General features: G+C 34.3%; 2 long non-coding RNA genes across 2 annotated transcripts in view; one reads left to right on the top strand and one right to left on the bottom strand.

Moving 5' to 3' along the window:
- LOC116574244 overlaps positions 1 to 384 on the top strand; it is a 21,684-nt gene extending 21,300 nt beyond the window's left edge. The window contains exon 3 of the long non-coding RNA XR_004279165.1: positions 231 to 384. This is a non-coding gene — a long non-coding RNA (uncharacterized LOC116574244). The remainder of the gene's footprint in view (positions 1 to 230) is intronic.
- Positions 385 to 29,842: 29,458 nt separating this feature from the next.
- Positions 29,843 to 46,251, bottom strand: LOC116574338. Its single transcript, XR_004279223.1, has 3 exons — positions 46,038 to 46,251; positions 30,478 to 30,586; positions 29,843 to 30,108 (listed from the first exon to the last, which is right to left on the bottom strand). It is a non-coding gene; the product is annotated as an uncharacterized LOC116574338 (long non-coding RNA).
- Between the last annotated feature and the right edge of the window lie 25,838 nt (positions 46,252 to 72,089).

The following is a 72,089-nucleotide window of genomic DNA, read 5'->3' on the forward strand; positions in this document are numbered from 1 at the left end:
AAACTTCATCACCTTTCCTTTGAAGTGTAACTTTCTCTTGAGAGGCTGAAGGGAACTCTGAAGGAGATTGGCAACTGAAGGATCTGAGTGTTATAACTCTGTGATCCCTTCATTGTATTTATTTGTGGGTAAATATTTTATAAAAGTCTTCAAAATAAAACTTACCCATCTCTGGTTTTTAACATCCCCTTTGGTTTAACCAAGTTGCCTTTCTTCTCTTGTCTTAATAGGGAACCTGAAGTAAGGACTTCTTACATTTCAAAATCAGTAAGTCCATAAAAATATATTTTTATACTATGAGAGGTTTTGTGTATAAATCAAATTTAAATCTGAATCATTTCAAATGAAGCTACCTGTTATCGGAAATTTTTTTGCAGTTTATCTTATTAGTGTTTTAATCAGAATCATTAATATTAATAGTGAACTTGATTGTGTTTGATCAGTTTCAAATTTTTATTAGAGATCTATGAGCTCTTTATGAATGAATATGACATTAACTGAAAAGGACGTTGCCTCTCTTACTATATAAAAATACACATTTTAAGTCTCAATTGTTATAGAACATACTTTTTTTTTTTTTTAAAGTTTTTTTTTTTTTTTAATTTATTTGTTATAGAGAGAGAGAGAGATACAGAGCGCAAGCACAGGCAGACAGAGTGGCAGGCTAGAGGCAGAGGGAGAAGCAGGCTCCCTGCCGAGCAAGGAGCCGGATGTGGGACTCGATCCCAGGACGCTGGGATCATGACCTGAGCCGAAGGCAGCCGCTTAACCAACTGAGCCACCCAGGCGTCCCTAGAACATACTTTTTGACTAAAGAAAGTACATGAGATAAAAAATTCAGTGAGAAAGCAGACCTATAAGAAAAAAAAAAAATCTTTAAGTCAAGCAAAAAAAATTTTCAGTAGACTTTGCATCTAATTTTTCTTAAACTGTGGATGTTATAAAGTCAAAGCTAACCAAACAATGATCTGGTTCATACTTGGGAATAAATAATGATAAAGAGGAAATTCAGGGAGTGATATTCTAATGTGAGTACCTTAATGTGCTACTGTTTAAATCCACCTATTGCAAAAGATTTTATAGTACTGTTGCTATTAATACATCGTGATAATGGGAAGAAAATTACAAATACCAGTTAAAATGTGATCGACTTAATTGAACCTCAGTGCAACTTGAGTGCTACCCAGAACTATTATGATAAACTCTACAATATTGTGACTAGTGAGAAAAGTTGTTTTAAATAGATCCCGATATCTTTTAATTCATGTATATTTTTTAAAGTAGTTCTTGGGGCGCCTGCGTGGCTCCATTGGTTAAGACTTTGCCTTCGGCTCAGGTCATGATCTTGGGGTCCTGGGATCGAACCCCAGGTCAGGCTCTCTGTTTAGCAGGGAGCCTGCTTCCCCCTCTCTCTCTGCCTGCCCCTCTGCCTACCTGTGATCTCTGTCAAATAAATAAATAAAAATCTTTAAAAATAAAATAAAATAAAATGGTTCTTTGTGTCTGTATGCTTGTATATGACATTTTATTAATTTCTTTTTTGAGCACACACAGTTATTAAGCCATAAATTCAGGACAGTTTTAGTCTAATAAAAACCAAGATTGCTTTTGTCACTTCTTTGGAAAATTGTTTAATGGTACCACTCGCTACTCCTGTCTCTTCTCTTTAGCTCTAGCACATTAGCTTTATGGCACAAAATGTATACCTCTATCTTAACACTTTTTTTACATTGTGTTATCAGGTTTTACAACACTTATGGGCCTTGGGAAAAAATGTACAGCCCTGAAATGGTTTCTTATTATATTTGATATTTTTCCTTTTTCATTTCATTACCTGAACTGAACATATTTCCTGGCCCTTATTAGATCTCAATGTATATTTTAAAAATAATAAGTAGTGCATAAACAGTGTGAATTTCTGCATGCATCTTGTTATTAGAAATAAATTGATCCATTTTTCCTTATTTATTTGCCCTTTAATCCATTTGTTCTGTTGGAAGGGAATGTGTAAATTGTTATAGTCTCGACTGTTAAAATTAATTTTAATGTAGTTAGGTAGAGTGGGCTGAAAAACAGTCAAACTACCTTAACTCAAAAATTCACCTCGAATAGTAGCATCTGAGTTAATAATTGCTGGGAAGAAAATTCTTCCTCTAGTTCTCAGCCTTATTTTGTAATTTATAAGATAGTTAAATATATGTCCTGAAGGTATCATGACAGGTAATAACAGTAATGGAAGAATGAGCCCATCTATAAAATCAATTAAAAAGTAAAATATTGGGTACCTGGGTGGCTCAATTGGTTAAGCATCTGCCTTTGGCTCAGGTCATGATCCCAGGATCCTAGGATTAAGACCCACATTGGACTTTCTGCTCAGTGGAGAGTTTGCTTCTCTCTCTACCCTTACCCACTAGCTCATATCTCTCTGTCACTCTCAAATAAATACATAAAATCTTAAAAGAATAAAAAAGGTAAAATGTTAAACATGTAATGACATAAAAGAGCCCTTTATAAGAACCATTGTATAAAACTTATTGATACCTATTTGATAAGTAACAAATAAATCCTTTTCTAGAGTAATAATATAGGATCTGCATAATAAAGTTCATAAAATTCCTTGACTATTAAAATACAACTTGGATAGATTATTGGAAATTAAAAGAATGCATTTTCTCTGTGTTTTAAATTATTCCTGCGTATGATTGAAATATATGTGTAGAGGAATTTATAAAATATTTGGAAGTGCTATCAGGAACTTGGAGATCTCTTAAAATTTCTTTCTCTGTCATCTTTTGAATATAGCTTTCTTTCCTGTGATTGTAAGATGCCTGCCTCACCTTCAGAATCTTTTAGGACATCCTGAATCAGGATAAACAAAGGATGAAAGAGCATGACATCTATAAGACTTATTTGCCCCTGTAAACCTCCCTGGAAGCCTCATCCCGTGAAGCCTTTGTACATCCCATTGGCCAGGACAGATTTGCCTGGGCACCCTTAGACTTAGAAGGTAACTTTGGAAAAGGTGGTTTTTAGATGGAGTTCGTCAACCAACCAGTAATGCTACTGGTTTTGCTTAAAAGTGATGCAAGAGACAAAAGAGAAAGATTAAATAAGAACTATAATAATGTGTTCAGTTTTCTTACAGTGTCCTTTTGAATGGTGCTTTTGTATACAATACAGTAGATAGAAAGTGTTATTAAGAATCGCTGGTGATTTGCTTGGCTTTACTTCACTGATGTCCTGAAAGACTGACACACTTACTCAGGAGAATATGAAAAGTACGAATACTCTCACACAATACAAATTATTACTAATCTGAGATTTTTATATATTTCATGTTTCCTTGGAGAAATCACTCAAACACAAGCACTAGATACCAACGTAGAAGTTGGTAAAGGAGTATCTACATTAGTTTCCAGCAACCAAAATTGAATTAATGCATCTTGTTGAAGGAGAGTAGAACTGAATAGGACCTGGGCTGATTCTTTCTTGGCCACATTTGCATGAGTGCCTCTCATACTTCCCTTGAGACTGCAAAAGATGAGATAGTCATCCAGGTCTCCTTTGGAACTTTTTATGTCTTAGATTAGAACAAGGTTTCACAGTGTTTTTTATGTCATGGCAAAACAGAACATGATAATATTTGAGATTTGTTCAGTGATCCTATGAACAGTTGTTTGCAATCTTGGGGCACCTTTAACACACTCATGGCTTCTCAGCATGTCACAGTAAATTGGTTGGAGGAATTATTTTGTATATAATGTTTTCTGCATCAGGGCTGGTGTCTATCTGCTGAGCTAACACAGCTCTGAATGAGGACAAAGGGAAAACTCCAGATACTGACTTCAGTACTAATGGCTGATTTCCTTTACTCCTAAGACCTAATTTCCTCCATTTGTTTACAGTACAGGTTTTTCTCCATAGCCTTTCCAATCCTGGTGCCTCCTTTTATTAAAAACAATTATTTCCCCTCTTATGCATTCTGCCCACCCCTCAGGGCTTCACTGTTGTTTGTTTTTCATTGAGTTATATTATGGAGTATGCATCCTGAATAAAGTCAGTCTTAGGCAAAGTGTGTGCAATGGTGAACAACGTAGGGCTTGTCCTTAGCTGGTTCCCTATTGGCAGGGCTACGCAAAGACAAAATATGAAGTATGAAACTTGGGTTTTCTCACCATTTGTTTGACTTCCATCTTTTTATGGCTCCTCTGCCTATACTCCCCAACTTCCTTGTCCCACCTAGTATCAAATGTGCTCTCTCTTTTTGCTCAGATTTCAGTTAATAAGGATTCTTTGGTTTTCCCACAAAAATCTCTTACTATAGCAGTAATTATTATAAAACCATTTCAGTTGGCTTTAACCTTTTTTCCTCTTTTTAAAATTTAAATTCAATTAGCCAACATAAAGTATATCATTAGTTTTTGATGTAGTGTTTAGTGATTCATTAGTTACATATAACTCCTATTGCTCATCACATCATATGCCCTCTTTAAATACCCATCACCCAGTTACCCCTTTCCCCCACCCACCTCCCTTTCTGCAGCCCTTAGTTTGTTTCTCAAAGTTAAGAGTCTCATGATTTGTGTACCTCTCTGACTTCTTCCCATGTGGTTTCCCCTCCTTTCCCCTATGATCTTCTTCACTATTTGTTATATTCCACAAAGGAGTGAAACCATAGGATAATTGTCTTTCTCTGATTTATTTCACTTAGCATAATAACAGTGCCAACTGTGTTGCTGAAAATATTTATCCTTTCTGATGTCTGAGTAGTATTCCATTGTATGTATGAACCATATCTTCTTCTTTTTTTTTTTTAAAGATTTTATTTATTTATTTGACAGGGAGAAATCACAAGTAGGCAGAGAGGCAGGCAGAGAGAGAGAGAGAGGAGGAAGCAGGCTCCCTGCTGAGCAGAGAGCCCGATGCGGGACTCGATCCCAGGACCCTGAGATCATGACCTGAGCCGAAGGCAGCGGCTCAACCCACTGAGCCACCCAGGCTCCCCTGAACCACATCTTCTTTATTCATTCATCTGTTGATAGGCATCTAGGCACTTTCCATAGTTTGGCTATTGTGGACATTGTGGAGCATCCTTTCTTGATTAAAACTCTTCACAGTGTAGGGATAGAGGGAACATACCTCAGCATCATAAAAGCCATCTATAAAAAGTCCACAATGAATATTTTTTTATTCTCTAAGATTTTATTTATTTATTTATTTATTTGACAGATCACAAGTAGTCAGAGAGGCAGGCAGAGAGAGAGAGGAGAAAGCAGGCTCCCCGCTGAGCAGAGAACCCAATGCGGGGCTCAATCCCAGGACCCTGGGATCGTGACCTGAGCTGAAGGCAGAGACTTTAACTCACTGAGCCACCCAGGCACCCCTGAATATTATTTTCAATGGGAAAAAACTGAGAGCTTTTTTACTAAAGTCAGGAACATTTCAGGAATGTCCACTGTCACTACTGTCGCTCAACAAAGTACAGAAGTCCTAGCCTCAGCAATCAGAAAACAAAAAGAAAGAAATTGCATTCAAATTGGCAAAGAAGTAAAACTCTCAGTCTTCACAGATGACTTAATACTTTATGTGGAAAACCCAAAAGACTCCACCCCAAAATTGCTAGAACTCATTCAACAATTCAGCAACATGGCACAATACAGAATCAATGCACATAAATCATTTGTGTTTCTATACACTAACAATGTGACTGAAGGAAGAGAAATTAAGGAATTGATCCCATTTATGTAAAAATTGCACCCAAAACTATACGATACCTACGAATAAATCTAACCAAAGAGGTAAAGGATCTGTACTCTAAAACTACAAAACACATCTGGAAGAAATTGAGGAAGACACAAAGAGATGGAAAAACATTCCATGCTCATGGGTTGGAAGAATAAACATTGTTAAAATGTCTATGTTGCCTGGAGCAATCAACACATTCAGTGCAATCCCTATCAAAATACCATCAACATTTTTCACAGAACTGGAATAATCCTAAAATTTTTATGGAACCAGGAAAGAACCCAAATAGCCAGGGGAATATTGAAAAAGAAAACTAAAGCTAGATGCATCATGACTTCAAACTATATTACAAAGTTGTGATCATTGAGAGAGCATGATACTGGCACAAAAACAGTTGACTTTGATCTTATTTGGTGTTTCATGTAGATCAAAAATTCTTGTAGATCAAAAAAATAATTGGACATTCTAAATATCTGTACTGACATCATTGCACTAAATATGGACAATTAATAAAGAATACTTCAAAAATATAACTTTCCAAGCATAAAATTTTGTGGTATAATAAAATGCACTCATGACATCCAGTATTCATACCTGGCAAATCATGTTTGTTTTTTCCCAATGTACTGAGTCTTCCCAAATATCAGAATATCAGATACTAAAAATATGTCAGTATTTTCCTAAGATATATGGAAAAAGTCACAACATAGTGCCACTTTCACACACAGTAATTTCCCAATTTTTGCTCAATATTCACATTTTTCAAGGTGTCTTATAAGTGATTATAACATTATTTATCTGAATACAAAAAAGGATCATATATTGTGATAGCATATCTTCTTAATGTTAATCTATAGCTTCTCCTTTTTTCAATTGAAATAAAATTTATGTAAAATGAAATGCACAGTTATCATGATAATTCTGAGTTTTGGTTAATATATACATCCCTGTAAACAATACCCCAGTCAAAATAGATATAGTTCCATGATCCCAGAAACTTTCCTTGTACCTTCTACTAGTCAATTGCCATTAGCCCATGGTTCTCATTTTTCCATAACCATTGAATTTCTTATCTAGAAATTCATAAGTTTACCATGTATAATGTCTTCTTTTGTGATAGATTATTTCTTTCAACAAAATGTTTATGAGCTTCAGCCATGTTTCCCATATTATGTTTTTTATTGCTGAGTAATATTTAATTATATTAATATATTACATTGTTTTCCTTTCTAATATTGATGGACATCTGAGTTGCTTTTGATGTTTTGCTATAATAAATCTTCCATAAACATGTTACATGTAAAATGACTTTTTGGTACTTACACTTTCATTTCACTTGGTTAAGTATTTGGAATTGTTTGGTCATAAAATTTGACTTTAAAAACAAAACTATTGGAGTATCTGGGTGGCTCAGTTTCTTGAGCACCTGACTCTTGATTTCAGTTTAGGTCATGATCTCATGGGCTGTGATACCAGGTCCAGTGTTGGGCTCCATGCTCGGTGTGGAGTCTGCTTGAGCTCCTTTCCCTCTCCTTTTGCCCCTACCCCCACTTGTGTGCTCTCTATCTCTTTTTCTTTCTAAAATAAATAAATAAAATCTTAAAAAAAAACCTGTCAGTGTGGATTTTTTACTTTTCATTCTCATCAGCAGTGCAGAAACATCTCAGTTCCTTCACATTATGTCCAAATCAAATTGGGTTTTTGGCTTTTTATTTTTGATATATAGAAGGTTATATTTCTTATATATCAATTTTATATGATATACAATATATAATATATATTAAAATATAGACACTGTACATTAAACAAAAATATAAAATGTATACCACAGTAAGGTACAATATAAATAGGATTTATATGTGTATAAATACATATATGGGTGTTAATATAATATATATTATACATTATATAAAGCATAATATAAAGTATAATACATACTATAATATAGTATAATATACACTGTAATATAGCCTAGTATAATACAATATTAAATACATAATATTACGTATGTATAAGTTCTATGTTCTATATCAAATTACATGTTAGGATATAAGTCCTTTGTAAGAATTTTGCCAACTAGAGATATGGAAGTGTTTTTCCCAATTTGTGGCTTGCTTTTTGTTTTTTTAATGGTATTACTTGATGAGAAAATGATTAAATCTTTGTTGATACTTGGTTGATAAATTTTTGTGTTTATAGTCAGTGTTTCTTATAGTCTCTGAGAAATCACAGGTTGCTAAAAGATAAGAAAGATATTCTATTCTATTTTCTTTTAGAAAATTTAAAATTTAAACTTTTACTATTAGATCTGTGGAAATTCCAAATTAGTATTTTTTATGCTGTACAATAATGATAAAGGATTACTTTATCAATGTTCATCCATAGGTTTTGAGATATTTCTTCCCAAATTGAATTGCTCTGGCGACTCTGTCAGTGTTTTATTTATGTTATATATGGATTAATTTCTGCACTCTCCATTCTTTTCTATTAATTGCAGTGTCTATTTTTATCAGTCACACACTTCCCTAATTACTGTAGCCTTATGGAGAGTCAGAAAATCAGGAAAAAAAAAAAAACCAAAACTTTGTGTTTTTTTTCTGTCAAGTTTTCTGGCTATTCTAGTCTTTCTCATTTTTGTATACATTTTATAAACATTTTGTCAGTTTCTTCAAAAATATGTTGTTATTTTGGTTGGGATTGCATAGACTCTATAGCTTGATTTTGAGATAATTGACATCTTAACACTGTTAACAATACATTTTCCTAAGATATTATATCTATTTATCCACTTGTTTTCCTTAATTTCTCTCAGTAATGTTTTTGAACTTTTAAATGTGGAGAACTTGCATGTCTTTTAAAAAACATTTCTAGATGTTTCTGTTTATTTATGTTATTGCAAAGGGTATTTTTTAAATTTAATTTTCTTAGTTCTATATACATACTATATAAAAATAAAACAGATTTTTATAGACCTTCCTCCTTATAATTGGTCTTAATTTATATTTTAATTCTACAGATACTTATACATTTCATATGATTATATCTATCTATATCAATCTATCTATCTATCTATCCTCTATCCTGCCTTCTTTAGGGAAAGACTTTTCTCCTTTTCAGTCATTGTACCCTTTATTTATTTTTCTTACATTCTGGTGCTTAACAAGGACAATGTTGAGTGGGAGCCCTGAAAGAAGACATCTTTGCCTTTTTTCTTCTTTCAGAGGGAAAATGTTTCATTGTTAAGTGTGATGTTAGCTGTAAGTTTTTCACAGGTGCTTTTATTCAGGTTGATAAGATTTTCTTCAATTATTTTTGGCTGAGTGGCTCTATCATGATTGGATGTTGAATCTTTTTTTTTTCAAATTATTTTTCTTAAAATGTTCAGATTGATCAAGTAATTCTTCTAGCTTCTTAATACAGATGTTAGTGCATTGATTTTAATACTTTTTTTCTAATGTAGGTATTTGAATGATAGATTTGCTTCCCAGGTGCTTCATCAATGCATCTCACAAATTTTGATAAGTTTAGTTTTCATTTTTATTTTAAAAATAGTTTCTAGTTTTCTTGTGTTTCTTTTTAAGAACAAATAGTTTACTTATATGTGCTTTGTTTATTTTTCAAATATTTGATGTTTTTTAAAGTTTGTTATTATCATTTTTTTTTTAAAGTTTTTATTTACTTGACAGAAACCACGCAAGAGAGGGAACACAAGCAGGGGGAATGGGAGAGGGAAAAGTAGGCTTCCCGCTGAGCAGGGAGCTGATGTGGGGCTCGATCCCAGAACCCTGGGATAATGACCTGAGCCCAAAGCAGATGAGGTGCTTAACGACTGAGGCACCCAGGTGCCCCTGTTATTGATTTTTAATTTAATCTCATTGTGGACAAAGAACAACAGTTTGTAAGATTTCATTATTTTGAAATTTGAGTCTGGTTTTATGGCCCCCATTTTAATATAGCTTAATAAATGCTCCATGTACACTAGAAAAGAATGTATATTCTGTGGTAGTGGGAGTATTGTTTTGTAAATTTAATGTAGTTTATGTTGACAGTGTTGTTCAAAAACATAAATGCTTGAGTTTTTTGTGTGTATGGAATTGTTTTCTCAGTTACTGAAAGAAGAGTGTTAAAACCTCAATATGATTTTTGTCTTCTCTATTTTTTTGATTCTGTTATTTTGTCCATATATTTTATGACTCTATTAAACACATGTTCATTTTGCATTGTTTTACCAAAAAAAAAAAACTTTTTAATACATGACATCATCTCTTTATCTAATGCCTTATTTTAAAGTCCATTTTTCTCTTCTGATATTAATAGAGGCAGTAACTGTCTTACGTGTATACTTTGTGTGGTTTATTTTTCCCCTCTTTTTACATTTAATCTATCTGTGCATGTAATATAGGCCAATCTGATATTGTCTTACTTTAAATCTGAGTGAGTAGTTCTTAATGTTTAATAAAATTGTTTTTGTTTCCTCTTTCTACATCTGCCTTTCTTGTTCTTTTGCCCCACTTTTATATCTTTTCTTTCCTTTTTTATTTAGTTGTTTGTGCATTCCATGTTATTCTTGCAATTTGCTTTTTAGAGTGACTTTTCATATCTTTTCTAGTGCCTGATCTAGAAACTAAAACATATTTCTGTAATTTATCACAATCTACTGAGAGTTAATATTATACCACTCCAGGTAAATCTAAGAAATTTATTGCAATGCAATTCTCATTTACCCTTTACTATACTTAATACTATTATTGTCACATATTTTACTTCTTAATATATAATGTACCCCACAGTACAACTTCTAAAAAAATTCGTTCACTTGCTTTTAATGAATTGAAGAAAAGAAAATGAAAAAATAATCCTTATCTTTATAATTGGTGAAATCCTAGATTTTTCCAATAGATGTGAGTTTCCACCTAGTAAATATTTCTTTTAAACTTGAAGAACTTTTCTCGTAGTGTATAACTATTAGCTTTTCTTATCACAAAATGTCTATTTCACCGTTATTTTGAAAGATGATTCACTGTATATAGTATTCTGAATTAACTACCTCCTTCATCCCCTCCCTGCCCCCCCAACTCCACTCATGAACTTTGAAAAAATATCCTTTGTTTGCCTCTGGCATCCAAAGTTATGAGAAGTAAGCCATTATTCTTATAATTGTTTTCCTGTGTGTGCAACCTGTTTTTAACCTCTCTGATTGCTCTTGAGAATTTGTCCTTGAGTTTGAGTGTGATTATGGTAGGCACAGTTTAGATTTTCTTTGTATTTATCCTGCTGTGTGTATCCTTAGCCTCTTGGATTGTAGATCAAAGTTTTACAGAACATTTCTAGGTCATTTATCTCGTGAAACTACTCATAATCTAATTCTGATAGTATCTATGTGGTAGCATGAAGTATTTCCTCTGCTCCATATATATATATGCATATATATATAGACACAGAGTTTGGATGAAACTAAGGTATGCTTTTGGGGGGAGTGAGAGTCAAGAATACTTTACAAGTGACATATTTTAAAAAGCAAGTAATGCTATTTTTTTGCACTGTTTTAAAATAGTAATATATAGATTCATTTCTTCATTGTGGTTGCAAAATAGTAATGATGTAATTCTGTCATGGTTTATTCATTTGTTAGCTGCACTACTTTTAAGAATTGAAATAGCTCACATCATCTGGTTCCATGAAGTACAGTGCATGAAGAGAAGAAAATAATACACTAGATATTTTGACATTTACTTATTATCTTTCTAAATAACAAGGTGATTGTCTAGTATTCTCCAAGGTTAAACCTTTTAAAGTATATATAAGAACTCTTGGATATAGACATACTTTAAGTGTTCTAATGTATGGAAACTAAAATCGCATTTTCATGCCAATGGAAGCCCAGTTGCCTTAGTGCTGTTTCCTCCTAAACGGATACCATTACCATAGGGTTATTGTAACTGCCAGTGGCTTTTCATCATTTGCTCATGCTTTAGAGTTCATGGAGATACCTCGTTCTCTAGTTTAGTTGTACATTTTACCTGTAGGTTTTGGTTGCACTATACTTGTTGAAGAGATATGGGGAATGCAGTAACTCTCCTACTGTTGTCCTTAAAAATCTTCATATGAGTTTTTTAAATAAATAAATGTTGATGGTACTATAATTGTTCCAATTGCTACATGTTTTTGAAGTTATTTGCTATGTGAGCTAATGAAAAGTCAGGCAGTATGATAGTGACTTACAGGGCATAGTGTGCCTTAACTGCCATCATGGTGGTTTGCACCAAAATATGCTCTGCCGGGAATAATGACCTACCATGCTGTCCAAGCCTCTTTTGAGATAAATAGGGGTCATATTTGAAAAAGATTGTGTTAAACAGTCTTTAGGGACTCTTTGGGTATTGTGTACGCTTTCGGTCATGCCTAATAGAAAACCATTTTTATGAGAAATCAGATATTTATTAATTTCAAAAGCAAAACAGAAGTTTTCTTTCTACTGTGAAATATTCTTGGGTATTTTCCAATTATAACTCAGCATAATTAATTTGATTTGACAATTTTGTTGCCTTTTCTGTCCTCTGTTAGTATTAAATAAAGAAGCACATGAAACAATGTACTAAATTACAAGAACCCTCTCTAGTAAACTTTAAAGCTTTTATGGCATTGTGATTAACATATAATCTCTCATTAGTAGTTTTCTTTGGAAAAAACTGTACTTGTTGAAAGATGAATTTGCTTCAGAGATCAGTCTGGTGGTTTTATTTCAAAAAGATACTGACAATAACCAAGATACATTGTTCTAAAGAAGAAAGAAGCTAAACCACCCTCTTACCAAGGCCAGCTATTGACTGCTCTGATCTATTTCCACTCTTTAACCACTTAAGGCAATTCACTTTCATTTCTCACAGGAGGAGATTTGGGAGTGCATCAAAGACAAACTTGAAATTGGGTTAACCCGTTTGTTCTCAGTTTCTGCCAAATGGCATCAGCTAACTCTAAAAAGGAAGGAAAATCATGGAGTATCCTGAAGACCTGATTTCAAAGAATATAACTGAAACTCCCGGGGAAATGTGTGATCATTTTTGTTCAGTTGTTTCATGCAATTTATTTTTTTAATTTAATTAATAGAAACCATTTTGCCTCTACTAGGTAAGTTCATGTTACACCAATTCATTGGAAACATATTTTACTTTATATATTTTTTCACTTCAAAAGGAGCACTCATTTTAGTTCTCTATCATTTGCTTTGCCGTCTGCTTCTCCAATTTAATTTCAGATTCATTTAAATTATGTGAATATGACCTGCTCAAATAAGAAAATTGATTTGTGAAGGACGCTTTTTTCTTAGTTTAAAAAATGGAATATTTCTGTATACAACCTTAAATATACAGCAAGTTGGTCTTAACTAGGTCACAGCATCAATGGTAATAACATAGATTGTATCACTCAGCTTGTTCTTGACACCTGTTTGGTTGTAAATGGGATCTAGTTTCACTAATTAGATGGCTTTCCAGGAAGTTGGCTGTTACCCACCCTGGGGTTTTGTTTGTTTGTTTGTTTGTTTGTTTGAGCTTGAGAAAACGTGACAATTTTCTGTGCTTTTTAGGTGTGCAAAAACAATAGCAGCAATGGCAGAAATAGTTACAGTGGCAACTTATTTATTACAGCCTTTTAACCTTGCATTGGAATTATGGTGTCTTTTCTTCAGATTCCTAGATGTAAAGTAGTAGTTGCTTTATTAGCATTGGGGTTTGTGATGACTTCTTGCTTTCAGTATATCACCAAGGGTCCTTCAAGTATTTTATAACTTATAGTTATAACTTTGAGTAGCAAACTCCTTCTAATAAATCTCTTACTGGTTAAAGTAATTAGAATCTTGTTTTCTGAACTGTATGTTGATTGATCTAGGTGCTGAAAAAGAACTAATGATACACATACTTATATTCATATTTTTTTACTTCTCCATTTGCAGTTTCTTTTTACCTTCAAATATCTATTTGAGGATTATTTTAATTTCTGATAGAGGGTTTTTATCAAGATAAAATTCAGTTTGCAAAACGCCCGTGTTGCTTTAGGAATGGTGCTGTACTCTTCCTATATTCTTCCCTGCTTATAAGTGTTTATAAAAATTCAACAGGAGAGTTAATATTTAAAAAAATACCAAAAACTGTGTGAAATTAAGACTGTCAATCATCTATCTTTGTTTTAGTAAATTGGAAATGCATTTCCACTCAGTGTGTAATAATTTGGTACTATTTTGTAACCTGAGGCAAGGAATTTAATGTCCATTTGTCAAAATGCCCTGGTGTAAAGCTCCCTCCTCCATCCCAGAGTGGAACCACAAAGAGTCTTTATTTACTGCTAGTAGGAGGGTCATTATGAAAACAAGACTTCCTTGCCTTCTGGCCATAAGCAAAGGTTTTATATGACTCGGGAAAGCAGGTTGATCTTGAATAAAAGGTACAAGGAAATAAGAATATGTTGTGCCAGGCAAAGCAGTTCTCAAAAGTAAATAGCCTAAGGGTAAGCAAGGCTGGGGAAGCATATTCTGCAGGTTAGATGGTTTAACAAGGAAAACTGACACTTTAAACAAGTTTTGGTTTTAGCAAGAACTCTAGGTTAGTGGCATATTATTGTTCAGGTTACACAAAAGATTCTAATCTTTACATAAACCTAAAACAAGTTGCCAGTTTGTTTTCAGTATCTTTAACAGGTGCATGTCTTTGTCAAAACTGAGGTTCTCTATACTTAAGATCTGTGCTTTCAATTGTATGTAAAACTTATATCAAAAGAAAAAAAATTTAAGTGTACTCTGATGATATGTATGCTATTAATGGAAAACTGTAGTGATATCTGACATTTAATTTGTAATAGCTCAGAAATTAGATGGAATAATGGGTGGATGGATAGAATATGGATATATATGTAGTAAATGAAGTATAGTGAAATGTTAATGGTGGGATCTTGGTGGATATGTGGATGGATATGGTAAAATTCTTTTAACTCAGTTATATGTTTGAAAATGTACATAAAATATTTGGGAAAAAATAGACTTAAAAAAAAAAGACAAAAGCTCCATAAGAGTTTTGTAAACAATATGAAGTTTGAAATAAAAAAATTATAAGTGGGTGTTTATATTTCCTTATATGGCAGAATAGGCAGATGACCAGCATGCCTAGGTATGACATATAAAAAGACGTTGACTCCATGATCAGCTTTACCATTATCCTTTAAATAACCTTGGTGAAATCAAATAAATGATAAAATGAAGATAATAATATGTCCCGTGATTCTCAGAATTGTATTGTGAAGATTAATTTTCAAATTACTATGCAAATATAAACTTACATTATTTAAATTAAGAACTCCATTTAATAATGCTCTAAGAACACACAAATCCAAAGCTTGCTTTTTACATACAGATTGGGAAGGTCAGGAAGTGAAATTTTCTTCTCTAATCCTTGGAGGTTCCTCTCTCTTCTATTTTAGGCTGCCGTTAATTGCTGATAAATGGTGGCAATTTGTTAGAAGCAGACAGTTTTGTATCTAGTCAGTGGAGCAGAGGAAAAGGATTGTGAAGCAAAAATTCTAAGCTCTGATGGAGAGAACAGTTGTAAAAAAAAAGCAAAAAACAAAAACCAAAAAACCAGTTTTGAGGTTTAATAGCCATTAGAAAAAGGAAGAAATGATATGCTGTCTCTAAAATGTACTCCACTTTTAATCAATAAATATGGAAAGGAGATAGTCTACCAGCAGTTTCCATAGAGTTGCTGATAAGAATGAGTACCGGGTGCATTCATTTCCTATTCTGGCATTACAGATTAATCACCATAAACATAGAAGCTTAGAACACACATTTGGTATGTGACAGTTTCATGGGTTTGAAGTTCAGATATAGGTTAGCTGTCACTTTTGTTCAGGGCCTCACCAGTTAAATTCAGAATGTCATAAGAGACTACTACCTCCTCTGAAGTTCAGGGTCCACATCCAAGTTCATTCAGTTTTTGACAGAATTTAGTTCCCTTTGGTTGTATAACTGAGCTCCCTGTTTCTTAATAGTTGTCAGTCAGGCTTGTTCTCAACTCCTAGAGGTTTCCCTTGGGTCCTATCCATGTACCTTTTTTGCAATATAGAAACATGCTTCTCCAAATCCAGAAGAAGAATCTCTAGTCTGTTATGATGGATGTGGTTTGTATAATATAAGATAATCACAGAGCTGATTATCCCCTTCTATTTAGAGGTCCTGCCCACACTCAAGCAGACGGATTTGTACAGAGGTGAATATTTACACTAGGGACAGGGACTGTACAGAGGGAATATGTACATCAGGTGACAGGAATCTTAAGGGCCATCTTAGAATTCTGCTGACCATGGGGAGCTACAAAATTAATATTGCCTTGAGTGAGAAAACTTAGAAAAGCATCACATTCATCCAGCATATCAAAGATGAATAATTCATGAATAGAAAGAATAATACTAAAATATTAGAGCATTAATGATTCTTATAAAATAGGCAGAATTTAAAGTGAGTGAGATGGGTAGGGGAGAATTGGTACCCCAGAGAGAAAATTACATTAAAAAAATTGTAGCGCTGTAGTTTCATAATCTATACAGAGTCCTTAACATTAAGTGTACACACTTAAATCAGAAGTAGTGGATCTTTTAGGGAAAAAAAAAAGTCTCATGATCCAAATGCATATCACTGGGACATGATCGATGTCCTCACTAATGCACCTGACAAATTGGGAATAAGAGCTCACTATGGGGGCACCTGGGGTATTTCAGTTGGTTAAGTGTTCACCTTTGGCTCAGGTCATGGTCGCAGGGTCCTGGGGTTCCTGCTTGGTGGGAAGCCTGCTTCTCCCTCTCCCACTCCCTGTGCCTATGTTCCCTCTCTTGCTGTGTCTTTGTCTGTCAAATAAATAAAATCTTTTAAAAAATGTTCACTATGGCCTGAGCAACATTAAAATAAATTTTTTCATTCATTTATTCATTCACTTAGTAAATGCTTCTTGATTTGTGTCCAGACACCTAACACAATTTGTCATCTTTCTGTGCTGTATAAATATGAGATAGTCCTCATTCGTAAGGACCTCCCTTTCTACTACAAAAAATATTCAAGAAGAAAATGATAAATATGTGGGGGTATAATGATGGTGTGCATAGGATTCTTCAGATGCAAAAAAGAGAGGCACCTTATTTACACACTCTTGGTCTGATATGTGATAATATGGATAGTGATACTTTTGCTGCTGTAAGTACAAGTTGAATTGGGCCAAGAAGAGAATCAATTGTTGCAAGTAGAGTGAAGCATATATTCAAAGAAATGAAGTCATGGCAGGTTTTTGGGGGGGAAAGACCTAGGTACTTTTTTTTAACTAGAATACAGGTGGTATGGCAGGCATTGGCAAGGATGTAAAGAAATAGGGAAAACCCATACATGAAGGATAAATGACTAAGACCTGGGTAGAAGTCTTCACTCCATCAGTAACAAAGGTGGTGACTTCGCCAATTAATCAAGTTCAGGTTTCTCATCTTAGAATAAAGTATGTTACAGGGTATTATAGACCTTAAGAGATAAGGGTTTAAAAAACCTGTTCATAGAAGCTATCATTAGCTAGGTTATTACTTAAATGCCAGGCAAAGAAAACATTGAAAACAAACAAACCAACTAAACTTTTTTTTACAAGATCTAATAAGGGGTCTAAATAGATTAAATTAGAGTGGGTGATAGCAAGATGAGTTTTGCTTCTAGAAATAGTGCTCTGTCAAGAGATTAGACTATTGTTTGCAGGGGGTTGACACTGGAGGTACTGAGACTAGTAAGGGAAAAAGAATAGGATTTTATGATAAGATATTGGTAGTAAAGACAGTGAGCAGGGGATGGGTTTGAGAGATCTACAGACAGAATCACCAAAAATTGATGGTAAACTGAGAGGGAAGAAACTTGAATGATTCCTGTGTCTCACAGTTAGTTGAATTAATAGCAGCATCATATACTGGAAACAAGATGAGTTATAAAGAAAACAAAACAAAAGGTGACATAGCACTTCTGATTCTTCTATCTTCACTCCAAAGTTTGTGGTGGGGAGAATATGCAGAATTTCAGAGTTGTATGGTGTTAAAGAAAATGATGGGCAGAAGAAAGAACAAACTACTGACAAAGATAGAGGGAGAATCCTCAACAGTCAAAGTGGGAAGACTAAGATTTTAAATTTTATAGATTTAGGGTCTTTAAGCACATTCCTTTGCAAATACTACATGAGATAGCCAGAATCTTGGAGAGGAATGGAGGCAGACTGCCCAGGAAGGCTGATTAGACTGTATACTGCTTAGTTTGTCAAAGCTCCTTATATCTAATTATGGCCCAGAAATAGCCAGTGCAACCACCCGCACAGAAACCTGAGGCCTCAGACAATAAATATGTCTGCAGGGCACAGTGTGGCTTGGGGGGTGTAGGACTGAGTAAGAGTACTTTGAAAAAATTTGTTTTCTCTAAACTTTCTCAGGGCCCTAGAGAGTCCTCAGAGGACTGAGATGTAATGTCTTACACCATAGATAATAAATGTTATTTGATTTAGAAAAACTAATACATGTGTTCTTATAATCATTTACAGGAAAAAGGTGGTATACATGATTAAATTTCATAATAGTGTGTTGTGGAAGGTATATGAGAGGAAAATATAAAGATTTTGAACCACATATGTGAATGTTCTGTGGGAAGAGACATTTGGACAGAGATATAAATTTGGCAGTCATCAACATACAGGTGAGAAGGAAAACAGGCATAAGTTAAATCATCCAAGGTGAGAGAAGTAGATGATACTTGAAAAAAGCCCCAGACAGAAACCTCAGAAATAATCTTCTTTTTGTAAATGTGAGAAGGAAAAACTACCAAAAATGTTATGAACTAAAAACTAAGGCTTTGCCATTACCCCATATATGAACTTGGTGAGAAAAAGAAAGATCAGGAAAGGAACTTGCCTTATAACACATAAGATGAGAGCACCTTAAAAATGAAGGAAGGGCAATATTAAGAAAAAGTAGGAATTAACTGAGAGGTCAACTCAAATAAGTATATGCTGGAAAATATCAATTGGATTTACGAATTAGACACGAATTTGGTCTAGTTTTTTTTTTTTAACTTTTTTTTAACCATTTAAATAGTTTAGATCATGTTAGTAGAAGATATTTCTTAAGACAACTATTCATATAAATTTCTTTCCAATAACTTCAGAAAGTGGAGTATGCTTCTTTAAAATATTTATTTATATTTTGGGAATAAAAATATATTTGGGAAACAAAACCTTGGTGGAACATAATTTTTTAAGTATCTCATGATTAAGAAGAAGCAGAACTTGGGTTTGAACCTATTTTAGTAGGGCTCAGTTGGTAAGAGGTCACTAGAGGAGTTCCAGACTGCTCTGAAATGTGCTCTGCTACTTGGGCCTTTTATGCAAGAGGTATCCGAGGATGATGGGGATGCTAAGTAGAGTCTCTTCCAGGCCAGTAAGGAAGTGGCAGGGAGAACCTGTGCTGGCTTTTTTATGTATCAGTCACTCATAGTAAATCTCTTTCTGAATGTCTATACCTATGCCTTTATCTATTCTGTTCCTTCCTTTACTCTGGTCTCTGACTAATACAGACCCCTTGTGTTCTGTAGCAAAACCATGCTTTCTGTGAGAGAACCAATCACTCTTAAAAACAGCTACTACTGCCTAGGAGAGAGTATGAATCAAGTGATGATTGGAGTTGCATAGAATGAGCTGGGTTTTCACAGATCCACTGAATTACTCATTTTAATGGAGTCTTTGTTAGGCTGCTATAACAAATTACCGTGGACTAGATGGATTCAACAATAAACATTTATTTCGCACAGAACTAGAAACTGGAAATCCGAGATTAGTGTGCCAGCATGCTCAGGTTCTGGTGAGAGTTCTCTTCCAGGTATTCATATGGCCATCTTACTACTGCGGTCTCACAGAGAGAAAAGACTCACTTTCTTTCTTGTCTTATAAAGAAACTAATCTCATCATGAGAGCTCTATTTTCATGACTTAATTACTTTCCAGTGGTCCCAACTTCATTTATGATCCTAGTGGAGGTTAGGCTCCCAACCAACATAGGAATTTTGGGGGGACACAAATATGTGGTCTATAGTGGGTTAGAAGAGCAATAATCTATTGTGTAATGGAAAGGTACATCGAGGTTAAGGCCCCCAAAAGTCCAGAAGTCAAAAAATAAATTAGTGGCCCAACTTCCCATAGCACCTGTTTGTTGAACTGATGCCTCTTTCTCATCTCACTTATGGACACATGATGGCTTTCCTAGCACCAGTCATCAGAAGAGGAAAAAGTGGAGCCTGATTCACCTGCCAAGAGATTAGTATGATATGTTGATTCTAGGGAGAGTTCTATTCAAGCACTATGCCTAAAATGTGGCTGCAAAATGTATAGGCAGAGCTGGAGAGTGGTAACAATAGATATTTATTTTGAATTCATGAAGTGTCCCAAGATTTAGGAAAAGATAGAGTCCTATGCAGTAGTAAATATGTTGTTTGGTTGGTCAGGGGCTTGGAAGGTAAACAAAAAAAGAGAGAGAAAGAGGCAAGAAAAATTTGGGAAAAATAGCATATGTAGCCCTGAGTTTCAAGCCCTATGTATATTAAGTTTTTGCTCTCTAGGAGGTATTTACAAAAAAGGAGGTACATAACAGCTGAGAGAATAGGAGGACTGGCTCTGCTTGAATGTCAGCTAGCCCCTCACTGTAGTCTAGGGCTGACAGAAAAGGATCATGAATGAACTAGTCATGGCAGCTAGGTTTGGAGGAGAACCTAGGCTAAGTCAAATAGCCTTTCAAATGGTAGTGTCCTCTGCAGAGGCTCTACCAAGGAATATAATCAGACGGTGGCTTCTCTGGCCTCACATCAAAATTAGTTAGTGTCTGTATCTGTACTTCTTTACTCTCTCAAACCCTTATTAAGGCCTTACTCTAGGTTAAGAGTAAATTCAAGAATTAAATGCTAAGAACGCTTCTGCTTTTTAGAGGGAGCTATGATTTAACAGTTGATGGACCTGAACCTGTTATTTCTCTCTGTTTCTTCTCATCTCCTCTTCTTTCATTTTTGCTTGCTTGCTTGCTTCCTTCCTTCCTTTATCCCCTCCCTCCCCTCCCCTCCTTCCTAACCTCCAAAGGAGGTAAACAAATCCAGGCAACTTCACAGTTCTTACACTTGTCATAGCCCTCATGCTGTCCAAGTGTCATAGATGCTACATAACCCAAATTGATTTAAGAAAAAGACAGGGTCATGCATTGCTGATAAAAGGAATAAAAATGGAACTATTAATACACATACTATATTTTATATATATATTATGTGTATATATATATAAATGTATATTATGTATATATATTAATACAGATACTATAGTTGATAAGATTTTAAGAATAATTTGAAAGAAACAGTTTATTTTTCTTCTTTAGATTTTTTTTAAATTAAGACATATAGCAAAATACATGCTTCTGCAATGTATAATTAACAACTGTATACAATCATGTCATCATGAACTTTATACAAGATAGAACAATTCCAAATCAGTCTCTGAAATTCTGTATGTGCCCTCTCCTTAATTCCAGCCCCTCACAAATACTACCCTATAGTTTAGTCTTTTCCAGAATGCCATAAATGGAGTTATGCAAGATGTAGTCTTAGAGTGTGCATTCTTTCACTCAGCATAATGGCTGAGATTCATGTTATTGCAAATATGTTTTATTCTTTTTTACTTGAGTAGAATTCCATTGCATGAATATACCTTAGTTTATCAATTAACCAGTTGAGAAACATTTGGGTTATTGCCACTTGTATGACAGTAAGTTTTCCAGTTTACATGAAGTGGACTTATTTCTTGAAAAATTCTCTTGGTCAAAAGTAAAAATTAAAATAGGAACATTTTTGTATCATTTTAAAGAAAATTTACAAGAAAACTCCAGGCCCAAATATGGTCACCAGCAACTTTATCTAAAATAGTTAAAAAAAAAGGGGCATCTGGGTGGCTCAGCTGTTAAGTGTCTGCCTTTGGCTCAGGTCATGATCCCAGAGTCCTGGGATCAAGCCCCACATTGGGCTCTTCGCCTAGTGGGAAGCCTTCTCCCTTTCCACTCCCCCTGCTTGTGTTCCTTCTCTTGCTGTCTCTCTATCAAATAAATAAATAAAATCTTAAAAAAAAAATAGTTAAAAAAAACCCCACTAATTTTATGCAGTTTTCCCAGGGAATTGGAAAGAGTATTTTTCCAATTTATTTTATGAGACAGGAAAAAAAAAATAGCACAATAAAACAAGGACACTAAAATACAAGAAAATTAGGAAAATTAAAGTCCAATATTGTTCATGAATACAGATGTAAAGAATCTTTTAAATATTGAAATGCAGGATATTAGCAAAATAAATACATCAGTATGTAAAGAAATAAGTAAAATTTATTCTAGGAATGTAAGGTTATTTGAATATTTGAAATTCAATAAGTATGATTTACCTCATTAGTACATATTAATATGTTAATACCAAATGCATTAATGTGTTTTAATGAAATCCCAAATGTGTTAATGTGTTTTAAATGTATTAATATGTTAAAAACAAAGGAAAGCCTTTGGTTTATCTCAGTAGAAACAGAAAACATCACTTGACAAAATTCAACACCTGTTTTATGATTTTTTAAAACTAGCATAATTAAAATAGAAAACAGATTGTTTCTGTGCCCTTCTTATTAGTTAAAAAACAAGGCACATATTACCATTTTTAATTAACTTTATGCTAGCATTCTTGCCCAGTGCAATAAGGCAATAAAATAAAATGTATAAATGTTAGGAAGGGGGAAAAAAACTGATGTTATTTGTAGGGATATGATCATATATCTATGAAATCCAAAAGAATCTACATTCAAGGGGTGTTAAAGGACCAACTCTTGATTTTGGCTCAGTTCATGATTTTGCCTTGTGAGATCAAACCCCAGGTCTGGCTCTGCATTCAGTGGGAAGTGTGGTTGAGATTCTCTCCTCTTCTCTTCCCTACCCCTCCTCCCATTCCATGCAGGCAGTCTCTCTCTTTCAAATAAATAAATCTTAAAAAAAAAAAAGTCTACATTCAGAAATTATGTTAATTTATCAAGGTTGCAGGATATGAGCTCAGTATTTAAATATCAGGGTTGTTATTTTTTTTTAAGATTTTATTTATTCATCTGAGAGAGTGAGAACACAAGTACTGGGTGGAGAGGGGTGAAGGGAGAGGGAGAAACAGACTCCCTCTTGAGCAGAGAGCCCTACACCTACACTGGTCTGGAGACCCTGAGATCAGGACCTCAGCTGAAGGCAGATGATTAGCTAACTGAGCCATTCCGGTGCCCTCAAAATCAGTTGCATTTCTATATATGAGCAGAAATAGTAAGAAAATTAATGTAAAATATAATTTTTAGTATCATCAAAAAAACCCTTGAAAAACATAGAATTTCAAAAAGCAAATAACAATGCATGGGAGTTTTTGTGACTTCATATAGTTATTAACATTTTATCTTTTTTAAAAATTCAGCCATGAGAAGAGGAAATTCTGCCATTTGTAACAATTTGAGGGCATTATGTTAAATGAGTTAAGTCAGTGAAAGGTAAATATATAATATCAGTTATAAGTGGAATAAAAAAAGTTGTGAAAATAGAGAGTAGCTGGATGGCTATCAGTACCAGGGCTGAGGGGTGGGGGAAATGGGAAGATATTGGTCCAAGAGTACACACTTCCAGTTAGAAGATAAATGCTGGGGAGCTAACATATAGTATTGTGATTATAATTAACAATCCTGTGTTGTATACTTGAAATTTGGATCTTAAATGTTCTCACAACAAAAAGAAATGGTAATTATATGACCTGATCAGATGTTACTAACTCTATGCTGGTAATCATATTGCAAAAGTAAGTGTATCAAATCAACAAGTACTTAAGTTTAGACAATGCTATATATTAATTATATCTCAATAAAACAAGAAACAAATGATTTGTCTTAATTCTAATAGTATTCCATTAAACAAAATCAATACTCTCAGAATAAAGGCATAAGTATTAGAACTTAAGTATTTATTTTCATAAGGTCTGCTACTAAATGAAAAGTACCAGATATGCCTGGTTCAAATGTCCATAAACTTAGATAAAAGCAGCAAAGGGAAAAATAATTATAGGTAATTTGAGTATTAAAGTCATCATACATGATACTTAAATAACTGCAATTTTTTTAAATGAAAGATGTAAAAGGTAGAAAATTTCACCAGAAATTGGGATCAGTTAAGCTATAAATTTAAATGTTGCAAATAAATATAAATTCAAATGTTGCAAAATGTAATAACCCAATTAAAAGTCCATATATGGGTTTAAAAGAAGATTAGTCACTGCAAAAGTTTTGTGAACTGGAAATAATAACAGGGGAAAATGTCCAAATAGAGAGCAAAATAGCAGGCATATATGAGACATATGGGAAACAGTGAAAAGATCTGACATATGTATAACTGCAGTTCTAGAAAAAAAATCAAACAATTGGGAAAACATAGTACTTGGAGAAATAAGGTCTGAGAATTTTCCAAAATTAATGAAAGAGATAAACCAAGAGATTCAACATTCCTTACAAATTTTAGGGAAACCACATCTTGGCATATCATACCAAATTATTAAAATTTAAAAATCATGACCTAGAGAAAGTCTTAAATATAGTGTTAGTAATATTACCTCAAAGGAGCAACACTAAAATTAAGAGGTGATTTTCCAAATGAAAGCGTGGAATCTGGGAGACACTAGATTGATACTTCATAGAAGTTTAAATTTAATGGAAATGTCCCTCAAAAGTGAAAGTTACCTTTTTTGAAAGTGAAAATTAAAGACATTTCCAAGAGAAAAATTTGATACCTGTAGAACTGCAGTGAAAGTCATACCAAAATAATTCTTTCAGGCATAAGGAGAATCATTCCAAATAGAAATATGGAAATGTTAGCAAGATTGATGAGTAAGAAAGGAACACATACATGCATAAATCTAAATAAATGTTAATTGAAAGCAAAAACCAAAAAAATCTAAATAGTAGTAATGGCTTATAGGAGTCACAATGTATATAAGATTTTAGGTTTCTGTAGCATAATGGTGGTTGCCTAAATCCTAATCTCTGAACATTGCCTCTAAAACACCATGCAAATTAAATAATAAAAGCAAAAATACCACAACCTAGAGAAAATAATCTTAGAATTGAATTTTTACTGATCAGCAAGTTGGAGTAAAACAATTTGGAAGATGTCCCTGAACTAGGAAAGAAAGGGAAAATAGAAGCCACTAAGCAAAATTGATAGTACAGGAACATAATGAATTTTTAAATTAAAAACATTCCCTATCCCACTCTGTTTCAAAAGACACGATCATTTAAAGATATTGTACCTCACTTTATTAACAGAAAAAGCACTCATGAATTAAAAACCATAGAATGCTATTAGAACCTTCAATTTTCACCTAGACACATCAGCTATTTCTGATCCAGGAAAAGATAAAAGATTTTTAAATGAATAGAGAAAACATAGTCAAAGTACTAACCAAACTACTATAATACTGAAACAATATAAAAAATCAGAAAATTTTAGCTGGTAAAAATTCTATCTAAAAAAACTGACATAAAGCAGAAAAAATAGTGTAATACTCTAACTTGAATTAAATATTCTTTAAAAAGAAAAACAAATTTATCAATCAGCTTGAATCCACAACATTAAAATGGTTTGCTATATATGTACACCCAGGGTAATAGATTGTTAAGGACTAATTACCACACCATTTGTGATATGTCCTAAAAAAAGGCAGCCTATGATTTGAATCAGTGACTAATATATGCTTTTTTAATTTTCCCACTGTTGTGCTGTGGCAAGAATGGGGAATAAGACATGAAAGTACTGATTTCTACTCCTGAATTTTTGAAATTTGTACATTTGGAGACCAGGCAGGGATCATCAGACCAAGGAAACCAGAGAAGCAGTGGGGAACAGGTTTATGTATGAGCTAAGTATCCAAATCCTAGGGATAGTCCTCTTTGTCCCATCCAATGTCACATGCAGAGCACAGATTTAAAGATACATTAGTAAGAATTTCAAGATGGTAATCACAGAGCATTAAACTCCTAAGTAGGGTTTTGTGTGACTGCAGTGGAGACATTACCCATGATGTGGGCTCTGTATAGTGACAAAGTAAGTGGAAACCCTTTATTTTATTTATTTTTTTTTTTTTAAGATTTTATTTATTTGACAGAGAGAGAGAAATCACAAGTAGGCAGAGAGGCAGGCAGAGGGAGGGGAGAAAGCGGGTTTCCTGCGGAGCAGAGAGCCCGACGTGGGGCTCGATCCCAGGACCCTGGGATCATGACATGAGCTGAAGGCAGAGGCTTTAACCCACTGAGCCACCCAGGTGCCCCGAAACCCTTTATTATTGTTCTTATTGTTTTTTAAAAATTTACTTATTTATTTGAGAAAGTGAGATCAAGAGCAGAGGGAGAGGGAAGGAATCCTTAACCAGATTCCATGCTGAGCACGGAGTCAGGTGTCGGGCTCAATCCCAGGATCCTGAGATCATGATCTGAGCTGAAATCAAGAGTCCGACACTTAACAGACTGAGCCACCCAGGTTCCCCATTTATTATTATCTAATAATGAAAGCAAATTGCACACTTTCAAAGTCTGTAACAAGGATGAATGGATGAAGTCTGATTAACTTTAATTGTTTCTATAAATTATGTGTTTTGTACTAGGTAATTTTTTTTCCAGAAGAAACAGAATCATTTCCTCAAAATATCTGGCTCAATGGCAGAATGGTTCTATAAACTGCAGGTTTTTTTATTTTCTTAAAATAATAAGGATTTTAGAAGTACATGATAATACTCTACATAAGTAAGTTTGCATATGTATATATTGATAAATTTATTAGATATTTAACGTACTGTGGAATCATTTTTACTGAATTTAAATTTAACTAAATAAATTCAGGTTTTAAACGTAATTTCATATATTTTCTCTTTTCTTTTTTTTTTAAGATTTTATTTATTTATTTGACAGAGATCGCAAGTAGGCAGAGAGGCAGGCAGAGAGAGAGGGAGAAGCAGGCTCCCTGCTGAGCAGAGAGCCGGTTGCAGGGCTTGATCCCAGAACTCTGAGATCATGACCTGAGCCGAAGGCAGACTTAACCCACTGAGCCACCCAGGTACCTCGTATTTTCTCTTTTCTTGAATATAGAACATATGGGATCATTTATCCCATAATAGATGGTAACTTTATGTTTTCCATAATAACATAATTCTTTAAAAATAACATTGAACTTACTGACAGTTGAAGAGAGATGTAATACACATAGTCTCTGATCCATTTCTCTCTTTCTCTCTCTCTCTCTGTTTTTGCTTATGAGACCATTTTAATCGCAAGGTGTTAACATGAAAGAGTAACATAAATTTCAGGTATCATGGAAATATGTACTGCAAATTCAGAAATAACCGGTATTTGGGGCACCTGGGTGGCTCAGTGGGTTAAGCCGCTGCCTTTGGCTCAGGTCATGATCTCGGGGTACTGGGATCGAGTCCCACATTGGGGTCTCTGCTCAGCAGGGAGCCTGCTTCCCCCTCTCTCTGCCTGCCTCTCTGTCTACTTGTGATCTCTCTCTGTCAAATAAATAAATAAAAATCTTAAAAAAAAAAAAAAGAAAGAAAGAACCAGTATTTGTGAAACCAAATCAAGTGTTTTGAAGACTTCAAAGTACTAGATGGAATTCTTCAAGACCACTGATCTATTTCTTTCTCTTTCATTACCCAAAGTAGGGTTGCTACCTGGAAGGGAAGAAGGCAGATGACAAACCTAATCTCTTAACGAACTTGCTAATGATTATCCTCCTGTAAATAGGCAAAGATATTTTTTGAAATGCTTTGAAATAGTTTTTGAAATGCTTTGAGCAGGATACCCTTGGTTTAGCGTTATTTATGTCAAAGCCTTGGATCAACAAAATTATGACATATGGCTTTCTGTACAATATTACATAAGCTCTACAACATCTGGAATATAAATAGAGCTGTTTCATAACCTATCAGCTCTGCTGTGAAGTAATAATCCATATACCTTGTTAGGGATCCCATTCATTACACTGGGCCAAAGATCATATGTCTGATACATGAAGGAAGGAATGCCTAGACCTCTTACAGGTTTCACCTGTGCCTCTTTATTGATTAGATCATTAAAACTGTTAATCTTTTTTTAAATTTTATTTAAAGTTTAATATATAGTGTATGATTAGTCTCAGAGGCAGAGTTTAGTGATTCATCAATTGCATATAACACCCAGTGCTCAAAACTATTAATATATCTTGATGATGGTCAAGTTCTCTGATTTTTTGAGTGATTTGACAACCCAATGCTTTGCATTATTACAAGACATTTGAGTTTAAATACAAAGAGAAAGTAAGTATCTCGAGTCCACATATTTTAAACAACATATCCAGTGAAATTTATGAATATTAAAACAATGCTGCTTGAGATTAAACCATTTACCTGGAAAAGGAGGAGTAGAAATTCTTGGTGTTGATGTACGCAATTATATGTATTTAAAACATTTTAGAAGCTGCCAATTTCTTGATCCGTCGACCTTAACAGCAACCCATAAAAATGTTCTTGTTTTGTATATCTTTAATTTGGAAAGCAGAGAAGCATTATGTTTTGCAGATTCCATAGCACCTGTCACTCACATCAGGGATGTAAGTTGTTTTCCATAGTGCATTTTACCCATAGTGAAGTTTTTGTCACAAATCTTGATCTTTAATAAGTAAATTCATGAAGCTTATAACTGGCACAGTACACACAATTGTAACACTGATTTCACTTAATCTTTAACCTGACATATTGTAGGTTTTACAGTAGCAGTGCTCATATTGAGACTCCATCTGTTAATGGCAGGAAACAGCATTGCTATACTCCAGGAAGCTGCCAAAAAGTGTAAATGACTTGATATGCCGCTAACTGCCGAGTTCAAATATACTCAATGATGCTCTTTTTGTATTTACTGTTTACGTGGGAATCACCTTTGAATGCAACAACTAAAAAGAATCCCTGTAGATCAGACTTCTTAAGACATGATAGAGACAATAATAAATTATATCTGTTACTTTTAATGTGCAAAAATTCCTGTAGCATCTCTCAGAGAAGTACCTCGGCATCCTGAGAGAACTATTAAACCTATTAGTTCATATCAGTGAGCTAAGTTAAGGTGCCAAATGTTTTCTTGAGCTGTACCAGAAAATGCATCCTTCAAGTCACACTACCTTGATTATATTAGTTACAGGGCTTTAAATAATCCTTCCAGGCAGGCCAAAATGGAATAATGTGTGCATTCAAAAGTAATTTATTTCTTGGAAAGTCTTTGAGAAAAGCAAAAGACACTTGCTCATAATAAACAGTGTAGAGTTTCCTGAACAAACATAGTCTTTTTTCCAGGTTAGATTAATAAATATTCATTTGGCACCTACTGTGTGCCAGGAAATTTGCTGAGTGCTTTGTCTACAGATACTACAAAATATATTTTTTGCCCTCAAATAGCACACTGATTAGGTATTGAGAATGATACGTTAGCATGTAACTAAAAAGCATTCCATTAAACAGAGATGTGAAAATGGAAGGGCAGGGAGGAGGGGGAGGTGAGAAAGAGAGAGAAAAGAGGGAGGGAGGGAAGGAAGGGAGGAAGGGAAGATGGCAGGTTAGGTTAATGAAGAGTGCAGAGATTTTTCCGTGAAACTAGTTTAAATAAAAACAGCCTTCTATATATAAATAGTTGAATGATTTGAGAAAGTTCTAGAATTGCTGTAATTTTGTTTTCTATCTGTGAAGTGGGATATATTTATACATACAGAATAGATTCATTATAGGGATTAAATGAGATGTGCAAATTTGTAAAATTTCATAACAGAAGGAAATTTAATGAGCTCTTTAAAGTCAGGAGAAGCTTCAGGTGAAATATGATGTTTGACCTAGGTTTGAATACTAGATGTATGAGTTTCAGTGCTAAGACAAATTACCACAAACTGGACAACTTAAACAACAAATATTTATTACTCCCAGTTCTGAAACTTGGAAGTCCAGGATCAGGGTGCCTGCAGATCCAGTGTCTGATGAGGACCCACTGCCTCGTTTTCATATAGCCTTTCTTCCTTGTATTCTCACGTGGTGGAGAGCTGGGAGAAGGAGCAGCCTTTCGCATCTCTTCTTATAAGGATCCCATTCACGTGGGTTTTAGCTTCATAATCAATTATTATTTCAAAGGCACCACCTCCCATATCACATTGTAGTTAGGATTTCAACCTACAAAGTTTTAGACAACACATTTCAGTTCCTAACACTAGGTATGGCTTAACGGGTGGAAGAGGAAGACAACTAATGTAAAAGAAACACAGACTCCTAAAATAGCCTCCTGTTTCTGGAGAGTAGAAAATACTATTCCGTGTCTCAGTACTGGCATGGGTCAGCCCTGAATTCTAGAACAGAATGGTGAGAATGCAAGTAGAAAAGGATCAACAAAATAGTAGTTCCATAAATTGTAGGTAATCTTTTCTATGGATAGGGCCATTTCTTATTTCTTAAGGAGTTAACCAAATCAGATCAAAACCTGTGTTTTGATTCTATAATAAAATGATCAGGCATCAATGTTAAATTCTTTGGAAATACACTTACTATGAATATAAGGTTGGCTCTTTCTTCAATGAGTGAATTCAGGTTTAAGAGGCATTTTATCAATGACAATGTAAGGGCACATTGAGACGTCCCTTTACTGCAGTCCATCCTATGAGGAAAATATGAATGGTCATATCACAGGTGATATTTTGGAGTGGTAGTGGCTTACAACATTGGAGGATAGGCTGGGGACATATTTAAGCACTGGTTTTCATCAAGCAAATAAATGGATATACATCATCTACCCAGTTAACTTTCCTGTAGTTATGAGATGGCCTCTTGAAAACAAAGTGGCTCTTGGGGGCAAATAGAATAAGAGCATAATTTGAAATAGAGTTACTATAAAAATGAAAAAAAAAAAAAAACAAAAAACACAAAAAGCCTCAACAGAAAAGAAGACCGAAATTGAAACTGTACTTCCAATGTTTTGTGCTTATTCAATCACAGGGAGGTATGACGTTTCTGTCCTATAACATGAGATTTTATAGGACTCTTCAATTATTATTTACAATGTTGAAATTTAATGTATTGATACATTAATAATGTATCATAATGAAAGAACATAATGAAATGCATAATGAGGGACGCCTGGGTGGCTCAGTTGGTTGGACGACTGCCTTCGGCTCAGGTCATGATCCCGGAGTCCCGGGATCGAGTCCCACATAGGTCTCCCAGCTCCACGGGGAGTCTGCTTCTCTCTCTGACCTTCTCGCTCATGTTCTCTCTCACTGTCTCTCTCTCAAATAAATAAATAAAATCTTTAAAAAAAAAAAAAAAAAAAAAAGAAATGCATAATGAAAGAACAAATGAAGTATGTGATTTTGTTATTTCTGTTTGGGTAAAATGATTAATTGAAGGTATTAGTACTAGTTTTAAAAACTAGAAGAAATAAGGAATGATGATGAAAGAATGCTTCATATTTTGATATTATTTCATCTTTTTCAGGAAAAAAAAGCAAAAATGAGATTTATAATAAAATTCAGATAATCCTTTCAGTATTTTTTATGATAGTAAAGATAATGATAACTACAATAACAGGGTAAACATTTACTTGTGTGCTGTTGAATTTGAATTATTTAATTTTGATTTTTGCTAATTGACATATTTTGAAAGTGAAGTTAAACTAAGATGAGAATAGAAAGAGTCTAAACTTGTGAAATAAATCTCCTAAAAAGAGAATTCTCTGCCATGTCCAATTTGTATTAATATTTATTCTTTCTAACATGTATCTTATAGGAAACACATTTAATTTTTTTTTTAATTTTTTAAAGGTGTATATAGTGGACACAATGTTATGTTAGTTTTAGGTGCAAAATGTAGTGATTCAATTTCTCTATACATTATAATGTGCTCACTGCAAGTGTAGCTACCATCTGTCACCATAAAATGTTATTACAATATCATTGACAAATATTCCCTATACTGTGCTTTTTATTTCCATGGCTTATTGTTGTTATTGTTGTTGTTGTTATTATTATTATTATTTATGCAGGGCTTGAACTCACGACCCTGAGATCAAGACCTGAGCTGAAATCAAAAGTCTGATTCACAACCTATTGAGCCACCCAGGCACCCTTCCCATGACTTAGTTATTCTGCAACTGGAAGCCTATATTTCCTTCCCCTCCTCACCCATTTTGTCCATCCCCATAGCTTCCTCCCCCTTTCCCTGCAACCATTAATTTGTCTTCTGTAATTATATGTTTGATTCTGCTTTTGGCTTATTCGTTCATTTGTTTGTTTTGTCTTTTAGATTCCACATATGAGTGAAATCATACAGTATTGGTCTTTCTCAGTCTGATTTATTTCACTTAGCACAATACCCTCTAGGTCCATCCATATTATGGCAGATGGCAAGATCTCATCCTTTTTTATGTCTGTATAAAATTCCACTTCATATGGAATTCTATATATATTCTTTCATCTTTCAATGGACATTATGTTGCTTCCATATCTTTGCTATTGTAAAGAATGCTGTGATACATATAGGGCATATGTATTCCTTTGAATTAGTGATTTTGTGTTCATTGGATAAATACCCAGTAGAACAATTGCTGGATTATAGGCTAGTTCTATGTTTAATTTTTTGTGGAACTCCCATGCTGTTTTTCACAGTGGCTGTGCCAATATACATTCCTGCCAACAGTGCATGAGGGTTCCTTGTTCTCCACATCTTGCCAACACTTTTTATTTCTTGTGTTTTTCTTGTGTTTTATCCATTCTGATAGGAGTCAGTGATTTTGTTTGCATTTCCCTGATGATTAATGATGCTGAGCATCTTTTCATGTGACTGTTGGCCGTCTGTATGTCTTCTTTGGAAAAAATGTCTATTCAGGTATTTTGTCCATTAAAAATCAATTGGATTGGATTATTTGGGATTTTTTTGTGTGTTGAGTTGTATAAGCTCTCTATATATTTTGGATATTAACTCCTTATCAGATATATCATTTGTATTCAACAATATATTAGAGGAATCATTCACCATGATCAAGTGGCATTTATTTCTGGGATATAAGTGTGGTTCAATATTTGCAAATCAGTCATTGCAATATACCACATCGATAAAGCAAAGAATAAAAATCATATAATTACCTCAATAGATGCAGAAAAGCATTTGACAAAATTCAACATCTGTTCATAAAGATTCTCAACAAAGTAGGTTTAGAGGGAACATAACTCTATCTAATATCATACTCAATGGTGAAAAACAGAGCTTTTACTTTAAGATAAGGAACGAGACAAGGAAGTCAACTCTCACTACTTTTATTCAACATAGTACTGGAAGTCATAGCCATAGCAATCAGACAAGAAAAAAAAAATAAGAGGCATCCATATTGGTAAGGAAGAAGTTAAACCTTCACTATGTACAGATAACATTAAATTATATGGAGAAAACCCTAAAGACTCAATCAGAAAACTAATAGAAGTAATAAAGGAATTCAGTAAAGTTGCAGGATATGAAATACCCAGAAGTTGTAGCATTTCTCTACACTAATAACAAAATAGCAGAAAGAGAAGAAAGTTATTCCATTTGTTATTACACCTAAAAGAATAAAATACACTTTGATAACATGTTAAATTTGGAATTCAATAAAAATATATATGGTCAGTATTTTAAAAATACAAAACAAATTAATTTTACATCAATATTCCATAAAGTTATTTTGGTTTAATTATAAATTTATTTATGAATACATAGATATAGTTCTCTTTTACAAGGCACCTTTAATTAATTGCTTTGAAAGGCTATTCACTTTATAGAATGATAGCTGAACTGTCAAATTAATTTTACTGATTCAAACGTTTGCAGCTTTCAGTTTTGTCAATTAGTGAAAACTTACTATTTATCATGAATTTTAAATTCTATGTAAAGCCCTGATATATTTTTAATAGCAAACTACATTCCAAAAATATTGTATTAAATTCATTCAGCATTATCTATCATATTACTTCAAATATATGAAAATTAGTGAATTGTTTCTTTAATTTTCTATACTTAATTGCAGACCTGTTTAACTCAAAGGACTACTGATTAGAGTGAGAGAGTATATTTCTAGAAGAACTGACCCTTATTAACTCACTCATGTATTCTTTCATTCACAAATAAAGTACAAAACATTGAAGTGAAAAATACAGTGTCCCTGACTTCAGAAAAGTATATGAATATATTATATACATTTATTTGGTTGTGTAACTTAAATGTTTTTAAGTATGTAAATCTTTATTCTTCTCACGTTAAGAAAGTAAGACAGTGTATGGATTTATTCCCAAGATGTTCATGGCCTTCTATCTCTGCAACTCCCTTGTATTTTGTGTCCTTTGGATGCTACTACTGTATGGCACCTTCTCCTAGATATTCATACCAGAGTCTTATAGTTCCTGTATGCTTTCTATCCAGTAATTCCCCTCTGAACCTGACTGGTTGGAACCCACCAATTCTTGGCATCTATAGATTAGGTCACATTCGGTTTGGGGACTATAATAGGCTTGCTTTTTACATTAATATCACAATTATAAAAGTTGAAATGTATATCAAAAATAACATCTTACCAGTATAAGGTAAAATAAGTGAAATTTAAAGACATTAATTTTGAGTGTGTTTAGTTTTGTAAGAAAGCTCCAAACTGTCTTTCAAAGTAGCTGTATCATTTTCCATTCTAAATAACAATGAATGAAAATTTTTGTTGCTCTTCATTTTGCCAGAATTTGGCCAGTATTTCCTATTTTGGCTCTTCTAATAGCTAATGGCTATATAATTGTTGTTTTAATTTGCATTTTCCTGATGACTCCATGATATGGAACATCTTTTCATATGATTATTTCTCATCCTTTTGCTTAGATTTCTTTTTTCTAATTTTTAATTTTTTATAAACATATAATATATTTTTATCCCCAGGGGTACAGGTCTGTGAATCGCCAGGTTTACACACTTCACAGCACTCACCAAAGCACATACCCTCCCCAATGTCCATAACCCCACCCTCCTTTTCCCAACCCTCCTCCCCCCAGCAACCCTGTTTGTTTTGTGACATTAAGAGTCACTTATGGTTTCTCTCTCTCCCAATCCCATCTTGTTTCATTGATTCTTCTCCTAACCCCTTAAGCCCCCATGTTGCATCACCACTTCCTCAATAAGGGGGATTATATGATAGTTGTCTTTCTCTGCTTGACGTATTTTGCTAAGCATGATACGCTCTAGTTCCATCCACATTGTCGCAAATGGCAAGATTTCATTTCTTTTGATGGCTGCATAGTATTCCATTATGTATATATACCACATCTTCTTGATCCATTCATATGTTGATGGACATCTAGGTTCTTTCCATAGTTTGGCTATTGTGGACATTGCTATAAACATTCGGGTGCACGTGCCCCTTTGGATCACTACGTTTGTATCTTTAGGGTAAATACCAAATAGTTCAATTGCTGGGTCATAGGGTAGTTCTATTTTCAACATTTTGAGGAACCTCCATGCTATTTTCCAGAGTGGTTGCACCAGCTTGCATTCCCACCAACAGTGTAGGAGGGTTCCCCTTTCTCCACATCCTCGCCAGCATCTGTCATTCCCTGACTTGTTAATTTTAGCCATTCTGACTGGTGTGAGGTGATATCTCATTGTGGTTTTGATTTGTATTTCCCTGATGCTGAGTGGTATAGAGCACTTTTTCATGTGTCTGTTGGCCATCTGGATGTCTTCTTTGCAGAAATGTCTGTTCGTGTCCTCTGCCCATTTCTTGATTGGATTATTTGTTCTTTGGGTGTTGAGTTTGCTAAGTTCTTTATAGATTTTGGACACTAGTCCTTTATCTGATATGTCGTTTGCAAATATCTTCTCCCATTCTGTCAGTTGTCTTTTGGTTTTGTTAACTGTTTCCTTTGCTGTGCAAAAGCTATTGATCTTGATAAAATCCCAATAGTTCATTTTTGCCCTTGCTTCCCTTGCCTTTGGCGATGTTCCTAGGAAGAATTTGTTGCAGCTGAGGTCGAAGAGGTTGCTGCCTGTGTTCTCCTCAAGGATTTTGATGGATTCCTTTTTCACATTGAGGTCCTTCATCCATTTGGAGTCTGTTTTCGTGTGTGGTATAAGGGAATGGTCCAATTTCATTTTTCTGCATGTGGCTGTCCAATTTTCCCAACACCATTTATTGAAGAGGCTGTCTTTTTTTCCATTGGACATTTTTTCCTGCTTTGTTGAAGATTAGTTGACCATAGAGTTGAGGGTCTATTTATGGGCTCTCTATTCTGTTCCATTGATCTATGTGCCTGTTTTTGTGCCAGTACCATGCTGTCTTGATGATGACAGCTTTGTAATAGAGCTTGAAGTCTGGAATTGTGATGCCACCAACTTTGGCTTTCTTTTTCAATATTCCTTTGGCTAATTTGAAGTCTTTTCTGGTTCCTCTATCCTTCATCTTTAGCAGTGTATTTTCTTGCCCAGCAAAACTGAAATATTTGTAAATAAAGATGAATGTTTCCCAAATAATAATGATCACTCACTCTGCGACTTTTTCATGCTAGACACATGACATTTTATTTTCTAATTATTTTTGACATTTTAGTTTGTTTAGTCTTGAAATCAACTGTAATGTACTTACTATGATCCCTTATTTACAGTGGTAAAATGAGGCAGAGAGCAAAAGAATTTATCCCATCTCAGAAATGGTAAGCACCAGAGATGGATTGATAGCCACACAGTATATCTCCAGACTCTAAATGCTTAACCACTATTCTCTGTTTCCATGTCATTAAAACTAAGAGTGGTTTTAACATGATTCTTTCTATTGTTTTGAGAAAATTAACTCAGATTTTTTTAAAGATTTTATTTATTTATTTGACAGAGAGATCACAAGTAGGCAGAGAGGCAGGCAGAGAGAGAGGAGGTAAATGTAAAAGTAACATTTAACCATGTCACTCAGACTCACATAAAATTCCCTATGCTTTTTATATAGTGGGAGAAAAAGTATAATGGAACATTGTATTTAAAATTAAAGATGTAAAGCAATGCCCAAACATTATTTTCTTATTTAAATTAAATCATCATGTAAAGAAACTTAATCTAAAACGTATATCCATTATATCAGACTTGCATGTAAAAAGCTAAGAAATTATATGTTATGGCGCTGGACCATCAGATTCAACTAATTTTTTCTACCCTAAGAAAATTGGCCACAGGTCTAAGGCTCCATCTGTTTTTTCATCCATTGCATTAATCATGTAATCTCTGTATTAATTTTTAGTTATCCTAGTGTAAAAAGAGAAAGCTAGACTTAAATATTTGGGGAAAAAATTTAAAGAAATAAACTTTCTGTGCAAAATAAAATAATCAAAATAACTTTTTTTTTTAGCAGACACATACAAGAATTGGTGGTATTACTAACAAGAGAAGTGACAGACTTTAATTATCAAGATTTGGAAGAATAACAGTGATGAATTTGTATAACTCCTTAAAATTTGTGGAGCACTTTCTCATATATTATCTCATTTTACGTAATCCTTACAACTGTCATAGAGATCAGCCAGACACATTTTAACAATGAACTAGTGCAGTTCTTATAAAAATTGGGACAATAGCTTTTTCTAGTTTCCTAAGCCAAGGTCTGTTAAGACTAAACAGGATCCTGATCCCAAGTAGAATTAGGAAAGGGTGGCTCTTCATAGTTAGGTGCCAAATTTACCTATATGAATTTTTTAGTTTGGGAAATTTATGTTTTCTATGTACTCCATATTCTTTATTCTTCAGTTTCCATGGTGCTACAGCAACCAGTTAAGCCTGCTGTTACTATGGAAACAATAGTGTCTTTCTCTCCATTTCATACATTTTGGTACATTCTTCAGATATTTCCTCCACTTGTACATTCATTTTTGTTCTACAAATATGTAATTAAAAATTGCAACAGTGCTTAAGAAAGCAACTGAGACAAACTACTTATACTTTTAGGATAATGGAGAATTAATAATGAGTCATAATAAATGAATGAATATGTACATATACATTGAGTCATCTTGGTATTTAATCTAAAATTATCAGCTTACTCTTTGTACATTCTTTGAAGACAGAATCTGTTTAGTTGAAATATTTTATGAAAAATTATTACATTTTATTCCTGGTGCTGCCAAAATAAAATGAACAAAAATATTCTTACTGGCAATACAAGAAGGAAAATATATTGCAATAATGCATGTGATACTTATTCTTTCAAAGGAATAAACTATTTTAGTCACTGGGTCAGCTCCAAGCATTCTTTGTACCATGAGAAAGCTAGTGAGAAATTAGAATACATACATTTTCTACAGTATAATTTCATTTTGAGGATTTCTGAAAAATACTTATTTTTTTGCTACTATTGGCATTATGTTTTGAGTTGTAACAGCTCCACCACATTCATACACTTCCCACTCCCCTCAACATACACACCAAAGGACATGCTCTTTCTGAAATTATAATCCTTTACCACTCCCAAAGAAATTCCATTCTGAATAGGGTAAAGCAGATTTTTTTTTTTTTAAAGGGGAAACTTAAACTCAAAATCTGTAGTGAAGTCCATTGTCTGATAAAATAATCCTTCTATTCATGCTTGCTATATTTGGGAGGCTAGAATCAGTTTAGAAATGTTTACAAGTATTGACATGTTTATAGATGGAATGATATTATTTCATAATCTAAAGTGTTTTTAATATATATTTAAAATTGTTCAAACATGCATGTAACACTAAATATTTTACCTTTTACATTATATTTTATTACCTAAAATTGATTTTTATAAACAATTTATTTTAAAGAATTTTAGATTCGTAGGATGGTGTGAAGAAATTTAAGGGAAATCCTATGCACCCTTCACTTAACTTCTTTCAGTGGTAGTGTCTTACCTATGATAATACAATTATCAAAGCCAGAAAATTGACCTTGATATAAAATTTATTTAGAATTATTTAGATTTCACCAGTTGTACATGCATTTCCTGTGCAAGGATGTGTGTGTAGTTCTATGTAACTTTATTCCATGTATAGCTTCCAATTACCACAAAACTCAAGAACAGAAGAATTGTACCATTACTGTAAGACTTGGTCCTACTATCCCTTTATAGTCACACTGACTCTGCCCCTCTAAAACCCTAAAGCTAAAAACCACTAATATGTCCTTCATTTTTAGAATTATGTTATTTATTGAAAGTTATATGCATCTATGCAGTCTGTGTCATTTTTGACATTGGCTTTTATTCAGGTTTTATGAATATCCATGTATAACTTTTTGTCTGAAAATAAGTTTTTATTTGGGATATATGCCTAAAAGTAGAATTTCTCAGTTTTACAGTATGTATAGTGCCAACTATAGGTTGTTTGTACATGCTCTTTGTGAGATAGAGAAAATATCTACTCTAATCTCATGTTCTAAAGGTATTTATAATAAATGAATATTGATATAGTAAATTACATTTATTATTTTTCAAATATTAAATCAATCCTGCATATCTGAATAAAGCCAACATAGTCTTGTTGTACTATTCTTTTTATACATTGCTGAACTCAATTGCTCAAATTTTGTTGAGGGTTTTTGAATCTAAATTCATGAGAGAGATCAGTTTCATTTTATTCTACTGTCTTGTTTGATTTTGGTATAAAGCTAATGCTGGCCTCATAAATTTGTTGTGATAAAATGACTTTTAAGTGATTTGATTTTCGTCTCTGAATCATCAAATGAGTAGATTGGATTTGATTTAAAATGGCTGCTCTTTTTTGTATTTAACTTATCTTTTCATTTTATAGCAATTGTGCATTTTATAACTTCACATTTTCCTAAAATTATAATGTATTTAACATATTTAACACACTCCATTATTAACAAATACAGCTTTTATTCTATATTCTATACTCTGATGTGCACATAAAGTGATGACTATACTCTTACCTTGTATAATTGTGAAGTGATTTTGCATATAAGGCTGATTTCATGGCAATATTGTTTGCTGGAGTAAACCCAGTCTGAATTGTGAGAGGGTTTCCTCTTCTTTTCTTGCCTTATTTTTTATATATTGTTCTGCCACTCATATCATATTTTTTTCAATATACAGATCTTCCTGGACTTATAATACGGTTCTATCACAATAAATCCATTGTAAATTGAAAATATCATCAGTCAAAAATGGATTGTTTTTTATTAAATAAATTCTCTCTCCAAAATGTAGTTCATCTTACAAACCTGATGTCTAGAACCACATTCTCTACTAACTGAGCCATCCAGGCACCCCCCAAAATGCATTTAATATGCCTATCCTACCAAACATTACAGCCTAGCCTAGTCTAAATTAAACATGCTCAGAACACTTACATTAGCCTACAGTTGGACAAAATCATCTAACATAAAGTCTATTTTGTAATAAAATGTTGACTCATATAGTTATTGAATACTGCACTTCAAGTCAAAACAGAATGACTATATAGATACAGAGTGATTGTAAGTATCTCAGTTGTTTGCCCTCATGATCAGGAAGCTGCCTGGGAGCCCTGGCTCACTGCCACTGCCCTGCATCACGAGTCTTTATGGTGTATCACTAGCCCAGGAAAAGAGTAAAACTTTAAATGTGATGTGCAGGTTCTTTTGAATGCATATTGCTTTTGAACCATTGTAAAGTTAAAAAATCCTAAATTGGATTAGAATAGTTGGGGACCATCTGTATTAAAAGTTACTGCAAGTTACATTTATTAAAAAATGTTAGTTAACTAACTGAAATTTAATAAAAACTTTAAAAAATCAAGATGATTTTGGTTTTTTTTTGCCAGTCTTTCAATATATTTTTAAATTTAAAATATTAACAATAGTAATTTTACCTGCATTACACACTCCTGCATGAAAGAATACTCTCATGTCATATATAATTATTTATATATTGCCTGAAAGAAATTATTAGATGAATATGAATTTGAAGGAGTGAAAAAATGTAAGAATATATTCCAGAAATTATGCTATTTCTAGATATTATTTATCGCTTATTTTATTTTAAAGCAATAACTTGGGCAGTGATATAAGTTTATTTTAATAATTACTATTTTAGGGTCCACTTTTTTCTTTTTCTTTCCTTTTCATATTCTGATGTGTGGACAAATTTGCAAATAAAATGGTTTCTGAAAGACTATATTTAAATAAGAGTAAGTATATCAGGTGAATTATATGTAGTAACTGTTCCTCACATGAATATCTTAATGAACTTCAATAGAGGAAATGTTAGAGAGGAATCTTTCCATGTTTCTTGCTTAATTTTAATTGTTTGGCAATAAATTCAGAATGCTCAGTCTTTCCCTACTCTTTTTCACCCCAAACCTTTTTATTGAGGCCGTTGTGACACGATGCCATCAGTTTATTTTCTGGGAAACTTGTCTGGATAATCTAGTTTTAGTCCTGATTGTCTTCCCTTCCTCCACTGCTTCTTTCTTTAGCCCAGCAGAAGAACGGGGGAAGCAGGAGGAAAGGACACTTTTTCCTTTAGTGAACTTTTTCCTTCCTTCCTTTCTTCCTTCCTCTCTCCCTCCCTCCCTCTTTTCTTTTCTTTCTTTGTGTCCCCTCCGTCCTTCCCTTCCTTCCTCTCTCCCTCTTTTCTTTCTTGTGTTCTTTATTAATTAGCTTTATACCTTGCACAGTGCATTTGAGATACATACTTCGGAAAATTAAGAGCTCTTTTCCCCTTGCTTTTGCTGTTAACCTCTTTCACTGGTGTAATGGATGTTTCCTATCTAGAGGCACAAATCCAGTAAGGGGTGTGTGTGTGTGTGTGTGTGTGTGTGTGTGTGTGCATGCGTACACACTCGTGCATGTGCACCTGCGTGCATAAATGTGGGGGGCACCCAATGAGCCATAGACATTGGATCATCTATAATTAATTTTATAAGCATGCCTGATATACTGCTTCATATTCTCTTGTAGATAAAAATAGAGGTTACAAAAGAAATTCTTAGTTGTGTTCTTGTCTTGGTATTTTTAACACAAAAAATGAAAATGTTAACTCTGAAAGACTAAGCCTGTAGGATGAAATGACAACCATTCATAGATTAAACACTGTTCTATACCATAATTTTTGTTAGTTAACTTTTCTATTCCTCATTTTCATTATCTAAAATCTATATAGTGTAAAATCTATACCTACTTTATAACCTCCTGGTAAAAATATGTTAATGCATGTGAAATATTATAAAAAAAATCTTAATATTTTGAAACTACTGTTATTATAGGGGGTATAAACCTGAATCCACAAACTGAGCTGTGCAGAAATGTCACTTTACTTTACATTCTTTAGGTCATGTTGAATCAAAATCTAAACCATTATTTTGCCAGGACTATGAGAAATACAACTTTAGGCACTGGAGATTCTTCCTTTCCTCTAGAACTGTACAAAGATCTTTGGAAGAAGAATATTAGAGCAAAAAAAGAAACTGGTTTCTCTGGTCTTTGGTGCACATTTTGATTATGGGAGTGTGTGTTGCTCAATGTCACATAGTTCCTCAAGTATATCTGATCTTTTTTTTCTGTGCTAGGCTGGTGTCTTGGAATTACTTGACATTACTGGGCATCCTTCATTGAAGAGCTTTCTTGTATTTTTTGTTTGTTTTAAATTAGGTCTTCTGTTTGCCCACTGCATTACAGATCCTATCACTTTCCTGGAGTACAATAAAATACCCAAGGTCTAGTCATCATTTCTTACGGAGCCCCAGAACTGCATTTCCTATACAGTGTGGGGAAATCTTAACTTTCCCTTCTTTCTCTGCTTCTGCCTCTATTCTCAAATGGGTACCCGTCCCCTTCCTTTGCTCCTAGTATAAACTTTTTATATAGTTTAGGGTTTGAGGCAGGGAAAAGCCAGTTTCAGGTGAATTCTGCATCAAGTCAATCAGGACTAACTTCCTGAGGTAATAAAGCCAACAGTTTCCATGGTGACTCAGATAAATAGGAAAATGTGGCAGAAATTAGACATCAATTATTATCTTAAGAAATTAACTTTTCCTGCTTTAATTATCATAATTACATAATAAAGAGAGGACTTTCATTTTTGTTTTTAACTTCTTACAAAGGACCATGAAAGCAAAGTGCACCAAAGTTAAACAGTTATGGAAGATTTTATGTGAGTCTATTATAATAGGGAATAGAGACCAGACACAGTCTGAATTCAGCTTTGCTGAAACAAAGAGAGTGGAAGAGTTTTTAAGAACTGGGGTACAGAGAGGCATCTGGGTGGCACAGTCAGTTAAGCGTGTGACCCTTGGTTTTGGCTCAGGTCATGATCTCATGATTTGGGACTGAGTCCTGCATAAAGGCTACCTGTTCTGCATAGAGTCTGCTTGGGTCTCCCTCCTCCCTCTGCTCCTCTGGCTCGTTTTCTCTCTCTCTCTCTCTTTCTCATTCTTTTAAATAAATAAATATTTTAAAAAAATAAGTGAGGTGCAGAAATCATAGACCATCTGATTTTGCTAATTGGCTTTATCTGAAAGAAAATAAACTTTCTTCTAACTTCATGACAAGAAGTAGTTTTATAAGTTGGAGATAGGTGCCCAGTGAAGATTGGGAGATAGCAGCTCTATCTTCCTTCATGTTTACACTTCAAAGCACTGCCTCCTGGGCCCTTGAGAAAAACATTCTTGAGTTATAAAACTGGCAAGAGTTTTTTAAAAGGATTTATCTTTCAAAGGATCAGAGAAAGTGCAATTACAAGTTTGCTAAAGAAAATGCTCTAAGAAAAGGGAGGCCAGGGCCTAAAGTCTAGAAGAAACCTGTCTAAATTTAGTCAAGCTCAGGGAAATCTTTAGACTATCTTGGTCAGGACCTTGTGAAAATCTTGTCTCATGTGATTAAGAAAAATACCTCTTTTTGGTTTGCCCCAGACTGTCTTTTTTCCGCCACTTTTTCTGCTCTTCTTTATATACCCCATGAGATTCCTAACACAGGTCAAGAGCCTTTGTCATGCCAGTGCCTTGTTGCAGATAACTTACTGTTTGGTAAAACTTACTTATCTCTTCCCTGCAGTTGACTTTACTGTAAAGATGAGCATTTCCTCATTGTATTAGAAAAGGTTACTTCCTCCAAAAATCACACTGTTGCTGGTTATTTATTACCCTGGGGGGTGACCTTTTGCTGGCTGTGACTGAACTGCTGTAGTTCTCTGTGCTGATCTAATGTCAGTGTTCTGTATCCTGGCCAGCTCTTCTCTGTTACCTGGGCTAAATAAACACTGTTCTGTCCCTTTTGCTGTGGGGGCTTTTATCCTCTTTCTTTTTGCTGTAAAGAAAGAATTCCAGATTAAGACCTGAGAAGAGAATGAATCATTGATGCTTTGATGGTTCTTGAGTAATCACTAGACCATTCTCCACTATAGAGGCAGTTGGTCTTCATATTTAGGCCACAATTGTCCACTTACATGGAAGCTGTAGATTTTTTTTTTGTAGGAAATGCCATTCAGAAAAAAACTGTACCCCATGGGTGAAATCCATACTATATTAAAGTCTTATTGAAACACAGCATACTTATTTTTTAATGTTACTTCTTAAAACACTTCATTGGGCAATGATTGATATGTAAAAAGTTATACATATTCACTATACATGACTCTTATCAATTTGGGGATAAGTACGCTCCTGTGAAACCATCACTATCAATAAGTCCACAGACAGATTCATCACATCCCAAGTTTCCCTCCTGCCCTGTTTCCCATTACTATGTTTTGTGTATGTGTGATAAGAATACTTAACATAAGTTCTACTTAATTAAGAAATTAAAACCACACCTATTTTCAAAATATTGTCTATAGCTGCTCTTGTGTTAACAGTAGCAGAGTCATGTAGTTGTAACAGAGACCAGATGGCTCAAAGAACTGAAAATACTTACTTTTTTTTTTAAAGCCCTTTTAAGAAAACCCTTAATATTGAGAACTATTTCAATTTTTCCCTTAAAGATACATATCTTCTGGTGAATTGTGTAGATAGTACTTTAGATTTCCTTGAATCTTTCTATAGCTCACATAGCTCCTAGTGCTATGACAAGATAGTGTCTCAAGGAAATGCATTTTTTTGTACAAGTGTAAATTTAGATGAAAAATGCAATTATATTTAATTAAAATATAAGGAAACTATAACTGTCAAATATATGTTTAGCATTAAAACTTGTACTATGATAGCTTTATTTTGGTTTTATAATATAGTACAGAATTAAAAGAAACAAAAAATTAAATATAAAAATAACCACAATTTTGTGCTGTTTGACATTCCTTGAACACAGAAGACTAGGTTTGTTCAGTAACAAAATCTGTATCAGTCCTTGTCCCTTTAAATATGATAGATCCATTCATATTTCTCCTAGGGATTTTTCAATTTTTTTTGCAATCTGACAGTCTAAATTATAGTCAGGAAAATATTTACCAATTGCATAGAAATATTATAATACTTTATAAAATGTTTCTCAACTAAATATAGAATTATTTTCTTATCATAGAAATGTCCTCCTGAACTTTTCTTTAATTCAAAGGTTTTATTTCAAATAAGTAGCTTTGGGGAAGGAATGCCACATGATTTTGGGTAAAAAGTCTGTTATTGTTCAGGCTTCCATTTTTTTGAGACTGCTTCAAATAGGAGATTTCTTCAATAGGATTTAGCTGAATTTTAAGGCTTAAGAGTCTATTGAATTATTTAAAAAAACATGACTTCTTTCTCTCTGCTAATATGGTACATTAATCTCTGATATTGAATGCACTTTATACTTTCCAACACGTTTACTTTCCTCGCATAATTTTATCTAATTAGAAAAAATGTTTGTTTATCTCAGAAAACCCAAGTCCTCCCCTATTAGAAAAAAAAATTATTTATTTATTAGAGAGAGAGAGAAAAAACACATCACAGGGCAGGTGGGAGAGAGAGAGAATCTAAAGCAGACTCCCTGCTGAGCATGGTGCTTGAGGTGGTGGACTTGATCCCATTATCCTGAGATCCTGACCTGAGCCAAAATTGAAAGTCACATGCTTAACTGACTAAGGCACCCAGGTGCTCCCAAGTCCTCTACTCTTAATCAGTAATTAACTTCAGTCTTACCTTTACGAGTCCAGCCAGAACTCTGAATCCCACGTCTGAAAAACAATGCTGTATTGTCAGAAGGAATGCAAGTTGTTGGTCTTAACCAACAAAAGACATAAAGTTCCAAAGCTGATGAAAACTATTCTAAAAACATGTGACCTCACTCGAAATCATATGACTGTGAGGTTTCTGCTGAAGCATCTGTATAACTATTATAGGGTCTTGGACTGAATTTAATTTTTTTTTTAATTCTAATTTTCACTACTATAATTGTCCCTAATAGTTAATTAACTAGAGAATCAATCTTTCAACTAGCTTCACAATGGACTAGAACTCTGAGTTCTAAGAATCTGGTGGCAATCTTATTTAAACCTTTCAGAGGCACTCTTAGTTCCATACTTTCTGCATTTCCCAAATCTTTCTAGATATTGTCTTCTAGTCTTGAATTGTAAGAATCCTGTGTTACTCTCAACTATTTCTGTTTGTTTGCAGTTTATACCATTCATTTTTCAATAAATGCTATGCTTAGTACATATTTTGTTCTTGATATTTTTATTAGAACTAGGGGTATAGCAGTGAAAAAAACAAGTCTCTGCCATTATGGACATTATATATGGTGCTTGTACTGAGAAAAATATCCCTAACAGTGTGTTATTTTCTTATAGCTGGACACTGTTTAATGCAAAATTTCTCTGACTGTCAAGGAGTCATTGAGTTGCTTACATTGGATATATTTTTAAAGATTTTATTTATTTATTTGACAGAGAGAGATCGATCACAAGTGTCGCCCTCTGTCGCCCTCGACCCGCAAGAACGACAATCAGCCTGGTATGGTGTTAATGCTTCATCCGTTTATTTCATCAACTTCCTTAGCTTATATGAAGCAGGGTGACCAATAAGGGGTCAAGCAATGGGGAGAGCCAATGAGAGTCCTGTTACTATGCTGATTAAATTTGAAACAGCCAATGACTATGTCCTCCTTTAGGCGGGCTTCACCAGAACATTCGTTGTTTACTTGCAGCGTATTTTGCTGGCAGTGAGCCAAGCGCCATCTTGTAATGGCGGGGACTTTCCCGGCCTGAGGCGGTCCCCGACCTCTCCCCCTTTTTTGTTTTATGGCAGAGATCGTGCCTGTCTTAGGTCGTCAGTAGCAGAAAACATCCTTACCCGTCATCAGACACAAGATATTGATGATCTCTGTCCTGTCTTAGGTTGGTATGTTTCTCTACTGATCTTACCCGTCTTTGACTACCGATCTAGCATGCTTAGCCATATCTGGGGAGATGTCCCAGCCTCTATTGACATAAGGGCTTGTACTATAGTTCGGCTCTGCTCTCACTGCTGTGTTCTCCATTGGCGAACTTTTCTGAATAGAAGTAGAATGCCAATAAGAAGGAGGACAAGAAGACCAATTGTGCCAGCCCATTGTTTGGTGAACTGGAACATATTGCTGAATGTTTGAAATAGCTCTGGGAGGGAAGCTGGTTGCACACACGTACTATTTCCTCAGACCAAGCACCCTGCAAATACTGGGAGAGCTGTTGGGAGGAATTCCTGGCCTTATTAAATTGAGAGAATTTTACAGGGGTAACACAAAGGGCGGGGTAGGGAACGAGGCAACCAACACTCATAATATCTACCAGGATGTCTACTTGTTCTTGCAGTAGGTCCACTCGATTGAGAATTAATAAACCAGCCTTAAGGTGGGCATTCAACTGCGACTGCGTTTGTAAGGCAGCTGCGGTACCCTCAGCTAAAGTATTTAAGGCCTCTGCTGTTGGTACCGCAGTGACCAATGCCACGGCGGCAGCTGTAGCTGCCATAGCGGAGGCTGCAACAGTGGCTATTATGGCAGCAGTGATTCCGAAGTCTCTTTTTTGTTGTGAGAGAAGAACTATGGATACATCATCTGTAATAGAAACAGGGACTGGAATGTTAGTGGGAATACACATGACAGCAGCAGAGCGAAAGTTGGTACCATTCCAGCATTGGGATAAGGAGCAATTGTCATTTAAGCAATTGAGACGATCATCATCGAGATTGCTGCCATTAAAGAGGAGGAAAAGAAAAGGAGGGGCTATGCAAACAGGCGTTGGGGAGAAGGTCATATTTTGATTGCAATTGTTCACTTACTGCGGGTTACCGGCTGCGGCATTGCGCCGAGCAACATCTTGAGAGTGTTCTTGCCATGCTGTCTTCCATACCAAGTATTGTCCCCCGGAAAGTGCGACCCTTGCTAGATTCCCCCAGTCTTCTGGAATTAAGTTCATTCCTGCTATAGACTCCACTAAGGAGATAGTAAAAGCCGCTTGAGGGCCATACTGCATAACTGCTTCCTTCAATTGCTTGACTAACTTAAAGTCAAGTGGCTGGTGGTATCGTTGGTGATTTTGGTCCTCTAAAACTGGGAAAGCTGAGGTGAGATCAGCTTCTTTCCATTTAGTTGTCCAACTCTCAGTAGTAGGTGCATGACAACCACATATATCCCTATTCGTACAAGTGTTATATGGTGGTGGGGCACTAGGGGTTGCTGTAGGCAAAGATTGTAAGGACTCGGGTTTCTGCCCCACCTTTTGCTCTAACTCCTCCCCTGACATTTCCTCTTCCTCTTCACTAGAACTGTTTCTTTCTGAAGCACGAGATGACCGTTCCTCTTTAACTTCCTCAAGGGCCTCAGCTCCCTCCTGAATAGCAGACTCACATCTCGGCTTATGTCCCCCAAGGCATCCTCTGACCAGAGTCCATATAGCTAATGTTCCGGGCGGCAATGGTTTGCTTTTATCTCTTTCTTAAGATCCTCTCCTAAATGGTCCCATTTGCAGAATATTTAACAAACCCTCGTCCAAAAACGAAGGTGCAACGGTTTCCACTATAGTTAGGAATGCTCTGGCGGTTTTTGATTTCAGAGGTGCACTGTTGGCTTTGAGAAGGTCCTTTAAAGAACCCTCCAATCTAGATTTTGATAATTCAGAACCCATCTGGCCGCTTAGGTTAATTTCACAAGCGATAAGAAAATCCCAGCTCTATGGTTGTCCCACTCCTTGTTGCGGTCTTGTACAAGATTCCCACCACTTTGATCGTGGTCACTTCCCCACTTACCTGTGGTTTTTCTCCTTGCAAGGTTTATTACTCGTTAACGATTCCCGGGTTTTGGCACCATTTGTCGCCCTTGACCCGCAAGAACGACAATCAGCCTGGTATGGTGTTAATGCTTCATCCATTTACTTCGTCAACTTCCTTAGCTTTTATGTGGCAGGGTGACCAATAAGGGGCCAAGCAATGGGGAGAGCCAATGAGAGTCCTGTTACTATGCTGATTAAATTTGAAACAGCCAATGACTATGTCCTCCTTTAGGTGGGCTTCACCAGAACATTCGTTGTTTACTTGCAGCGTATTTTGCTGGCAGTGAGCCAAGCGCCATCTTGTAATGGCGGGGACTTTCCTGGCCGGAGGTGGTCCCCGACAACAAGTAGGCAGGCAGAGAGAGAGGGGGAACAGGCTCCCTGCTGAGCAGAGAGGGCTCGGTCCCAGGACCCTGAGATCATGACCTGAGACAAAGGCAGAGGCTTAACCCACTGAGTTGCCCAGGTACCCTGGATATTTTTGTTAAACTTTTTTTTCCAGGTTTATTAAGAAATAATTGATATACATCATTGTATTAGTTTAAGACTCACAACATGTTTTGATTTATATATAGTGAAATTATTGTCACAAATGATCAGCTAACACCCATCATCTCATATGTGTATAATAAAAAGAAAAAGAAATGAAGAAAAAAGAAAAAAAAGAATAGTTTTGTAATGAGAGCTCTTTTTTTTTTTAAAGATTTTATTTATTTATTTGATAGAGACACAAGAGAGAGGGACTGCAAGCAGGGGGAGTGGGAGAAGGAGAAGCAGGCTTCCTGCTGAGCAGGGAACCTGATGTGAGATTTGATCCCAGAACCCTAGGACTATGACCTGAGCCAAATGCAGATGGTTAAAGACTGAGCCACCCAGGCACCCTATGTAATGAAAACTCTTAAGAATTTACTTTCTTAATAACTTCTTATTTCTTATACAGGAGTTAGCAATAGTCATCATACTGTACATTACATCCCTACTACTTACTTATCTTATAACTGGAAATTTGTACGTTTTCTTTTAAAGAAATATTTTTAATTTTTTAAAGTAAAATCTACCTCCAGTGTGGGACTCGAACTCACGACCCCAAGATCAAGAGTTGCATGCTCTACCCACTGAGCCAGATTGATGCCTCTTCACTGGAAGTTTGTACCATATGACCATTTTCCTTCAATTTCCCCTCCTCTACCCTATCATTGATTAGCTATTCTTGATGATAACGGCCAAACTAAATCTACTACTTTTTTTTTTTTTTTTTAAATATTCAAGTAGGCTTCTCAACCACTTGCTCTGTGTGATCTTCAGGTGCCATCTATACAGCTTATCATATTCCTATTATGATAATAGCCTAGGCTGGAGTAATAGCTCAGAGACTGAATTCCTATAGCAGATATTGTCTATATAGATCAAATGAAGTTGAAGCAGTACTTTTCCTTACAACTTCTCATCTGTTATGGTCTTCTGCTAGTATTTGAAATTTTGTTCTTTCGTTCTTTTTTTTTTTTTAAACTCTGATTCAATTATTAGGTTTAATCTTTCAGGTAGAGTACATTCTAGTTAAGTCTATTTGTTATTCTTCTTTAGACTCCTTTCAGTGCTTTTGCCTTGGGACTACATGGAAAATGTACTATATTTATTGATTGTATTTGATTTAATTTGAACAATATACAGGAATTAAATTCCATAAATTTTAACATATTTCAGCTCCTTGAATTTATTACACATTTAAATATATTTTTGTAAATTTCCACTCGAGACATTTTATAGCCAATTATACTAAAATTTGTAATTCGCAACATTATATATTGTTATAGCCATTAGATATTGATTAGGCTTTTCCATTAAATTTTAATCCATTAAGATTTTTCATGTTTCCAATATTCATATACTTAAGTGAAATAATAGATTAAATAGGAGGATAAAATAATAAAGCTTTATTTTACTGAAGAGTTTTTATAGTTAATACTACTCATGATTTCTCTATGATAGTATAATGACTAGTATGAAATAATATACCCAGCACTTTACTTCTTTGAATTACGTAGTGGAGAACACTTTCTTTTTAGTGCCCAAATAAAATTTAAAGTTCCATGTAATGAACATTCTAATGAGCCTTACCATATTATATTTTAGGTTAATTTTCTTTCAGTATTTATCTTACTATAAATAACCATATTCTTGACCCTGATGATTAACATTTATCCTTAATCTGTGGTAGGTTGTTTTTAATTAACAATTTGGTGCATTAATAGCCAAAGCTGTATAGGTAAGGGAAATGTCTTAAAAGATTCAAAAATCTGAAAAATATAAATTTACAAAAACAAGACAAACCCTCCTATAGAAAACATGCTCCCTTATTAATAGTTAATGGAATGAATGACTGAAAAATAGTTTATTCAAGAAGCTCTTCTCATTTGAAATCGTTTTGGAGACTGAATTTTTATTGATTTTTCTTTTCTTTTTCTTTCTTCTTTTTTTTTTTCTTGATACTTCCTCTGCTTTGGGGAAGCTATAAAGCACTTATTTCTTCAATAGAGGTCATCATCATGGATCACCTCAGGAGGTAAGAAAAGCAATTCATACATTTCCTACACAAACAGACTCTTCCAGAGACCTCCTGCGGACATAGCTCAGTTAAAATATGCTTAATTTTATCCTCAGGTGGTTTTAGCAGGAGATAGTTTCATTTCTACACAGAGCTACCAGAGCTATATCTGCATCTTAAAGATAAATTTACAAGGACAATCAGTCTTACATTGCGATATGTAGCACTGCGTGTCTTTTAATTTCAGAATCTTACTAAACAAAGCATTATTGCAAATATGTTTAATCATAATTGAATTTTGGATATATTAAACAACTCCAAATAATATTAGGTAAACAAGTAGCTACACAGCTGTACATTTGGAAATACTTCACTATAAATTCATCTCCTTTATAATCAACATTATTATAAAAGTAACTCCTCTCTCTGTGTAAATATATGTACTTTTGAGAACTTTTCAGAATTCTAGGATTCTAATGAGGGAAGATGGCTGAAAAAATTCAACATTGACTATCCAGAATTTCACTTAAATTCCCTCCCCAGAAAATGCCCTCAGCTTTGCCTTGGATCTACCTATTCTCAATCCCTCTAATTCACTCTCTGAAGAATTAGCTTCTAATGTTTTGTCTGGGTGAGATAGGTGGTTACCCAATTATGAGGAACAGGAATGGGATGTAGTGAAATAAGTGCTTTATATATATTTTTAGTTGTAGCAATCTATTAGAAACCCTGATTCATTATTCTCCTGCATGTGTTTGTGAACTATTCTTGAGAATCCAGAGGGTTCTTGTGAAAGGTACAAAATATTATCTTTTTAAATTTTTATTTATTTAAAATTTTAAAATTTCAAATACCTATTAGTTTCAGGTATACATTGTAATGATTCAATATTTTTATACATTATGAAATGACCCCACAATAAATCTAGTTAACCATCTGTCTGCTTCTTGAACAGAGTTGCAGAAAAAAAAAATCTTTTTTATGTTCAGTGATCTCACCCTAATTTCCAAATATTGGTATTTTGCAAAAGATGAGTCTGTCACTTTATATTTCTGTGCTAAGTTAATTAATATTTATCAATATTCTTTTCAGTGTCTCTTCTAACTTCTTAACAGTTCTGTCTCATTTTTGTGCTGTTCTGGTAATATTAGTTGAGTTTTTGGAGGAGGTACAGCTATGTTCATTTTACCATTTTAGCTGATTCTCTGTGCATCTTAATTTGAATGCATTGCTCAACCAAACATCTATCGTGTCCTCTAAAATGAGAATTGCACATGCAAGTTCTTTTAGTATCATTAGACTTAGAGGCAAGTGATGATGGGCCAAAAGTTTCCTTTTCTGTTGTTGTTTGTTTCCATATTGTGTTTTCTTTTGTTTGTTTTGTTTTGCTCCCAGTATCCATTCTGGGCACTGTTTTTCCCTTCAGGCTGCCTCTAATTTTCATCTTTAGCCTCAGTGTCCACATATGTTAAGACACTCATCTGTCTTCAGTTGTGAAGAACTCAAGGAAATTATAATAAAGAGAAAGACCAAAATGATTGCAGTGCAGTATAACAGAAGAACCAAAGTAACTAGATGTAGTAAATTACACAAGAGCGAAGTAGAGTGGTGAATTAGAGAAGTTCTAAATTAAAGTTGTATTGGTTGGAAATTCAGATATTATTTGAATAATCAAAGCATAAAGATTCAATAAGTTATATGAATGGATTATAATATTTGAAAACAGAAGAATGTCCTTTCTATGCAGATAATGAGGGTATAGTTGGAAAATTGAATCTGTTAAGCTGTATTGGCAGTTTTATCTGCTCAATTGGAAATTTCAAAGACAAAGGTAGAAGAATATCTTGGTCTACTCTAACATAATGACTAAGTACAGAAATCACACAGTTTCTTAAAAATTTATATCTTATACACTATCTTTTTCAGAAGTCCCTAAGATGAATACTATTCAGTGTATTTTTAAAACACATTTTATGTTTGTCGTATAGTATCTTTTGGATTTCTAACACCATATAGGAGTAGGCAGTTTTTAATTTAATTAAAATGAAAATACCAACATGGGATGTCAGTTATGTTAATTAAATCCAGAATCATATGCATTAAGTGTAGACCTATTATCCGGGGATTCTGAGCATTTACTAATTTATGAAAATAACTGATAGTATTAATGTAGTGGAGTCAGGAATTTCATAATATCAGGTTATTAATTGGAAAATTGTTGAGCTCAGGAAAACTGTCCCCTAAATTTCCAAAATACAAGCAGATTAAAATAGACAAACTAAAACAATAAAGCAAGATAGTTAATACTATGAAAGTAAATAATGAGAATGTAAATACAGAAAATTAAGAAGTGTTTTCTGTGAAAATTATATATACCTAAAGTTATATATTATATAGTATAATCATATATACCACACTTATTAAAATCATTAAGAAAAGCAAAAAAAGACAAATGGAAAATATAAAAGATTGAGACACACCCTGTGCCCTAGTATTTCAATAATCATGAACACATTGTAATATTTTCTACCAGGAAAAACACAAATACACAAAAAACAACATAATTATTTATATTTCAAAATCAGCAGAATGCTTGAGGTAAATCAAAGAAAATTGATTTTTCTTTCATTAGTTATTATGTTCTCTTCCAAGTGTTATTAACTATTTTGTAATCATACCCTTATATTCTATTTCTTACATGTGCTTTCTGCGTGTTGTGGACTTAATGTTTGTGTCCAGAATTCATATGTCAAAGCCTCAACCCCAGTGTATTTGGAGGTGGGATATTTGTGAGGTAATTAGGTTTAGATGAGTTCATGATGATGGGGCCCCCCTAGTAATAATATCTTTATGAAAGGAAGAGATATCTCTCTCTGCCATGTGGGCATACAGCAGAACAAAGTGCAGCCATTTTCAAGCCAGGAAGCAGATTTTCACCAGAAATCAAATCTGTCAGTACTACCTTGATCCTGAATGTCCCAGCCTGGACATTCTGGGAGAACTGGGAGAAATAAATGCCTGTTATTTTAAGTCAGCAAGTGTATGGTATTTTGTTATAGCACCAAGGTGACTAAAACACCGAGGAAATGACCAGTATGTAAAATTGATTTCTCCCTACATATACTGTTAGCACATGAATTTTCATGCAAATAAAACTAGAGGACTTACCTTTATTCACTCTTAATCCACCTGTCTCATGTTGAATTATCTTAATGAGGTACATTAGTATTCATTTAGGCAGAATTGTATTGAATTATAATGCTGGTTAACCATATACATTGGTAGCTCATACATCTCTTAAATCATACCCATGTAACACTCTGATGATCTTACTAGGAAAATAAGAAATGTTAATAAATGGTCTTTCTTCTCTTCCTTAAGCAGTCATTTCTTTTCAAAATATAAATTGTGTCACTTGATTATGGTACCAATTCTTGCTTTTTCATTGTGCTTAATTAGTAACAATTTGTTAGAAATGTAACTAAAAGATGAACAACTAATATTTCTTATTTGTATTTTTTTGTGTAAAAATGTACTTTTAAAATTTTTTCCATAATCTATTCAATAATTATTTGTTAGGTATAAGTTTGCTACTTCTGACTATATTACTATCAAAAAACAACACATGGGGCATTTCCATTGTCTCTAACAGTAGTCCCCAAAGCAAGTTAGGTGTATAAAAGGCCCCACAAGACCCTCACAGTAATTGTGATTTAATCAGAAAAAAATGAGCACTTATATTTATTATATTTTTCTGACACCTCTCCAGGAGTGAAAATGAGGAGAGAGGATGTTACCTCATCAGCCTCTATAGAAGTCCAGGTTCCTCACTTGTCCTCAGTTGATACCCAAGAAAGGGGAGCTCCCGTTAACTGTTGAGCAAGGCCTGGAGTTCAGGTCCCCACATGGTCTCCTCTCTCAATGTGTTCTGTGTGGCTTTGTTCCAGTTGGGCAGTAGCAAAAGCTTCTCTACTAGGCTTACCTCCACCCCAGCATGGAGTGGGAGTAGTAGCTTTCCTGCTGAATGAAGGTGGAATTCCATGCTCCCCCAGAGGTCTTATCACCTTATAGATGGAAATAAAAATCCTGGATCCCTATTCAGGCTCTTCTGGGAGTAGGATGGCAGAGGTTTTGCATATCTTGTTACAATGTGGAGAGCAAAGTCTTATCTTCCTTATCACCTTTGCTGGTATGCATATGGGAATGGGATCGGCAATGTCTTTTTTTCTGTGGTGTTTGGCTGGAGCAGAATGGTGGTTATTGAAATATTTTCTGTGTTTCTAGGCTGCTACTTTTCTGGTCTTTTGAATAGAGAGAAAAGACTTTCGTTGGAACTTTTATTATTTACAACTGTTGGCCCCACCTTTATGAACTCATCTAAACAAGTTGCTAGTTTCTTCAGCTCTAATCTTAGATATATGAGGCAAACAGAAAACCCAAGGCATTTATCACTGTGTCAATCCCTGGATCCTAATGACTAGACTGACTTCTTTTTCTCTACCTTGCAGAGTCTTTTTATACGTGTTTTATATGTAATGTGACCATACATAGATTAGTGAGATAGTGAAAAATACATCAACTGTGTCTTCCCACATTTATAAATATGCATATTTAAATATTCTAGTTACAACTTAATTCTGAAGATTTATGTTTCATTCAGTTGTTTCTTTCTTTCTTTTTTTTTTTTTTTCTAAGATTATTTATTTATTTATTGTTGAAAAGGAGTGTGAACGTGCGTACAGAGAGAATTGGATGCAGAACTCATTCCAGGACCCTGGGATCATGACCCTCGCAGAAGGCAAATCCTCAACTGGCTAAGCCACCCAAGCACCCTTCATTCAACTGTTTTCATACTGATCTTTTTCACAGAAAACTTTTTTATTCTTTCATACCTGCACTCATTTTAAGCATAATCAATTTATACTCTGTCAGATAATTCTATTTCTAGAGTTTTGGGCTTTCTAATTTTTCAATCCATTCTAACTTTCACTTTTGAAGGATTATATTGATGAGTGTTTGCACTTTTTATTTTAAATTTATTTTTAAACTTAAATAGTCCTTAACTATGGCAAACCTTTGGAATCTTATGTGACAATATCTATGGTGGCTTTAGGCTTACTTCTATCAAATACCCATAGTGTATAACCCAATGTAATTATGTTTTAGGTGAATATTTCTGAGTTTTATTGGAAAGTGCAGAGAATATAGAGGCAAACCTCAAATGTAAAGGATGTTTGCTGTCTTGTTATGAATAGAATATGGAACTTTTTACTTTGGGTCTTAGAACTAGAGTGACAAATCTCCCATGCTTCTTTCTGTGCTGTTAAGTAAATTTATTTTCTTAATCCAACCATTCATTGAGGTTGTAGCCCTTCAATTATATATTATACTTACATGCAAGAGTGCCAAGTTCAATTCTCCCTTTATATGGGCCCAAATGATGCTTTCTTTTCCTTGTGGGCTGTAAACTCAAGGACTTTGGTTACCCAAATATATCCACTCCAACAAGTCAACACTGTCACCATGTCAGTACTTTATTTTTCTCTATTCCACTGTTGTATTTCCTTTCCTTTTACTCACATATGTATGTTTTATCACCTGTTATTTCAGAAATACATTTTAAATTAAATATCTTTTAATGTCATTTTAGTGGGTCTGTTTCTTGATTATATTGATATAAATAGAACTCTTCTTTCCCTTTTTTCCTAAAATATTTCCTAAACTTCAAATTTGCAATCATGGACATCTGGATAACAAAATATATTGTTATCCCAATTCTTCCTGATAAGAAAGGTACATTAATCAATCATTCTACTTGAGAATAAGCTCTTTCAACATTTTTCAGTTTTTATGATAAAATGTGTGTGTGTGTGTGTGTGTGTCAGTACTCATTAGAATGTGAACTTTTTGCCAGTTAAGGATATTAAGAAATCTAAATATCAATTAGAAGCGAGCACAGTTACCATATGATAAAGATTGCTGTGATTCCTCATTAGAATATAAGTTTTTGAGAATAAGGTGTTTTATATGGGTCAAATTTTATTTTGGGTCTCTACCATAATGCTTCTTACATAGTATTAGATGAATGAGGTTAGAAGGAAATAAATGAAAGAGAAAAGAAACAGGGTAAAAGATAGACAGAAGGAAGGAAGGTTCTTTTTTCTGGTGACCTTTTTATTTAATATCTGTAAATTTTTCATAGTTTTAGTTATTTTTAATTGTTTTATATTTATTAGATTTTTCTAGTGAACTATGAGATTTGACAACATAAATTTTACTTTTATATTTCTTTGATACCCTATATTATTCATCACAGCAATGGCCCAAAGATTAAACCTAATGAATAAATTTTATGTTCATCATCAGTATATTGCTTGATTAATTTCATTTAATATTAAGCTTGATATTGTCCTGCTGAAACTCTTAATCTCAATAGTCTCCTCTATATTTTTTATATTCAACTGGTGATTATAAACTGAGTCTTTGAGATAAAGTTAAACTATATTAAAAAGAAACTTCTCATACAAAATTTGTCAATATTTGTAGTTGTTTTGACCACACCAAAATCAGTTTTTCATTTTTGGAAATTACTTAGTTTGAATATTATTTTTTATTTTACATATCTCTTAATCAAAATGATTATACATATTATTTTTTAATAAATGCATTCTTCACTTCATATTCTTGTATTAAAGAATGTTCTGAGTTCTGTGGGCTACATGAATCTATGTGTTAGTTCAGATATTTTTATTCTCAGAATTATGAAGAAAAACCCTGACTCCAAATGAAAAAAAAAAAAAAAAGTGTTGTGATATCAAGGAGATTTATTAAAAGGCTTGCCACTGTTTTGTATATGTAAAAGTATTTCAACTGTATCCCTAATATCATCCTGTTTCCACTGAAAACAGGTGGTTTTGCTGATCTCATTATTTTCAGGATACATCCTTATACAGTTCATGATTAACATGTTCTGTTTTTCTCTTATTTTTTATAGCTGCTACATTTTATTTTCTATATTTCATCTCTTTTTTCTTGTCTTCCATGTATGAGAGAAGTTTGGGGGGGAGAGAGTAGGACTCTGAAATTATTCTAACATATTTGGCTTAGTTTTATGCCAAATTTCATTTATGTTTATGTTATGGGCTCAATCATCTCTTCCCAATATTAATATGGTGAATGAAGCCTAACCTCCAGTACCTCCAAAATTGACTGTATTTGGAGATGGGAAACTTTAAATAGGTAATTAAATTGAAATGAGGCCATTAGAGTGGGCCCTCATGCAATCTGATTGGTGTCCTTTTAAGAGGAAATCTGAACATAAGAGAGACACACCAGAGCACAAAGAAAAGACAAAGTGAGGAGACAGCTGTCTCAAGTAAGGGGAGAAGCCTCAGGAGAAACCAAACCTTGACAACACCTCAATCTTCCAGGTTCCAGAACTGTGAGAAAATAAGTTTCTGTGATTTAAACCTCCTTGTTTCTAATAATTTGTCCTGGTAGCCTGAGTAGACCACTACAACTTATTACATATGATGCAGTTCTACAACATATACTTCTGAATTGGTGACTAAGTTGGTCACACATTTTGGTCACATTAGATATGGATCTACTTTCAGCTAATGCCAAGCTTCATTGTTGTTGTTGTTTATGGTTTTAACAGGCACTCTGTTCTGTGTCTGGAATACTCTTTGCTTTAAGTTTGATGACTAAACCCCTATTCACCCATAATTATCTGTTTAAATATGAGACTGTCTTCCTTGATTTTTTTTAATTTAATTTTTTGTGTGTGTTTTCCAAAGTTCATTGTTTATGCACCAAACCCAGTGCTCCATGCAATATGTGCCCTCCTTAATACACACCACCCAACCCCCCACCCCATCAACCCCACCCTCCTCCCTTCCAAAACCCTCAGTTTGTTTCTCAGAGTCCACAGTGTCTCATGGATTACCTCTTCCTTGATTTTTTAACCTAACCATACCCCTTCTCTTATCTTTAAAACAAAATTTTCTTATTTATTCTTAAAAATTTTCTTCTTTGTGGCACTTAGCCATAAACATTTGTAATATACATTTTTTGTATGATTATTTCCTTAGTATATATCCCATCCCCCAGACTATAAATTCCATAAAATATATTAGTATCTATTATATTCCTTTGTACCCTCATCCAGCAATCTTCATACATATTCAATACTATTTATTCAATGGGTGTATTAATGAATAGATGAATTTTATATCATGAAATTATATTCCCACAATGGCTAAATCTGTGCATGCTAAATCCATAAATGGCTGGACTGCACATAATGGATCACAAATATTTCATTAATGAAGAGAGGATGCTGGGGCAGAGACGCGCAATATACCATAATTTTAGTCCAGTTTTTACTCAGAAGAAAGTTTATTCTTAATCAACTAAAATGTTAATGATTTGATATTTAAAAAGATGTTAGAATTAAGAGCACATTTCTGAGATCATAATGAAACATCAGACAAAGATATTACAAAAAAGATGAGAAATTTAGTTATTGCACATTTGATATTAATGGTTAGGTAAAATTTAAATGTTTTATTTTTTTAACTTATAAATATAGTAAAATTAGTAATGATTTTATTGTATCTCATATAAAGTTTGTACTGATTCAAGTGAAACAATTCTTAGAACAGTGATTAAAATTAGTAGTACCCATCATCTGCCTGTAATGTGAATCTTCATTCATGTTGCTTATTGTCCTATTCTGTCTGCTTGTTTGTGTCAATACACTTAACTGAATTGTTTATATAGCTGGCTGAGGCTAATTTAAAATTACTGTCTTGATCAGAGAATTGAACTTAAAAAAAGAACAGAGCTTTGGGAAAGGCAAACCCAGATAGACAAAGAATAAGAAAACTGAAATGAAAGCTGACTAATGCTTTCACACCTTAACTGTTTTAAAAAGTTATTTATTTTTGACCATTCTAACTGGTTTAAGGTGGTATCTCAAAGTGGTTTTGATTTGAGTTTCCTTGATGGCTAATGATGAACATTTTTTCATGTGTCTGTTAGCCATGTGTATGTCTTCTTTGACGAAGTGCCTGTTCATGTTTTCTGCCCATTTTTTGACATGATCATCTGTTTTTAGGTGTTGAGGTTGAGGAGTTCTTTATAGATCATGGATATCAGCCCTTCATCTCTAGTGTCCTTAGCAAATATCTTCTCCCATTCTGTCCCAACTTTTGTATCATCATGGATGGGATTGGAGATTATGCTGAGTGAAATAAGTCAAGCGGAGAGAGTCAGTTATCATGTGGTTTCACTTACTTGTGGAGCATAATGAAGAACATGGAGGACATTAGGAGAAGGAAAGGAAAAATGAATGGGGTAAATTGGAAGGGGAGATGAAGCATGAGAGTTTGTGAACTCTGAGAAACAAACAGGATTTTGGAAGGGAGGAGGTGGAGGTATGGATGAGCCTGGTGATGGGTATTAAGGAGGGCAGGTATTGCATGAAGGACTGGGTGTGGAGCATAAACAATGAATCTTGGATATTTTTTATTAACACCTCTGCAAATAACTTTGCCATTTTGAAAATGAAGGAAAAAATTAATCTCAGAATACTGAAAAAAATAAAATTAAATTAAGATAAATAAATAAATAATAAATAAAATCCTAAAATTATTTTAAAAAATAACTAATATTTAAAAAATAGCTAATATTTTTTATTTTAAAAAAATAGCTAAATAAAAGTATGTGTTAAAAAATAAACACATACTTTATACATCTTTTTTTTAAAAAAGATTTTATTTATTTATTTGACAGACAGAGGTTACAAGTAGCAGAGAGGCAGGCAGAGAGAGAGAGGGGGCAAGCAGGCTCCCCACTGAGCAGAGAGCCTGATGTGGGGCTCGATCCCAGGACCTTGGGATCATGACCCAGCTGAAGGCAGAGGCTTTAACCCACTGAGCCACACAGGTGCCCCACTTTACACATTTGTATCAAAAAGGATGAAAAAACAATTGGCTAGTTAAATTTCAATTGATTGAAATTTTACGATTCTTTTTTTCTTTAAGTATAATTTATTTTCAAAACTATTTGTTCTGTTCCTACTTAAATTTCAAACTCAGTGAATTCTAGTTTTCTCTTAAACTCTGTTCTGATGAATAATTGCTATTTCAAATAGATCATGTAATCCCCCATCTTGGTATAAACTAATAATTAGGTTGTCTTTTTTTTTTTTGAGGAAAGAAATTATACTTAAGCTTTGAAAGATCCTCCCAAGGAAATTGTATGTGCTCTGAAATGCTAATTATATGACATTAAATAATTCATGTATCTTACCAGTTTTATGGCATACTACATACTGAGTGAATACTTACATATATTCTTGCATATTTTATATGCATATATATTACATATTTTCATATAGTTTTACTCATCTCTTCATCTGGAAAAATAAAACACAGCTCAGACTCAGGACATCTGAGTTTTACCAAGGTTAGTAAGAGATAATAGAAAATTTTTTTAACAGAACCTAGTTTTGCCAGAGTTAGTGTGTGCTATAAATTTTTATAAAAAGACAACAAATAATTTTCCCTGTGTAGCTCCTCTTATTTTTTCAACTGTTAATGCTTCTTTTTATATTAATAACCTTTTTTGCTGATCAAAAAGTCAATCACATTCACCTTCACTAAGACCCTCAGACTTCTATAACATACTGTTATCAGCCATCCTGCTGAGTTCCCCAAACTCTCATCCCTTTAGATTTTGTGAATAGATATTATATAGAAACATATAAATTATATAAAAATCAATAAAATTAAAGAGTTTAAAAGAATAGTACTTCTACTCAACCATCAATCCAGCTGTTCATCCATAAAACTACATATTTAACTAGTCATCAAATTTATTGAGCACTTTTTATATACCCATTGTAGTCCAGGTGCTAAAGATACAACAAAAGTAAAGTAGGCAGAAATCCCTACACCTTGAAGATTATACACTTAGGATGTTGTCTATGGAAAATAAACAACCAATTTCTGCTGCATTAAAGGAGTTTCCAAAGTTCCTCTTGCTCCAAAGGTTTACTTAATTTTCCAACCCATCATGAAGATATTCTTTAATTTTAATGTGAATTACTCTTCACTTCAGTTATTACTTAATTTCTCTATTGTCATGTTTCACTTTGAGAAAAAAAGTAAATTACAGACTACAGGAAACATATTGCTACTTAGTATTTTTAAAATACAATTTATCAGGGGCACCTAGGTGGCTCAGTTGGTTAAGCATCCGACACTTGGTTTTGGCTCAGGTCATGATCTCAGGGTCCTGGGATGGTGTCCCACCTCAGGCTCTGCACTCAGCAGGGAGACTGCTTGAGGATTCCCTCCCTCTGTCTCTGACTTTTCCTCTCCCCATTAAAAATAATTTAATAGCATTTTACTATTAGAATTATTCAGATTTTTCCGTTTACTTAAAATAATGAAAAATAAAACTTCAATTTTTTAAATGGTTATTTATCCTAAGTGATAGTTTTTACAGTGGTACTGAATTAGCATGCTTTTGTATGACCCAAGAAAGTGGTTTGAAAAGTTGGATGCTTTTCTAGAAATCTTCAGAAGACTAAGAATAAAAATTCCAATAACTAGAGACATGCAAGGAACACAAATATAGAAATGTTGATGAGCCAATCCAGACCAAAAACGTTTTTTAAAAATAACTTCATGATAAATTTAATTGAGCTATTTCAATTTTCATTTAAATTCACTAATATAGTATTTATTTAGAAAAATTGTCATCATTGGATTTCTTTACTCTATGTAAGGGGGACTCTGTGTGAATTAAAGGCCTAACAGTGAAAAATCCAAACAAGGGTGATAAAAGTAATATGGCAAAATGTTCATATTCTCATAAAAGAAGTTTTATTTGGTTTTTAAGTTTCAACTACTTAAAGCAAATCAAACTTCAGGTAGATATGGGAATCTCATACATATTTTTGACATTTAGAGCAGAGGTTTATTAAAATTGCTAAAATTTATGACTGGTGTCTGATCTTTTTTACGTAAGCACAGGCTCATAGCCATGCTTTAGAAGCATATGCTGAAGCCATGCTTCAGAAACACAAAATACTTTCTCTTAACAATATAATAATATATACGAAGTACGTGAGCAATGGGTATTTGTTTTGATATTCTTTCTGCACAATACTATTTTGCAGGAAGGGTAAAATATATAGATCATGAAACCTGCTGTGTTGTGCTGAATATAAAACAGTATATTTAGTGCACTACTGCTTCAGTGTCATTAATAGCACTCTAGAGTATATAAGATTTAAAGTATCTTCTTAAGTCCTTAACTTACTACCAGACAGTGCCTCAGGCCACTGAGAGATAAAAATCCCTTTGGTGTGATACTTCAGAGGTCACTAAGAATCATCATATTGTAGGAAATCCATTACAAAGTTCCAGATCCTTAAGATGAAAATTATAAGAAAGAAAATCAAAGAAAGCAAAATAAATTGTTGGATGCCTTTGGCTGACCTTATGTAATGCACACAATACAACAAAATATTTATTATTGGATAGTACTGAAAATCAGAAGTGATAGAAAATGAAGGGAAAATGAGGCAGAACTGAGAATAATGTCTATGAGTAAAATGAATGCCATTAAGCCCAACCAACTATGATGATTAAAATTGTGATAACAGGGGTGCCTGGGTGGCTCTTGTTAAACCTCTGCCTTCAACTCAGGTCATGATCCCTGAGCCCTGGGATCAAGCCCCGCATCGGGCTCCCTGCCCAGTGGGAACCCTGCTTTTCTCTCTCTCACTCCCCCTGCTTATGCTCTCTCTCTCACGGTCTTTTCCTCTGTGTCAAATGAATGAATGAATGAATGAATGAATAAATAAATAAATAATCTTTTAAAAATTGTGATAACAATTTGATCCTAACATTTTAAAGACAAAGGCAAAAAAGCTAGCATGAATAGTTGCTTGATTTACTATGTTCATAAAATTAATGTATAAATGTCTTATAGCTATGGAGGTCAGAAGTCTGAAATGGGATCTACTAGCCCAAAACCAGTTTTGGTAGACTTGTACTCCTTTTGGAGACTCTGAGGAAGAATCCGTTTCTTTGCCAATTCCAGCTTCTAGAACACCAATCATTGCTCATAATCCCTTTCTTGGACATCTTTAAAGCCAGAAATGCAGCATCATCATCAAATCTCTGTGTTTGTTTGTTTTTGTGATCATTTCCCTTTCTCCTCTTCAGTGGTCAGATTCCCTTCTGTCTCTCTTTTATAAGGACACATATGATTGATTACATTTAGGGTCCCCTGGGATAATGCAGAATAATCTCCTCATCTCAAGATTCTTAAGCACATCTTCAAAATTCCCTCTGCCATATCAGGTAATCTGTATAGGCTTTAGGAATTAAAATCTAGATATCTTTGGGAGCCATTATTCACCCAATCTACAAAATCTCCAAAAGGAAAAAAAAAAATCATTTACTCAAGGGGGAAAAAAAATCCTAGTATTGAAATTAGAGCATTTTTGTCATTCCAAAAAAGGAAGACAGAATAGAAAATGTACTGATATCTAACTTGGAAATCATCTGAAGAGTAAAATCCAAATTATGTCATTGACCTTTTTTCTAAAAGTTCACCTATTGGTAAAATGACTATAGAATATCAAATAACAATTTATTTTTTTGAAAGTCATCCTAAAGTTTTCCATTTTAATACATTATTCTCTTCTCTTTTGGCTTAATTCAGAAGTGGATTTTGATGGTATGAATTCTTCCCAAAAATAAATTTATGTCTGCTACAATAGAGAATATCTTTATCTGCTGTAATAAGAGAGATCTAAAAGTGTTCTGTCTAGCTATGGCCAAATACTTCTAACGCTGGCATGTATGTTTAGTCAAATCTAATTCAGTTATACTTACATTTTCTAATTGCAAATATAATAGATATTATCACTCAGGTATATAAAAAGAAATTAGTATATTTATTATGATAGAAAAAAGGACAGAAATATTTATCTAATGAGCAAAAATATGATTAATATTATACATTATGAATGGATTATGAATATAAAATTTTTTTTTCCTCTAAAAATCTGACCTCACTGCTCTGGAAAAACATAAGTATGGGAAATATGTCACATTGTATGTGACAATGGTAGAATGTTCCCAAAGCCTAGGAAAAATAGGAAATATTTAATTCATTTATTATCTGCTTTCATTTTATGTGGAATTCTTTGACCTTATATAAGCTATGTTCTCCTGTGGTTGATGTGTTAATATGTGTTGGGAGTAATACATCCTAAGGTTAAGTTCTCTTTCCCAAAGAAACATCTAAAATAATAATAATAATATACCCACAATTCCAATTTTTCAGGAACCCTATTAAGATGTATTTTCCACATAGATATATTACTGTAGACTCTCTTTTCAGTCTCATTTCTCTGCTTTAAATAAAATTAAAATACCAAATTTTAAATGGCACAGTATCGGTGAGTTCCATTCAAGAAAGATTATGCAGAACACCAGTCTTTAAAGCCACACTTAAGGAAGAAAAGGGCTGTCTCTTCCATACAAAGATTGACAAAGGGGTGTAAAATTGTATAGTTTCATTCATCAAGTCATCAGTGTTCTAGCAACTTGTTATAAAAAGTGAAAATCATAGACAAAGATTGCCTCCATTTCTGTGCTTATATTCTACTCAGTGTGATAGAGGAAATAAACAAAGAGTAAATAATACTATGTTATTAAAATAAGTGCCATGAAAGAGAGGGGTCAAGGAATTAGACAAAGGATGAGGAATATGACTTCTGGGTTGAAAATTTAAACACTATGAACCCTGCACATTCAGGTCATCTAGTTTTAATACCATTCCTCTGCCTCTTTGCTCATTTACTCTCAGCTTCTAGATGAAAACGAGTTGTGTCCTAATCATTTTTGTATCCCCAACAGGTAGCATAGTGTCTGACAAAAAACAGACCTTCAATAAATAATCGTTGGTGGATGGAATGGAAGAAAATATAGACACTTATTACTAAAAAAACAAAGTAAATGATTTTTCAGTTTGTTATTCACCATATTTGTTTAGTGAGAATAACTATATTCTATCTATATTCTACATTAAAACAGTCCATTATTATTTTTTTTTCATTGGAATGAAATTTATATAAACTAGGTTACTTAAATATGTTTAATTTATTGGAACAGTTCTGAAAAGGAACAATTGGCTAGTTCCCTAAGGGTTAGGTGATTATATTTTTACATCAAAGTATTTTCTGCCATATTTTGTCAAATTAAAAGCCAAGTTTCAGTGACTCATAGGAAAATGTGATCCCTTTCTGAAGCTTATTTCTTTTGAAGTTTTGATAGATAAAATAATGTAATTCTTCTTATACCCATTATCCAGTACGAATTCCATGATACTTGTATTCAGCAGATTTTTTTTTCATTTTATAAAATATACCAAATAAGAAACTATCAAAAAAAAAAGAAATTATCTACTCATATATATTCTACATTAAAGAAAACCTGAATGTTTATCATCATTATGGCTAGAATAACTTCCTACCAATAAATGAAACAGTAAAATATTTTATCTCACAATTGCCAGAAATTTAACCTTTTCTCATTCTTCTGCAAACCACTCCCAACCTGAAATTACATGTAACATGCATTTTAGGTAACACTGTACAATAGAAAGAACAAGTTAAACTCAGAAAGCATACTATTCTAGTGTTTGCTTTGCTACTAATCTCTGTTCGAAATTGGGGAAATTATTTAATGAAACTTCAATGTAAAGTGACAATTATGACAAACATGGTGATTTACTATGTTTTAAAATATAATAAAACATTTTCTAACTGTACTTTTATAAACAAGATCAATTTGGAAGCTACTTATATGAGCTTGAATATCCCTTTTTTTTTTTAAAGATTTTATTTATTTATCAGAGGGGGAGAGGGAGAGAGAGTGAGCACAGGCAGACAGAATGGCAGGCAGAGACAGAGGGAGAAGCAGGCTCCCCACTGAGCAAGGAGCCCGATGCGGGACTCGATCCCAGGACGCTGGGATCATGACCTGAGCCGAAGGCAGCTGCTTAACCAACTGAGCCACCAGGTGTCGCGAATATCCCTTTTTAAAATATCATCTTTTTTAAAGATATTACCCCTTATGTTATTTTTTCAAAAAAATCTTTTTCAAAAAAAGATTTTATTTATTTATTTGAGGGAGAGAAGAACACACATACACACATGAGGAGGGAGAAGGGCAGAGGGAGAAGCAGCTTCCCCATGAACAGGGAGCCCAACATAGGGCTCAATCCCAGGATCCTGGGATTATAACCTGAGTTGAAAGCGGATGCTTAACCAACTGAACCACCCAGGTGCCCTGAACTTCAATATCCTAATACACATGTAGTAATTCGGTTTTTCTGTATTGTTAAATTAAATAGTTAAAACACTCATTGGCAATCCACCCAATTAATAGAAAAATTCACTATTATATTTTCTTCTTTTGTATTTTAACAAATCTTACATGTCATTCAGATATACTGTTGCCCACTACAAATGATAATGTATTAGTTAGATAGATAATAGTGAGAATCATATACACATACAAATAAACAAAGAACTTGCAAATATAGAACTAATGAAAATTAAAATAAAAAAGCACTTCTGGTCTCAGGTAACACATATATTCTCCTGATCATTGATTTAATTGATTTATTTTTGGTTGGGGAATGAAAGAAACTGAGAAACTCAGTTACAAACTGAGAAACTTGTTAAGAGGGGATCTGGACAATAATTTCTGATGATCTAAACAGTAAATATATTGGGTTATATTGTGTGAAAATTCATGTGTTAAGAGGAACATCATTAGTATTCATGTAGAATGTCATGAAAAAATTTGTGGTATAGTAAATTTTAATAGAATGGTGATTTTGGAGGAGTCAAGATGGCGGAGAAGTAGCAGGCTGAGACTGCTTCAGCTAGCCGGAGATCAGCTAGATAGCTTATCTAAAGATTGCAAACACCTGAAAATCCATCGGCAGATCGAAGAGAAGAAGAACAGCAATTCTGGAAACAGAAAAACAACCACTTTCTGAAAGGTAGGACCGGCGGAGAAGTGAATCCAAAGCGACGGGAAGATAGACCCCGGGGGGAGGGGCCGGCTCCCGGCAAGCGGCGGAGCAACGGCGCACAAAATCAGGACTTTTAAAAGTCTGTTCCGCTGAGGGACATCGCTCCAGAGGCTAAACCGGGGCGAAGCCCACGCGGGTTCAGCGTGGCCTCAGGTCCCGCAGGATCACAGAAGGATCAGGGGTGTCTGAGTGTCGCAGAGCTTGCGGGTATTGGAACGGGAAAGCCGGCTACAGAGACAGAGCCGACAGTAAGCTCACAGCTCGGTGTTACCTTGAACCGGTCGCAGGCTCGGAGAGCTCGGAGCGCGGCCGGAGGTCGGGCAGACGGGAGTGACTGGGCGCTGTTCTCTGAGGGCGCACTGAGGAGTGCGGCCCTGGGCTCTCGGCTCCTCCGGGCCGGAGACCAGGAGGCCGCCATTTGTATTCCCGTCCTCCGGAACTCTACGGAAAGCGCTCAGGGAACAAAAGCTCCTGAAAGCAAACCCGAGCGGATTACTTACCCCGGCTCCGGGTAAGGGCGGTGTAATTCCGCCTGGGGCAAAGACACTTGAGAATCACTACAACAGGCCCCTCCCCCAGAAGATCAACAAGAAATCCAGCCGAGACCAAGTTCACCAACCAAGGAGTGCGGTTTCAATACCAAGGAGAGCAGCAGAATTCCAGAGGAGGAGAAAGCCAAGCACGGAACTCATGGCTTTTTCCCTGTGATTTTTTTTTAGTCTTGCAGTTAATTTAATTTTTTTTCTTTTTCATTTTTTTTTTTCCTCGCCTTTGGGTAAATTTTTTTTTTTTTAACTGTTACCTTTTTCTTTTTTAACGATTTTTTACTAGTTTATCTAATATATATATTTTTTCTTTTTTACATTTTTCTTAGGTGTTTTCCTTTTTTTTAAAATTCTTTTCTTTTCTTTTTTCTTTTTTTTTTCTTTTTTCTCTTTTTTTCTTTCTTCCTTTTTGAACCTCTTTTTATCCCCTTTCTCCCCCCTCATGATTTTGGATCTCTTCTAATTTGGTTAAAGCATTTTTTCCTGGGGTTGATGCCACCCTTTTAGTATTTTACTTGCCCCTTCATATACTCTTATCTGGACAAAATGACAAGACGGAAAAATTCAACACAAAAAAAAGAACAAGAGGCAGTACCGAAGGCTAGGGACCTAATCAATACAGACATTGGTAATATGTCAGATCTAGAGTTCAGAATGACAATTCTCAAGGTTCTAGCCGGGCTCGAAAAAGGCATGGAAGATATTAGAGAAACCCTCTCGAGAGATATAAAAGCCCTTTCTGGAGAAATAAAAGAACTAAAATCTAACCAAGTTGAAATCAAAAAAGCTATTAATGAAGTGCAATCAAAAATGGAGGCTCTCACTGCTAGGATAAATGAGGCAGAAGAAAGAATTAGTGATATAGAAGACCAAATGACAGAGAATAAAGAAGCTGAGCAAAAGAGGGACAAACAGCTACTGGACCACGAGGGGAGAATTCGAGAGATAAGTGACACCATAAGACGAAACAACATTAGAATAATTGGGATTCCAGAAGAAGAAGAAAGAGAGAGGGGAGCAGAAGGTATACTGGAGAGAATTATTGGGGAGAATTTCCCCAATATGGCAAAGGGAACGAGCATCAAAATTCAGGAGGTTCAGAGAACGCCCCTCAAAATCAATAGGAATAGGCCCACACCCCGTCACCTAATAGTAAAATTTACAAGTCTCAGTGACAAAGAGAAAATCCTGAAAGCAGCCCGGGAAAAGAAGTCTGTAACATACAATGGTAAAAATATTAGATTGGCAGCTGACTTATCCACAGAGACCTGGCAGGCCAGAAAGAGCTGGCATGATATTTTCAGAGCACTAAACGAGAAAAACATGCAGCCAAGAATACTATATCCAGCTAGGCTATCATTGAAAATAGAAGGAGAGATTAAAAGCTTCCAGGACAAACAAAAACTGAAAGAATTTGCAAACACCAAACCAGCTCTACAGGAAATATTGAAAGGGGTCCTCTAAGCAAAGAGAGAGCCTACAAGTGGTAGATCAGAAAGGAACAGAGACCATATACAGTAACAGTCAACTTACAGGCAATACAATGGCACTAAATTCATATCTCTCAATAGTTACCCTGAATGTTAATGGGCTAAATGCCCCTGTCAAAAGACACAGGCTATCAGAATGGATAAAAAAACAAAACCCATCTATATGTTGCCTCCAAGAAACTCATTTTAAGCCCGAAGACACCTCCAGATTTAAAGTGAGGGGGTGGAAAAGAATTTACCATGCTAATGGACATCAGAAGAAAGCAGGAGTGGCAATCCTTATATCAGATCAATTAGATTTTAAGCCAAAGACTATAATAAGAGATGAGGAAGGACACTATATCATACTCAAAGGGTCTGTCCAACAAGAAGATTTAACAATTTTAAATATCTATGCCCCCAACGTGGGAGCAGCCAACTATATAAACCAATTAATAACAAAATCAAAGAAACACATCAACAATAATACAATAATAGTAGGGGACTTTAACACTCCCCTCACTGAAATGGACAGATCATCCAAGCAAAAGATCAGCAAGGAAATAAAGGCCTTAAACGACACACTGGACCAGATGGACATCACAGATATATTCAGAATATTTCATCCCAAAGCAACAGAATACACATTCTTCTCTAGTGCACATGGAACATTCTCCAGAATAGATCACATCCTCGGTCCTAAATCAGGACTCAACCGGTATCAAAAGATTGGGATCATTCCCTGCATACTTTCAGACCACAATGCTCTAAAGCTAGAACTCAACCACAAAAGGAAGTTTGGAAAGAACCCAAATACATGGAGACTAAACAGCATCCTTCTAAAGAATGAATGGGTCAACCGGGAAATTAAAGAAGAATTGAAAAAAATCATGGAAACAAATGATAATGAAAATACAACGGTTCAAAATCTGTGGGACACAACAAAGGCAGTCCTGAGAGGAAAATATATAGCGGTACAAGCCTTTCTCAAGAAACAAGAAAGGTCTCAGGTACACAACCTAACCCTACACCTAAAGGAGCTGGAGAAAGAACAAGAAAGAAACCCTAAGCCCAGCAGGAGAAGAGAAATCATAAAGATCAGAGCAGAAATCAATGAAATAGAAACCAAAAAAACAATAGAACAAATCAACGAAACTAGGAGCTGGTTCTTTGAAAGAATTAATAAAATTGATAAACCCCTGGCCCGACTTATCAAAAAGAAAAGAGAAAGGACCCAAATAAATAAAATC

Source organism: Mustela erminea, chromosome 15, assembly GCF_009829155.1.
Source record: "Mustela erminea isolate mMusErm1 chromosome 15, mMusErm1.Pri, whole genome shotgun sequence".
In the NCBI taxonomy this organism is placed as follows: Eukaryota; Metazoa; Chordata; class Mammalia; order Carnivora; family Mustelidae; genus Mustela; species Mustela erminea.